The sequence below is a fragment of the Musa acuminata genome, unplaced genomic scaffold (genome assembly GCF_036884655.1).
Source record: "Musa acuminata AAA Group cultivar baxijiao unplaced genomic scaffold, Cavendish_Baxijiao_AAA HiC_scaffold_1137, whole genome shotgun sequence".
Taxonomy (NCBI): domain Eukaryota; kingdom Viridiplantae; phylum Streptophyta; class Magnoliopsida; order Zingiberales; family Musaceae; genus Musa; species Musa acuminata.
In genome coordinates this window covers 4136664-4208752 of record NW_027021349.1, presented here as the reverse complement: position 1 = coordinate 4208752, position 72089 = coordinate 4136664, and the positions used below count along the sequence as shown (strand labels likewise).

The 72089-nt window shown below is 38.7% G+C and overlaps 3 protein-coding genes across 5 annotated transcripts; 1 reads left to right on the top strand and 2 right to left on the bottom strand.

Annotated features, from left to right (window-relative positions):
• Nucleotides 1-6324: 6324 nt before the first annotated feature.
• On the bottom strand, nucleotides 6325-17604 carry LOC103999669 (uncharacterized). Of its 3 annotated transcripts, none has more exons than XM_009421480.3 (4): nucleotides 17422-17604; nucleotides 16713-17337; nucleotides 9299-9641; nucleotides 6325-9193 (listed from the first exon to the last, which is right to left on the bottom strand). In XM_009421480.3, exons 1-4 carry the CDS (start codon nucleotides 17451-17453, stop codon nucleotides 6645-6647), a joined length of 3549 nt encoding a protein of 1182 aa, XP_009419755.2. In that variant the 5' UTR covers nucleotides 17454-17604; the 3' UTR covers nucleotides 6325-6644. The 3 variants fall into 3 exon arrangements, with proteins under 3 accessions (XP_009419755.2, XP_009419754.2, XP_009419756.2); XM_009421481.3 differs by having other exon boundaries at nucleotides 6754-7153; nucleotides 7800-9641; XM_009421479.3 differs by having other exon boundaries at nucleotides 6325-9641.
• A 16001-nt stretch (nucleotides 17605-33605) lies between these two features.
• Nucleotides 33606-50048, top strand: LOC135671046 (uncharacterized). Its single transcript, XM_065178926.1, has 3 exons — nucleotides 33606-34265; nucleotides 49383-49500; nucleotides 49584-50048. The coding sequence occupies exons 1-3, from the start codon at nucleotides 33685-33687 to the stop codon at nucleotides 49785-49787; spliced, it is 903 nt and encodes a 300-aa protein (XP_065034998.1). The 5' UTR covers nucleotides 33606-33684; the 3' UTR covers nucleotides 49788-50048.
• A 262-nt stretch (nucleotides 50049-50310) lies between these two features.
• Nucleotides 50311-53790, bottom strand: LOC103999672 (uncharacterized). The gene is made up of 2 exons (XM_009421483.3): nucleotides 53303-53790; nucleotides 50311-50865 (listed from the first exon to the last, which is right to left on the bottom strand). The coding sequence occupies exons 1-2, from the start codon at nucleotides 53584-53586 to the stop codon at nucleotides 50646-50648; spliced, it is 504 nt and encodes a 167-aa protein (XP_009419758.1). The 5' UTR covers nucleotides 53587-53790; the 3' UTR covers nucleotides 50311-50645.
• Between the last annotated feature and the right edge of the window lie 18299 nt (nucleotides 53791-72089).

Sequence of the window (72089 nt, the reverse complement as noted above, 5' to 3'; positions counted from 1 at the left end):
TTTCATGCTAGTTTCTTTTGCTTAATTTTGTTTTCATACTTGTTTTTTTTGCTTAATTTTATTTCCGTGAGAGTTTCTTTTAGTTAATTTTGTTTCCATACCTGTTTATTTTGCTAAATTTTATTTGTATGCTAGTTTCTTTTACTTAATTTTGCCTCCATGCTAGATTCTTTTGCTTAATTTTGTCTCCATGTCTGTTTCTTTTGCTTAATTTTGTCTCGATGTCAGTTTCTTATGCATAATTTTTTCTCAATGTCCGTTTTTTTACTTAATTTTGTCTCTCTTTTGCTTAACTTTATCTCCATGTCAATTTCTTTTGCTTAATTTTATTTCCATGTCAGTTTCTTATGCTTAATTTTATTTTCGTGCCAATTTCTTTTACTTAATTCTGTCTCAATGTCAGTTTCTTTTACTTAATTTTATCTTCATATCTGTTTCTTTTGCTTAATTTTGTCTACACGTCAATTTCTTTTGCTTAATTTTGTTTTCATGTTAGTTTCTTTTACTTAATTTTGTTTCAATGTTAGTTTCTTTTGTATAATTTTATTTCTATACTTGTTTCTTGTGCTAAATTTTATTTCCATGCCTATTTCTTTTGTTGAATTTTGTTTCCATTTTCTTTTGCTTAATTTTGTCTCTATGCCAATTTCTTTTGCTTAATTTTGTATTCATGTAAGTTTCTTTTACTAAATTTTATCTCCATTTCAGTTTATTTTGCTTAATTTTATCTCAATTTTATTTTTTTTACTTAATTTTTTCTCCATTTCAATTTCTTTTGCTTAATTTTGTTTCCATATTAGTTTTTTTTGTTTAAATTTATCTTCATGTCAGTTTCTTTTACTTAATTTTACCCCTTTGTCAGTTTCTTATGCTTAATTTGGTTTCATGTTAATTTCTTTTGCTTAATTTTGTCTCAATGTCAGTTTCTTTTGTTTAATTTTGTTTCCATGTTAGTTTCTTTTGCTTAATTTTGTTTAAATGTTAGTTTCTTTTGCGTAATTTTATTTCCATACTTGGTTCTTTTGCTTAATTTTATTTCCATGCTTGTTTCTTTTTGTTGAATTTTGTTTCCATACCAATTTGTTTTGTTTAATTTTATCTTTGTGCTAGTTTCTTTTGCTTAATTTTATCTCAATTCTAGTTTTTTTTGCTTAATTTTTTCTCTATATCTTTTTTTTTTGCTTAATTTTATTTTCATATTAGTTGTCTTAGTCCTTTCCTCCCCAATCTGTAATCCGCCAAGACTTGTTTGAGTCGCAAGGAATGTGTCATCTTAGATAGTGTCAAAAATAGATGGCAAGTAAGTTTCTGATCAATTTCTATGGGGGGAAAATGGAAACCAAAACTCCACATCACTCCTATGAAGGAAACATCGTCTTTCGATTGGGTGAGGAGTTTGGTGGTGGAGGTGAAATGCCACTAGTGTGGTGTTAACACAAGAAAATTGATATGTAAACCATCTTTCTCACTGCTTTTTAGTGATAGGGTGAATCATGCGGTGGTGATTGCGAGTACTTCGTTTCCACTGATATGTCAATTGATTTGTAAATTGATATGTCAGCTTGTGGTTTGCGAGGACTTCGTTTCCACTGACTAAAACTTGGTTGTCAGCACAGCATTCCTCACGTCACTTCTGCATGGCTGTTCTGCATGTGATTGCGGTGGCCCAAATCATGATATGATGATGCTCGTTGTATCTTTTCTCGCGGAATTATCGATCACTGGAACTGTTACTCATATTTTATCGTGGGGGGTGCACAAGTAATGAGCCATCATTTCATGATTAGAGCATGGACATAGCAAATGGTGGAGGTTTTGATAGCATTGACTACCAAATTACACTTAATGGTCCCAATTGTACTTACTGACCAAACATTATCAGTTAAATAAAAATAAATAAATAAATAAAAAGAAAAAACCGGGGAGACCATCAATTAATTTGAGATCACAAGAGGTCAATGTTAGCGACTAAACACAAAAGCACAATATCCGTATAATAAAGGAAAGGGGTTTATTAGTCATGGAAAGGAAGAACATAGTTGTTCAGCATGTCTACAGAGCCCAAGTCCTTCACCGAAGCAAGCAATAGAAGAGAGAGTGTCAACTAACAAGGCGATCCCTAACGCGAGAACACAGTTTGCAAGAGATTAAATCCCCCACTCAGATATATGTTGTTTCGTGGATTTCTCTAGGGAACATCCATATATGTTGTTTCATGGGATTTGAACAGCATAAACAATAGAGCAATAAATCAATCACATAGTGAGACCAAATTTTAACATAGAAAATCCAATGTGGGAAAAACCACGGGACCGTAGTTCACCTCAAATTTCTACTATTAATAGTAATGATAATATGTTTACAATAAGTCTTCTCAAGAATAGCAAGAGGATCACAATAACATCAAGATCATATATCTTGGCTCAAGAATAACATACCTTCATCACATAGATGAATCTCTTAGGTCTCATAAAGTGGGTATAGTAGAAAAGTACCTCAGATAAGGTAAACTATAAATCAACACCGTTAAGATTGTAGAGCTTACTACAAGGATTCTCTGCATAAAATTTGGGCTAAAACTGACAATAGCCACTGATCGTTAAGTAGAAAACTCAGGATCCTAATCTTTCTCTCTCCTTCTCTCTCTATGCTCTTTTCTCTCTCTCTCTGTCACTGCTCGTTGCGCATTCGCTCCACTCTCTCTCTCCCCTATATGTTGTTTCGTAAAATTTGTATCGTGTGTCAGTATATTGATATTAAAAAAAAAAGTCAAAATATTAAAAAAATTATATTTTAAAAATTTTCTCCTAATTTCTTGTATCGTGTGTTAGAACAATGAAACGATTTCTTCAAAGAATTACTCGATCAATATATCAATCAATCCATATACGTTGTTTTGGTGGGATTTGTGCATATCGATTAGTACTGTTGTATAGTGTGAAAGTACATTGATTTTAAAAAATTAAAATAAAAAAATATCTAAAATATTATTTAAAAAATCATATTTTAAGATTTGTCTCGTAATTTCTTGATATATAAATTATATTTAGAAAAAAAATGTATCTAAGCCATAAATGAATACGAATTCTAGGTTAAAGTCAAATATTGTCTTTCAATTATATATTTGTAATCCCAATCATAAATAAACCACTACTTAGTGTTTGCTAAACCATCATAATGATGACTTGAAGTTACTAAGTGAACATAACACACATTTATTTGCCTGATTTAAACAATGGATTTTGCAAGTATTATTTAATTTTTTTTCTCTTCATAACCTAGAGCTGTTGGATCTCAGGTCAATGTATTCTCTTTCTTTGCAATTGCAACCATACATCAGATGCTAAATTAGGAGCTGCCGAGCATAACAAGAACCAAATTCTTATGAAATGAGGAACTGATTGACAAATTTCAGAAAGAAAATTAATTGTAGCAGCTATTTCAGAAATCGTCCTATTTTGGCCAAAGGGAAAATCCTAAAACATTATGCCACCTGCGCATATATGATGATAAATACTACAACAAATGATAGTGGTTCATGTTTAAATATACTTGCGTAATCTGTCAACAATCTTTTCATAGTATAGTAAGCCATCGAACATTGGTTTTATGGTTTCGATGCCAATTAAAAAAACATAATCTCGAGAATAAAATTTAACAGAAGATGACTAATGAAAAGGGTAACTTGAAACTACCTGGATTGAGATCTCCTCCTGTGTCGGAGACAAAGCTTTCCTCACAAATTTGGCGCCTCTAGTGCAGAGAACTTGGTATTCAGCACATGAAAAATCAAACTGTCAAGCTAGACCATTAAGCATTCATTCAGAGCAATTGATTAGATGTTGCATTGGTAGTGTGATCCACACGATAGGAGAACATTAACATACCGTTGTGTGTGTATGAATGTATTTATCAGAGTTTGCTAGAAAAAAAGTGTATATGAATAAGCAAGCATACGGGTGGGACCAATTAATTTGCTACGAGCGCTCATAAGCTTTTCTTAGATAGTACAAACAAATCTCGGTTGTACTGCTACCTGAAGGACTGCGATGCGTCCACAGAAAACATTTATGGTTACCAGGACATTCTCCCACTGCATTAAAAGTACAATATGAATGCTGGGAAATTGTACGAGGAAACATACCGATTGATATCTGGAGTGACAACACAAGCTGCTAATACTTAAACATACCGATTAATTTTTTCCTGTCATGGAGAGATGTCATGAAAGTAAATTACCTATGACAATAGACAAAAAGTACTGAAAGGATAAGAAAAAATTAAACGAGGATAGTGAACTGTAATAAAAGAAAAGTGTATCGACATAGAAAGTGAAAAGCTGTAGGAACTGTGAAAACATGTGGTGATCAACGAGAGAGCAGTGATGATCATTCATGCAACTATTACCACAGTGTATGTTAGAATCTTGAAAGTTACTATGGATCACTTGTATGCTAGTATTGTACCAGTACAAGGGCAAGCAAATGTAACAACAGTTGGCATGAATCTGGATGAGAAACATTAGTGACAGCAATAAGTCACTCAGGTTAACACCGAGGGTAACATGAAGCCAGATTAGAAATAAGCTGACTAAGGCATGCTGCTCATTGTGTTCTGAAGATACCCTTCTGAATGTTTCGGAAATGTCCTCAAAAAATAATAATAATAATAATAATAATAATAATAAAAGCCAGATTAGAAAAGTTGGCTGTACAAACTAAAGAAAAGACAAAGGGATGACAAAAAAATCAACAGAAATGGTCATGTTTTGGCTGAGTCTGACTGGTGTATGGATTTAGTAATATAAACAGAGGTGTCAAAAACCCATCCCCTCCTTTAAATGGTCTTCTTTATGACCATTTAAGGTAACCATATATTTCTTCCTCGCATAGGCAAAACTTCTCAAAAGATTTATATTTAAATATCCTTTTTAAGCTAGTGAGTGATTGGCATACTCAATAATTGTTCATGGTTATTTTTTTTTATCGCATAACAATATAAAATTTGGCATGAGATTGTAAAAAAGATTTAACGTGAGATGCAAACACAAAGCAAAACCATTCAATACAGCATTGTATGTATGATGCCCCTAACAATCTAATAAATCTCAGAAACACAGGAACATTAAAAAAAAATAAACAACAATAATTGATTGTATCAGAAGATCTTGTATTCTATGATATCATATATCCCATTTAAATTGGTTTCATGCTAAAGCCAACTCCAGCTTGCTGCCGAGTAATAGCGAAGAACAAATACCATATTAATCACACTGACAGATAGAGGAAGCACCAAAACCTAAATTCTTGCACAAAAATCTTGTTGTTCCCAATTTCCCACATTCTACTATTACACTGTTCTAGCAAAAAGGTGCAGTGTTACAAAGTATTCATACCTTGCAAAGCTATACTATAATTGGGTAATTCCCAAGCATTTTCAAATAATTATATATCGACAACAATGTCTGTAGATGGAAAGAAGACGAAGAAGAACGTAAAGGACAGTGAATCAGAACTATGACTACGATGATACCAAGAAATTGAAATTTAATTGTGTTTCTCATCTAAAATCTATGTAAATATAATATAGCATCTTTTATTGTAAGAAAAGATAAAACGGAAACATTTTTCTGACAAATACCAACAAATCATTCCTATATGAAAAATAAATTTCATTGGAAATAATGCATATTGTAAAAGGACATGAAGCAAAGAGCAGCATCGCCTTGTCCAGACTTTTTTACTATCAGTCAAATGTGACATGTTAACTATGAATAGGAGCAACTCTGCATTGTATTTTGCCATTATAGTGCTCAACATTCTTTAACCAAGGAAAGGTAAAAATTTATATCTTTCAACATAATCAAGTCAAAGAACCACGAGGCAATAAAAAAAGCATAGTGTCCCCTTTCTTTCTCTTGTTTCACTGATCTATCATCATTAGATCTATCATCATTACAGATCTATCATCATAATAAAAAGGACACAGATCTATCATCATTACAGAATACAAACAATTTAACAGGAACATGACTCTCGAAATTAAGAAACTTAAAGATCACACTTGATTGACATTAGATAGTGAACATTAACAGCAAAGTTTGTGTATTGACCACATGGTTTTAAATAGCACCGATAAGCCAGTACATATCGATCATATGGATTGACTGATGACAACAGATATTGACTATTTATTTTTTTAACATAAAATCGAAAAACAAGACAATATCTCATGAAGCATGCAAAAGCATGAGATTTCTTTCCCTTAAAGGCACCAATGATGACAATCTTATTTAAGGAGACTCAATCTCAGAGAACAGTCAAATATCAAAACTTGCAATAAGCATGTCTATAAGTATACTGAATTTAGTATAAATACACAAGTTAACTATCGATACAGTTCTACAATGTCAACAAGAACGAAGAAAATACAAAGCCAATATTTCCACACACTATTGCACGTGACTATATTTAGAAGGGGGATCATTAAAAATTTTTCCTTCCACATCATAAGCAAACGGCATAAGAAAAAAAATTTCCTATAAAGCATATCCAGGTTACTGACATAGCAAAAGTAGGTTCCATGATACACAGTTGCAGACATCATCCCGAAATCTCTTTGTCTCTTGAGTAGTCGATATAAATTTAAAACTTACAGATCTTTGCTGCTTTCTCCTGTGAAACATCATCCTTGCCAGCACTAGTTCCTTGAGTAGAAGGTACAGTTGAGTGTATTGGATGAGATTTATCCTGATCCAAGCTTTCATTGGGCCTCAGTATACACCTTGCTCCTGCACTAAGTTTAACAGGTCGTGATCTTGTGTGACCAGATTTTAAGGGGAATGACACACCTGAAACCACGACTATATCCGTTTCATGATCTGCGTCTGAAAGGACATCTATTCTTCTGTTTGCACAAGCACTGATTTCTAATGATCCTATAATATTTGGTTTCCCTCCGTGCAGCTGCTCTTTTATAACTGATGTAGGAGAATTTAAGTCTTCTTGAAGTTTGAGGTTAGGCCCTTTCACTCTTTCAATGATCTTATCATCTTTGGCTGCAGGCTTTCTACATCTTTTAGAATGATTCTGATTCTTAACATGAGAAAAGTCAAATCTCATGCCATCTTTAGCTTTGATGTTGTATCCATAATCTGAGGACATTGAACTGAAGTTATCTGTTGTTAAGGCTGAAACAGATGAAGGATAAACTACAGACATGGGAGCATACGAATCATATGTTTGAGACATGCTGCTACTACCACAAGGGAAAGTTGTAATGTGCTTTGAATATGAAGCATAAGGAGAACCACTATTTTCTGCTATGGTGCAGGACTGACCCTCTGCAACTGGGTGAAAAGGGATAAAAGGTGGCTGTTGACTGGTTGCATTTAGCAGCCAATGGGGAATTTTTTGTGAAAAAGGACCTCTTGATGTTTGGATAGGCACTTGATTAGCATATGGGGGGTGGGAAGTTGATGGAATGTTGTAAGATATACTATGATTGTGTCTGCATTGGGATGAATTTAGAAGCATATGCTGGCATTTTTTTTGCGGATGGGATGTCCCAAATGTTTTAAACTGTCCCATATCCAAAAACTGAGTTACTGGGGAACAATGAGCTGCAGAAGTTGATGCTTTGCTAAGAAAAGATTGGCATGGAATTGGATTTATATTTTGAAAGCCACAATTACCACTGGGAGAGTTCGCATTACTTATTAACCAATGAGATCTAAAACCATGATGTGTCCAATCAAACATATGTTTATCTGCTGATATACAACAATAGTTTGAAGGTACCTCTAATGACTTGTAAGGAAATTCCCTTGATGCCCTAGATTCTGCTTGCAAAATGCATTCCTCATCATGCCGTCTCTTCAAAATGGGTTTGTCATACACCCTTGTGGTGTCGCAGCTGGTAGTCATAGTTTCCTTGTCAGTATAGGTTTTCCCTCCATTACATTCTTGGTTTTCTTTGTGGTAGCAACCAACAGTGACATTTTTACCCATCAGACGCATAGTTGGTTGGATAGCAGGCCAAACACCTAGCTCCAAGTCCCTCTCTGGATGAGAATTCAACCTATCAAAGCAATTTCCTGTTACGATGTGATCGGTACACCCACAACAACAAATTTCCATCTGTCTAGAATCGCAACTGTCAAATTGAGTTTTGTCATCGGATTGATGCTCCACCTTTCCAAGACCTTGCAACTCAGTAGAACAGTCAGATATCACTACTTTACTTGCAGGATAGTAGTGCTTCAAGAACCAATGTTGATCATCCTCATGGTAAATTGGTGCAAAAGGAAACTTGTCATTTGTCCTAACATGGTTAGATTGGGGCTGAAAATGACTGGAAGAGGGAAGAACCTGAAGAGAATTCAATGCAGAATTTGGCATCTTATCTACCTCATGAAACCCTCTATTACCAGGATGCAACTGGATAAACTCTCCCTGTGAATTAAGAGGCAACCCAGTGAAACCTTCCTCTGTGCACGTGTCCCTCCAAAAAGGCCGCACATTTGGTGATGCTTCTACAGCAGCCTTTGATATAATTGAAGAACAAGTGCTAATTACCATGTCTTTTGATAGATGATGCACTGGCTGAAATTCAGGAAATTCATCACATACATATTTCATAGGGTCCATCATATGAGTTTGACCCTCAGTGGATTGCATGATCCTTTGGTCTGAACAATATATCCAATGCTGCTTGTCTCGGTTTAAATAATGGCACTGTGAAGTTTTTGCATTAGAAACTGAAACAGACTGTCTAATAGAATCATGAAAACTGTAGATATCATCTGAGGTTAGAGAAAAACTTTGTTCCTGACAGTTTCCAGGATCAGAATCAAGGCCATGTTTGTTCACAAGACTGGGATCCTTATGCTCAGCTAGGTACGTGGGACTAGGTGTCAAAGTGGATCCATCCAGACTATCATGGTTTAAATCAACACAATCCAGCACTGGTTGATTTAAGTCAAATCCAACCAAAGGTGTCATTTTTGTGACTGCAGAGTCTTTATTATTTACATGACCATAAGAACCAGTGAGTTGCTTTTCAAAGGAAATTTCACCTGTCTCAATATTTCCTGCAATAACTCCATCATTCAAGTTCAGTTGAGCTGTTCTATCATTCAAGTTCAACTGAGCTCCCTCAGTGACAGATGGACATTTCTCCAAATTCTCCAGATCTGTTGGTGCAGCCAAGACATCAGAAACTATTTTGCAAAGAGTTTGCAAGTAAGGCAGCTGTAAAGGCAAACATCTTTTGGCAAGCACAGATCCACCATCCTTACCAGAAAAACTCAAACGCTTGGCTGACTTGCAACATAGCTCTACAATATCATCACACTTCATATTTTCTCTTTCTATTGTCTTTCTCTTCTTCGTAGAAATACTTCTTTTTTGTTTCTTAAGAGGAGTATGTGCAGGAGGCACCCATGCTACCACCTGGTTTCTGGAAACCAATTTTGAATACTGAACAAGTCTAAAGATGTAATTCTTTAGGAAAGTTCTGACTGTTGTTGGCTTCGTCTGGTTATGAACATGTTTTTTATGCATCTTTCCGAACTGTTTATACACTTTGTTTCTAAGTAGTTTGCAAGTATCAATTGGAGATGCCATTTTGAACTTCTTGCCCTGGAAAAGAAAGGACAATAATTTTTTAGCTTCTGAGAACTTCCTACAATCATAGGATGTAGTGGTAAAATATATCTCATTTTTCCATGAGGAGAAATTCACCTACCACTGCAGTTAGGTTTTATTGCAAAAACTGAAATATTAACTAAGTTCTGGATAAGCTGATATAAGCTCATCCTCTGGAGAGAAACATCTACAAATTACACTGGAGTAGAATGAAAATAAGGAACAAAAAAATGATCTGAAAAACAAATCAATATGGTTTACCACAAATTACATTGATAAATCAATGTGTAGTATCATACTGACATGCAGGTAACTTAATAAAACTAAATGGCCATGCCAACCCAAATGTATCATGGAGTAAAAAGCAGAAAAAACCCAATTCCTTATCTTACATTGCACGACACAGTTATGCAAGCATCTCCAATCAAGTGATTCATTAATTTTCATTCATCATGGTGGTAATAGTGTAACCATAAGCCATACCTACTCAGCTCTTTTAATGGTAAAGCTCAACATCGTTCTGCATCTCCTGGTGCTTTTAAGAATGGTTATCATAGTGGACTAGTTGGGACACAAATGCCAAAATGGAACAAGATATCACTTCAATAGTGCTGAAATGAGAAAGAAAAGAAAGAACAATCAACCATTTTTATTATCATAACACATACATTGAAATTGGTACTTGTTGAATAACGGCCGATATCAGGAAACTAGCTCTTCAATTTTCAATTTAATATTTTCATACACATATGTCTCCATGGTAAATTATATTTTGTTGGGCAATATATTACTCTAAATTGGCTGAGATAATTGACATCAATAGGGTAAGTTACCAAACAAAAACCAATACAAGAACTAGGCCTGCTTCTTCATTCAGTTTCACATAGTAATGACTTGAACAAATGGGCAGAAATTGCAATTTGCGTTGGTTGCTTTAAAATTTATTTGGATTTTCTAAAATTTAATAAGCCTCCTAAAAATCATATGCAATTGGATAAAATAAAGAAATTGAGCTTTTTCATCCTCTGAAATGCTTTCTGATAAAAGAATAGCTTGAGGGTTTGATTAGTTTGGGAACAAATTATTCAAGATGGTTATATTCAAGGTTCGAAATACCGTACCATACCAGCGTTTCGACGTTCGCTCGGTACGGTACGAAACGGTATACCGCTCGATGTGTGTATATATATATATATTTATTTATTTATTTATTTATTTATTTATTTATATGTATATATATATATATATATATATATATATATATATGTATGTATGTATATATATGTATATATATATATATATAATCCGAAATAGACGCCTCGGCGACGTCGCGTCGCCTCGGCAACTTCACCGAAAAAGGCGACATTGCATCGCCTCGGCGACATCGCCGAATGTCGCCTTTTTTAAAATATTTATATATAAATATATATTATTTTATTATTATTTTTCGTTCCGTCCGGTAACGGGCGGTCCGCGTACCGGTATGCTGTCGGACCGGTATGTACCGCCCGGTACGGGCAGTATCATTCGGTATTGCCTACCTTGGTTATATTTAACAACTCCGTTATTCAGGATTTTCAATCATACATTATGGGATGGCACATAAACCACAAAATTAGGTTACTATTGATCAGAAACTCTCTTAAATATTAGCTTTATTTTCTTTAACATAAAAATACCGGTCATGAAATATGGATGAAAATCAGCCCATCCCAATCCATATCAGAATATTATAAATAAGGATTGCCAAATATAATAACGACCAAGGTATTAAACCTGGTAGCATATATTATCCTTGTTCAGTATATTATGGGATACCTACAGAAAAATAGAATTTTCAAAAGGTGTTGCTGTTCTTTGGTACAATACAGTACCTAAACATGATCTAGTTGAAATGTGTTACTACCATTAGTTGATACTCATCAAAAGCAGTTGTGGTCAAGAGGTTTCCAAATTCAGATTCTTCCAATCCCAACTTGTACAACCAAAACGTTGGGATAAATTTCAATTTAAATGGACCAAAGAATTAATTTTAATTTTTGCAATTATTTGAGTCTTGTTTCCACATGCTGATCTATTCACATAGGATGTCTCTTTTCCATGAACTGGACCATTTACCACTCTGGATGGTGGTTCCAAGTGTGTCACAGCAAACCTAGTAACTTTGATGCACACTCTTATTTATGAGGATGCTTCAAATTTTAAGATGCTACATCTACTTTTTATATAAAAGAAAAAACATCTAATGAATAAACATGAGGTCATTAGCACCTCTATTTTTTCTTTCCCTGTAATCATAGAGTATGGCCAATTGGTTCTCTTCCAACATCCATCAGTGTTATTGTTTGGCAAAAGCCATCATTATAAATCATCCAATCTCATTTTCCATTTATATCTTCTTAATCAGTGCCATGGCATGCCTCTATCAACATAATGTCAACAAGGAGCATTACCATGGTACATAAAGTGCCCACCAGTTACCACAACAGGATATATCTACAAAACTGAAATCCCTTCTTTTTCTATCATATATGTGCAAATCCATATTCACAATGGATATAAATACTTATTGAAGTAACAGAGCAAGCAAGATGAAACTACATAACAGAAAATACACTAGCTCATAAATTGCTCCTGAAATGAAGTAAAAGACGAAGCAAAACTACAAACAGGACTTGTAAAACCGATTAACAAAAGATACAAAGCAGATAGGTGAACTTCCCACAAAAATTCAAGATAAACAAAGGGAAAGGTAACTTATTTCTATATGAAATTCTGGTGATTTTAGTGTCAGCATTAAAGGCAGGTATATATTCAGATTTTCAAATCCTTGTTAATTAAGGCAGCACAGAATTATGACCAACTGCTTAAAGGATTAAAATCAGAGTCAAGGATGGTGCAATGGATCATTAAGCTGGGATGATAGATTGAGAACTACCAATACAGTGAACTAGAAAAGGTGCTAGTTAGCTTTCTCTATACAACTGAGATGGGACAGTTCTTTTGTGTACATTCAGAAATAATTGAACAAGATGATGATCTTACTAAGACAAGGATGTTGTGAAGGATGTGTAAAGCTCCTAGGAAAGGTAGAATAGAAAATGTCTATATTCATGAACAATCAAAGATTGCTCTGGTCAGGAGCTATACTAAGGAAAATCATTTAAATAGGCATTTTGAGAGCCTTTTTTTTCCAATTTCTCACAAAATTCACCTTAATTTTCTCTTAAATCCCTTCCAAACTTATTGATGGAGGATCCCAAACCATTGACCATCTCATGTCATTCATTTTTGGTGCTAGGAGCATTGTAATAAATTCAATTTAAGAGTATCAAACTCATATTGTTCCTAGATGCATCGTCCGAGTTTGAGTAGGTACATACATTTGTTTTATATTTCATTTATTGTTTTATGATATAAATTTAGTTTAAAGTTGTCTAATTTCAATTGTATATAACCAGAAAAGTAGAGGGTTTTCTAGAGCCTACAAGCAGTCCCTAAAACCCCCCAAATCTGCCCTTAGTCTCACTCCTTCTCTTTCTCACTCTCATTTTCTCTCTAATGTCTCTCAAAATTCACTAAATTCTATCTTAAATCCCTTCCAAACTAATTGATGTGAGGACCCTGATCCATTGATCCCCAACTCACGTCATTCATTTTGGTGCTAGGACCACTATAATAAATGCAAATTAGGGTACTGAAGCCATACTGGTCCTAGTTGTATCTAAGTCCGAATTAGGTATATATCTTCATTTTATATCTCATTGGTGTTTTATAATGTAAATTTAGTTTAAAGTATTCTTCATATCTTGCTCTCCCCACCATCAAAACTAGAGATACATAGGTATTTGTAGATAAACTAAACCCTACTAGGGTTTACTTCCTCCATAAGGATTCCTTCTCGTACTAGGATTCCTTGTCCTATAAGGACATTACTCCAAGAATCCTAAAATACTTATCAATCTCAACAATCTCTCCCCTGGTGAATATTTTATCCACTTTTATTCTTTCTAAAGAGAAAATACATTTACTTCATGCTCCTTCAAATATTGGTCACTCGTCCTTGTTGAATCTCTGATCAATACTTATCAATCTCAATAATCTCTCCCTTGGTGAGTATTTTATTCACTTTTGTTCCTCCTAAAGAGAAAATAGTTTTACTTCACACTCCTTCAAATATTCGTCGCTTATCCTTGTTGAATCTTTGATCACCGAATCTCTTAGCCTTTAATACCACTCATTAGGAAGGAAGAGAAGACTTTCAAAAACTAAAAGAAATCATAGAGATCAACAATCAAGAACGTACCAAAAAGCCGACACAAGATTTAACATGGTTTAGTAACTCTTGCCTATATCCATGGAGAAAAATCAAATTCTTCACCATATGAGATCAATTATAAGACCCTTAAGTTATCTCCACTCAAACATAATTCCCTTGTATACTGTCTCACATAGACCCCAAATAATTTACACCTTTCTCTCACCTTGTCTAGAAACCCTAGAGAGCACCCTCTCTAAACACCCTAGAGAGAAACTAGGACCACCCAAAGTATTCATCACATCTTGCTCTCCCCACCACCGAAACCTAGAGATGCATGGGTAGAGAAGAACTAAGCCCTAATTGTTAGGCCTTTCGTTCTCCATGAGAACTCCTTGTACTAGGATTCCTTGTCCTCCTATGACACTAGTTCTAGAAATCCCAAGACACTTGCCAATCCTAGCACACCCATAGATAGATTCCGTTAGGATAGCCTTCTCTATCAATTCATGGGACAACCTCATCGAGAACATTCGATTAGCCAAATGAAAAGATTGAGGAGAGGAGGATGACAACAAGAGAGGACCCACGTTGCTTCAATTGATTTGCCTCAAAGGAGGCCCGAATAACTTTGGCCACCACCGAGTTCTTATTCAGTACCTTATCCCTATTTGAGGTGGCGAATGGACAACTGATGTAATTTTGGCTTAATGATGATAACAATTCCTTTATCTTTATCCATCAAAGATACTTCCTTTATCATCATCCACCAATAATACTCATAGGTTAAACTTGCTCTAGCCTCTTTCTTCATAACCAATCAACAAAAGGACCAGCCCATACTCAAGCTTCATCCATACTCAGGCTAAAGACTAAACCTCCGTTCAAATCTAACATGGCTCGACTTGATTAATTTCTATTTTAGTATATAATTATTTTGTGCCAGCTCAAGTATCTTATACTTAAAATTGAGGTTTCCCTAGATATCTAAAGCTGACTTCTCTGAATCTACAATGCTTTAAAGTTCCAAAAGTTTGTGCCTTAGAAAACTTTTCTTTCTCTCCTAGTACTCCCATTGTTCCATGTATCTTCTTCCCCAATTTCTAATAGATCAATTTACACTAAATAATTCATGAGGAAAAGTTGGCATTATTAAGTATTATTTTTGCCATATGATTTCTTCCAAAGTACATTCATAAATTTCAGAAAGTGATATTTTTATGTTTTGGTTCATTCACTTGTATGTTGCTCAACTTTATTCACCCAAGTTAAGAGTTTACCATTGTGACCCCCGACATTTTTTGTTATTCTCTATGTATATTGTGCCACTAATATGTTGTGCCTTCATCATCTCAATAATTCTTAGGAAGAAAATGATCTCTTGTGCCTCATACTAATTAAGAAACAATTCTGGAAATCCTCCACACCTCGTACCATCACTGACCTATTCATTTTTCCACGTTCAACAATTATATATTCACTCAAGGTTCTAGGTGAAATCTTCCAGCAATGATGAATAGTGTTATCTACGGCAAAAAGGAAATTTTGTCCTTCCAAATCGTAACTTTCACCCCAGAAAAAACTAGATTAAGGAACAATCCTGAGACTTCTTCTAGTAATTTAATTCATCTTACAAGCTGTTTTGTTTTTCTATTTTATGTTTCCAACAAAACGACAATGTCACTCCAATGCTATAATATCATTTCTTCTAGTGGTCATTGGTTTTATATTAGCCTCCTTTAAGGGCAAAAGGAGAGAACTTACAGCAAATAAAATATACAAATTGCTATACTATGAACCCTCTTTTGTTTTCAAATGCCATTTAATTCACCAAAAGACATAACTTTATGGGCTGCAGTTAGCTATATGTTAAGTGACAAAGCAGACGAACATCAAGCTAACAGATCGGTACAAGGGTACACTAAACCATCAATCATGTGAGAAGCTGACTGATTTAATAATCATAGGCAATGATCTAGAGTACTGCACCTCGATTACGGTAGCAATGACATATTTTATAATGCAAAGACTATCAATACATTTTTTGTTAATCCTTCATGCAAATGAGGTGTTTCTCGGTCCTCTTCGATCTTGTAGTAGGTTGGTTCAATTTCTTAACAGGGTTACTCTCGAATCCTTCGAAGTAAGTGAATCAAACATTGGACAAGTAGATCTGAAACAAATTATCTGTGGCCGCAATGAAGTAGATAATCGTGCCAATGAAGGAAAATTATCCATGGCCACATTGAAGTAGATAATCGTGCCAATGAAGGAAAATAGATCCACAAAAGCTGGAGCAAGTGCAAAACGCAATGCCCTTCCTAGCTTCACCGCCATCAATGGATGAAGGGACGAAAAGAGAGAATGAGCAATGTTCTCACTCGACCTACAGACTGCTTCCTAGACCCAAAACGTCAGCTGACACTTTGTTCACATCCGGAACACGCACAGCAATCCATGCCAAGCAGAAGCCGTGCACCTGCCACTCATCAACCAAAGCCCTAGCTGATTCCAGCCACCAACGGCCCAACTACACTCAAAATCCACATGAAATATCAATAGCCCATCCACCCAAAAATAGCAATGATCCGTATTCCCCCTATACCCTAATGATCTTCCTGACCTGACCCTTAGCATGATTAAGCAATCCATAGTCATACTAAAAATTACCGCATACAAAGGTACAGGATCCATACAGCCAGTACAGCCACATGCTATGCAGTGTAAGAGTAAGCAAGTGAAATTATTGCATACAGATACAGAAAGGCTGGGGTTAAAGTATGCGTCCTCAAGAACATCCCACGTACCTTTTTAGCAGCGCGGATCTCAACCTTGAGTTTCTTCTTTTTCGCCATCATCTTCCTCGTGACCTTCAAATTTTTGTTTGCCCCAATCTGTTCTCTCACCCTCCTCTTCCTACCTTCCTTGACCCGTTTCTTTCTCTTCATCAGCTCTAATACATCCCCTCCATCGCCGATCCCACAATCGCTCTTCGCGGCAGCTGCTTCTTCTCCTTGCTCTATGCCTCCACCACCATCCAAGCCGTCTAGTTCCTGTACACCGTGAATCATGGGGGCCACCGCAAAGAGCTCGAGAAGAGATCTCTTCTTGAGCGTTCGTTGTTTTGCCATGGAAGGAGGAGGAGCTTTCATCTGCCCCTCCAAGGCCAACGCCTCCTCGCCGCCTGCATCCAGGCCGCGGCCGTCATCAGCAGAGTCAACCCCGGGTCCGTCCCGGGTTTCAACAACGATACCCACGGCAGCTCTTTCGACCGGATCGACCGCCTCGCCGGCGGATCGCGCTGTCCGCATCTCATCGACCCACCACCGAAATCTCCGAGTCGGAATCGGGGGTAAAGACCGCCCGGTTCTCTCATCCGCGAACGGCCAGCACTTGTCGTAGTCGACGCTCCTCATCCTCGCCGCGTACTCTCTTTCAATCCCCGAACGAGAACCAATAAATCAAACCCCAATCAGAAATCAACGTCAAAAGAAACAATTCAGAGAGTATACTCACCGAATCGAGAAGCTGTCCATGGAAACCGCCATCGATCGATCGAGAGAGAGAGAGAGAGAGAGGAGTGGGGCAGACCAGAAAGCCAAGAAGGTCACGATGAAAGAAATAGTTAATAATAGAGGGGGAGAGAGACAGAGAGAGGCCGCAACCGCTCACCTTTTTCCTTTGCGTTTTCCCGCTCTACGCCTCGGTTTTCCAACCCCACTCCCCATACTATTTATTGCGGTAAAGCGACCGGTGCCAACCGGCCTGAAGAAACCCCAACCCGTCCTCGCGCGACGTTGACACGATCTCAGCCGTCCAACTGAGTCCTGATCATGCGTGATGTGGTCACCGTCATGATTTCGATCGCGAACACGCTGCCACAAGCCTGCCGGTTCCTACCACTCACCCCCTGACATATCATCAGGAGGTTGCTCGGGCCCACCAAGTTCCAATGAAAAGCCAGGTAGACGCGTTGGTCGGTTGTTTCGTTTCATCGTGTCTCGAGAACGACGGCGACACGTGGACAGCGGGGCCCGCACTTCAGTGCACCTGCCGCTGGCCGCACGGCACCAGGCGGACGCGTCGGCGAAACGGACGGTCCAGATCCGGTCATTCGGACACGCGGCTCGTCCTCGCCCGATTCGTAGCCTGCGATTGGGCGGTCCCGTCGACGCTGACGAAGACCAGGCAAAGGAAAAGGACAGAGAGAGAGAGAGAGAGGAGGAAGAAGTCCATCACCAGTTGCTCACTGTTAGGATGGTATGTTACTGTAGACATGACGAGCTTGGCACAGGAAATGAGCGGGATCAGATTGGGTGCTGCCACCGAGAACCGAGACATGAGAGGGAGAAACTAAGTGGGAATGAAATATGCTCATTCTTGTCACCTCCTCCCACTGTTTGCGGGACAGCAATCCATGGAGGAGACTGAGAGTCACTGCATGCTTCCACAGCTCTGAAATGGTTTCTGCTGTAAAGAGCGCAGGAAGACGAACGATGCATCCACATGGCTTGTCACCTCCCCCGATGTGTGCTTCTGGGACGGCATCAAGGGAAAGCACCGTTGCAGACAGCTTAAAATGTGCGACGGTGGAACTCATGTATGCTTTTAACTGAGGGAACCAAACCAGGCGATGATGACCCGCAAATGGAGATGCAGTAGTGGAAATCTAAATGCAATACCGCAACTGTTCGCTTTGCTGATTCATATTAGAACAGGTTCCAAATCAGAAGTGGAAGAAGTAGCACTTGCATTACGTTTCAATGCAGTTTTCTTTCGATGGAGTTATGGAAGAATGATGAGTTCTTCCTCTTCAATCTAAGATTCAATGGGATCAAGTCTAATCTAGTTGTTATGATCGAGGACTTGGTTCCTACTATTTGATACAGAAAAATTAGACCTTGAAATGCTAGCGTATCTGTCGAACTAATGAAAGGATGATTAAGAAAGCTTTGAACTAAAGATTTGGATCGATCTATGTATGAGATTTTTCCTAAAAATTAAACCTTAATCTAGTAGTTTCCATTCGAAGAAGCTCTACTTTTTTAGGAAAGGAACCGAAGTACTGTTTTACTATTTAGACAACGCAAATAAATACACACACACATTAAGATTTGGTAGGATTTAAAGTTTGGAAATTCGAAGATTGATGGCCGTTTCCCATGGAATTCAAAACACTTAATTTCTTGGCATCCCATATGTCAATATCAAATCGTCAACAACCACATACGTATTATTGTGGTAGATGAAGTCGATGTTGAATATACGAGGAGAATAACATTCAGATAAAAGTCATACTAACTCTCCTTGCCATCTGTGTCGAAGTTAAGGAAATGAAAAGAAATGTCATGTGGTGCTTTTACAACCATCTAATTCATGCATGTTATCGTTATAATATATATGAGGAATCAATTTTGTATAAAAATATATAGGAATGTAATAATACTACTCGGCTCAAACGATCGCTTATCATTTTACCCACTTACCAAATAAATAAAATGTTCAAAAATTTTTCTCTTAAGATATCTAAAGAACAATCAAATCCTAATTCTTAGATCTTCTTCTTCTTCTTCTTCTTCTTCTTCTTCTTCTAGAAGTTCTTCCATGCTGGAACTCTTTATTTATCCTCCAAAATATCTGACTCTAAATATTCAAAAAGTGCCTTTTGTTCCCAACAAAAATAAAGCTCGACAATTTTAGCTTCCATCATCGTTGCAAAAGTAGTGTATTTGGGTTGATTTAGTTGCACAACTAGTGATCACGAAGATGCCATGATTGGAAATAGGAAATGAGATCATGATACTGTTGGAAAGAATAGAAGATAAGAAGAATTATTGAAGAAGCTTGAATATATTAACATGTCCCTCTCCTATTTATACAAATTAGAAGGGAGGATTTCCCTTAATAGAATATAGGATTTCCCTTAATAGAGTAGAGAGATTTGCTCATATACTTGAGAAAATCTTATCTGCTATCATGCCCCACAAGATGGTACTCCTATCAAGGATACCAATCTTGGATCGATGCAAAGCAAACAATTTATGAGCGAGAGGCTTCGTGAGTAGAGCAAAAGCATATCGTTGCTACTTTTGCTATTGCTATAGCTGCGACGGCTACGGTGATGGCTGCAACAGAGAAGAAAGCTATAGCAATGCTGTAGCAGAGGAAGAAGCCACAACAGAGAAGGAAGCTGCAGCGATGTTACAATGATGCTACAACAGAGGAGAAAGCTGTAGTAGAGGTGCAGTAGAGGAGCAGTAATGCTATAACAGAGGAGGTAGCTACAACGATGCTACAATAGAAGAGAAAGCTATAGTACAAGAGGAAGCTGCAACGATTTGGTGGAGAAACTTTCAATGATTTGCTCTTAGTAGGAGCTAAGGATCGATAGTTGATAGTGAGGTAGCGGGCTGTGATTGATGCAAATCACAGCCTGATGAAGACGATACTACGACGGCGGACAAGTCGAGCCTGGGGTCGGTGCAAGCGGTGCCGATGAAGAAGAAGGTCGCATGGAGGAGAAGAGGGAAGGAGTGGGCATGGGTTGGAGAGGGATCCACTACCGAGGGTGAGTAACCAACCACACCAAAACAAGCCCTCATTATTATGGCTGCACCTGATGGCGACGCCGGGTGTAGTCATGGTAGCAGCTGGGGTAGCAGCGAAGGCATCACGCGTCGTACAGTAGACGGTCATACAGTGAACGGAGAGGGTAGTCCAACGGGGAAGTGAGTCCGACGGGAATGAGTTCCCCCCTTCTTTGCTCTAGAGAGGCAAAGGATATGATGAATGGCAAGCTTCGATGGTCGTGGAGCCTCGCTCGTCTCACGCTCTGATACCATGTTGGAAAGAATAAAAGATAAGAAAAATTATTAAAGAAACTTTATTAAAAAAGTTTTATTGAAAAAGCTTGAATGCATTAACATGTCCCTTTCCTATTTATACAGATTAGGAGGAAAAATTTTTCTCAACAGAAGAGAGGATTTCCCTATCAAGTAATTTGCTTCCTTGCTCGTGTGATCTTGAACGTATAGTCAGAAGCGGGATACATAAGGATGTTCATTGCATGAACTGACATTATTTTACCGACGAAGAATGCTGCCATAATAACACTTGCAGACTACTTATGTCCAAAATGTTTCATGTCAAGCTTCCGACAACTTCATGTACTTAGAGAGAAGTCTCCGGACCTTACATTCCTATCCTATCAAGTCTCAATCCACTTTGTTTTGTATTCAAAAGAATCCTGACATACCCAACCCTCACGACCAATGTTGCATAAGGAATCTGAAGATCTCATGTAGTTGTAGCTCCAATATATGAGCCCAAACAAATAAAAGATTGAGAACTGGAGAGGCAAACCAAAGACCAATAAAAAGTAGACCAGCTCAGACTTGGGATGCAAACTACTTCGGAGACATGCCGAGAAGTAAATGATTAGGGTTTGGAGAACTTGTGGTTATAGACCTAAATTCTTGGAAAGGAAATGTTTGCACATCTTGTATTTGTAGACCTAATTAATAATGACATCTAACAATGTCATTTTTTCCCTAATACATTAAATACTCTTGATTTGAGAGCCAGTTGTTTATGTCTTTGCTCTTTCTTTTCTCTAGGAGTCGATTCACCGGATGAACTTGTCCAATTACAATATTTTCTACTGTGTTACAGTGTTGTATTTATTTATTTATTTATTTATTGAAAACACTATAACACAGTGTAAAGATATTATATTACGACATTTTTGTACTACGTTATAGTGTTTTTACATTATATAGCAAATAGTGTTTTCAACAATATCATGAAAACATTATATTAGATTTTTTTATATATTATGTTGTTTTTTTTTCATATATTACTGAAAACACTATAATTGGACTATTTAATCCCGTGGATCGGACCATTGAAAAAGGAAGCCAAAAAAAAGGATAGACGACGGAAGGCATTCTAAGCATTAGGTTGAAAGAAGCTCTTAGAAATCATCTTTTAAAACCAAGTAATCGATAACAATAAATGATGTGAAAAATAATATTATGACCCATAGCTAACACCAACTAAAAGAAGCGATACAAAATGAAATACAAATGCATTGAGTTGAAACAATATAATACTCTCTATTTATACATGATAGAAGAAAGAATTTTCCTCAATAGAGGAGGAATAGATTTACGACATCTCCTCAACAAAGTTGGGGAGATCTCGATTGTTATTAAGGTTGTTATCATGGGAGATCTTGACTGTTATCATACCCCCATAAAACGGGACCTTCTGTCAAGGATGTTGATCTTGGACCGATGTGATGAAAGCAAGTTGCAGGTGAGAGGCTTTGTAAGGGGGTCCGTTAGTTGATCAGCCGTATATACGTGAGAAACACGTAGTTGATGTCTGATAACTTGTTCTCGCACGAAATAAAAGTCGATGGGTATGAAATACTGGATTAGCGCATAGATAAATGGCTCTGACATTGTCATAATATATTATAGAAGTAGAGGTGATGTTGATGCCAAGTTCCTTGAGGAGATTCATGACTCAATTGAGTTCTGCAACAGCGGTGGCTATGACACGATATTCAGCTTCAGTTGTAGAATATGTAATTGTCTTTTGCTTCTTGAACTCCAATTGATTGGATTAGATCCAAGGAAGAGAATATATCCTAACGTGGATGTTCTATCATCAAAATTCCCTGCCCAATCAGTATTGGCAATGGCATGGAGATTAAGGGGGGAGTGTTTGCGAAAAAAAAGATTATGATTGATAGTCCCGTGAAGATACCGTAAGATTCGTTTGACTGCAGACCAATGCATAGTTGTAATTACATCAAATATTTAAGTTAGGAATTGATTTTCTTTCCTTACTTGTTATTATAATTTAAGGAAATCCTAATCTACTTCCTTGTTTGTTGATATGAATTAAGGAAATAACTTGTAAGTATTCCAAATATGATGATATCATATTTGGTAGTATATTAAATGGAAATAATTTATATTAAATAAATACAAAAATTAAAATTTATTTCCCTTAATAGAGGCTCACCTCCTCCTATTTAAAGGGGAGGGATCTCTCTCCTTCGTTCCTCACCTAGTCGAGCCTGGCAGTGGGAGGAACGAGGAGTTACATCCTGTTGACAAGAGAACGAGTAGTTACACCCTATTGACAAGAGGTAGGTTTCCCTGCCTTTCTTAAATTTAAAAGTTTTAGTTTTTATTTTGATTCTTTGAATGTTGAAAAGCTTGTAGTTTGAAAAATGTTTATCAATTCTTTAAATGTTAAATTTTTTTATTACTACATTAAAGTAATCACTTGTATAATGTTGACCCATGATTAAGTTTTTATTATAGATTTAAAGATGTTAAAAATTTATATATTTTATTTGATATTTTTTTACTATTTATCTTTAATCTTATCTGGATTAAAATATTATTAAGATAAAAATATGTTATCTAAAATCTTTTGTGATATTCATTAATTTGAAATTTAAAATATGCTATTCTGAATGATTTAGAATTTGACTAGAATATGTTGAAATTTTATATGTATTGAAAGCATGATTTTTATGTGAATTTAGAAGGTTATTTCATTATATTAAAGTTTATGTCTTTTAATGTATTATGATTTCCATTTAAATTAGAATGTATTTCCTTGTTTTAAAGCTTATCTCCTTGTCTATCATTCAATGCGTTATTATGTTTTTTGTTTATATTGCTAATAAATATATGTTGCGGTATGAAATTATATATTATTTAGATTGAAATTGCTCACAGGCCAGGCCCAACCCAGGTGAGGCCACAGCCTATTGGCTAGGCCTAATCAGTAGACCAGGCCCAACCCGTAGGCCAGGCCCAACCCACGGATTAGGCCTTGGCCCGTAGGCTAACCCAACCTAACCATCATGGGCGGTCACATGCGATGCACATGACCAGTCCATGGGCCAAGGCTGGGCCAGCTTTGTGTGATGCATGCCCAGTCATGTATAATGCACATGACTAGTAGATGAGCTGGCTTGATCTAGCTCAATATTATTGTTTGATTTGAGCCCAAGTATTGATTGAACTAAACTAGGCTTGATTAGTCTAGATCAATTCAGGGTGATTCCAAATTGATTGACTTATTCAAGTTAGTTTAACCTAAATTGAACCTAATCTAATCCAAATTATACTAGTCTAGGGTGGTTCCATTCCAGTTAAATAAGGATTAGAGATCGGTTCAGTTAGGTCCTAGTAAATTGAGTTCAATTGGACCAATTGAACTAGAGTTCAAGTCAATTGAGGGCTAATTTGTATTATTTGGTATTCATGATATTTGAAAGAAATGTTTAAATATGTTATTTCATCCCTATATGGACATGACTAGTGTGAGATTATGTTATTTCCCTGCCAAGGGCAGGTAGGGCGATTCCCTTCGGGGATTAGCGGGCCGTCAGACGTGGCGGCTGGACGGTTCCTCCATCCGCTGTTGGGAGGAACGTGTCCCCACTTTGGCGGGTGTGGGACACCACTCCATCCGCTGTTGGGAGTGTGATATGAGTTTGCCTCCATCCGCTGTTGGGAGAACACAAACTCATCCCGTAGGATAAAGCCTCTCCATCCGCTGTTGGGGGAGTGCTCCTTCGGGTATTTGATATACGCCAATGGGATGATTGATTGAATTTTGGTCATGTATTTATCTTGATTTGACTTTTGGGGTTCCTACTCAGCGTTGCTGAATTTTCTTTGTTTTTGATTTTCAGAGCAGCCTCCCTCTAGTACTAAATCGGATTCCAGTGGAGAGCGGACCTTCCTCTACCGCTAGGTAGAGCCACTATGATGACTCTTGAAGTTAACATCACTATGTTTACTTTTCTATTTGTAATTTGATGAATAAATGAATTGTAATAAATGGTTATAGATGATGAATAAAGTGATGTTTATCTATTTGGCCTGTGTGGAAAAAAAAAAAAATTCAGGATGTGACATCTTTTATGGTATCAGAGCATGGTCTAGGGCCTGTAGGTGTATTATGGTATGCCAGCATCTGTGCTTATTGATTATGGTTCTACCCATTCTTTTATATCACCTTGTTTTGCTATGAAACTGCATAAGAATCGTGAGACAATGAATAATACGTTAATAGTAGTAACACCGGTTGGAAACTCTTTGATAGTTGATCAAATATATAGAAACTGTGTTATTACAATTGAAAGTCATGATTTGCTAGTAGATCTTATTCTACTAGAATTTCAAGATTTTGATGCTATCTTGGGTATGGACTAGCTTTCCGCATACCATGCAAGTGTCGATTGTTTTCGGAAGACTGTTACTTTCTCACCTCTAGATCAACCACCTTTCAAGTTCATTGGGATTCAAGAAAAGTTCCCTTCTATTATTTCAGCCTTGAGTGCTACCCAACTATTACTGAAGGGATGTCAGGGATACTTGGCCTTTATTTCTGGAGAAGAATCCAAGAAGCCAGTATTAAAGGACATCCCCATTGTACGGGATTTTCCAGATGTTTTTCCTGAAGATCTACTTGCACTGCCACCAAATAGACAGATTGAATTTACAATTGATCTTCTACCTGGTACTGCACCTATTTCTAAACCTCCATATAGAATGGCACCAATTGAGTTGGAGGAGTTAAAGAAACAGATCCAAGAGCTTTTGGACAAGGGTTTTATTCGACCTAGTGTATCACCTTGGGGTGCCCCTGTCCTATTTGTGAAGAAGAAAGATGGATCTATGCGACTATGCATCGATTATAGACAACTCAACCAAGTGACCATAAAGAATAAATATCCTCTTTCTCGAATAGATGACCTGTTTGATCAACTTCAAGGTACTTAGGTATACTCAAAGATTGATTTGAGATCCGGGTATCATCAACTAAAGATAAGGGAAAGAGACATACAGAAAACTGCCTTTAGAACAAGATATGGTCATTATGAATTCTTAGTAATGCCTTTTGGACTCACAAATGCACCAGCTGCCTTCATGGATCTCATGAATAGAGTGTTTCACCCTTATCTCGATAAATTGTAATTGTGTTTATTGATAATATCTTGATCTACTCCAAAAGCATAGTAGAGCATGAACACCATCTTAAGACAGTTCTGGAAGTCCTAAGGCGAGAGAAACTATATGCCAAGTTAAGTAAGTGTAACTTTTGGCTCAATGAAATTATGTTTCTCGGTCATGTAATTTCGAGCGCTGGCATATCTGTTGACCCTCACAAGATTGAAGCTATGATAAAATGGAAGCAGCCTTCTAATGTTTCAGAGATTAGAAGCTTCTTGGGTTTGGCTGGATACTATAGAAGATTCGTAGAAGGCTTTTCAAAAATAGCAGCACCATTGACCAAGTTGATACAAAAGAACATAAAATTCATGTGGAATGATAAATGTCAACAAAGTTTTCAAGAATTGAAGAAGAAATTAACCAGTGCTCCTATCTTGGTGATTCCTTCAGGGGGAGAAGGTTTTGTAGTGTATAGTGATGCCTCACTACAAGGGCTTGGTTGCGTTCTAATGCAAAATGAGAGGGTAGTTGCTTATGCATCGAGGCAATTAAAGCCTCATGAAAAGAACTATCCTACTCATGACTTAGAGCTAACAGCTATCATTTTTGCACTGAAAATTTGGAGGCATTATCTATATGGATAGACTTTCGAAATCATCACAGATCATAAGAGTCTCAAATATATTTTCACACAGAAAGATTTAAATATGAGACAAAGAAGGTGGTTGGACTTTCTAAAGGATTATGATTTTAATATCAACTATCATCCTAGGAAAGCTAATGTAGTTGCTGATGCCTTAAGTAGAAATACCTACAGTCTTGTAGCCTATATGAATATTCAAAGGAATTCTATGATGACGAAGTTAGCAGACTTAAAACTTAAACTTTTATCGGAGACAAATAAAGGTTTTCTTGTGCGTTTGATGGCACAATCATTTTTGGTGGAAAAAGTTAAAGAAGGTCAAAAGGAAGATACATATCTTCAAATGATAGTTAAGGAAATAACTCAAGGATCTAGACCTGAATTCCTCCAAGCCGAATATGGTTATATTACGTTCCACAATCGACTTTGTATTCCCGAAAGCCATCCGGTAAAGATACAATTATTAGAGGAAGCACATAGATCAAAATTTAATATCCATCCCGGGACTACTAAGATGTATCGAGATTTATGCCAAAACTATTGGTGGCATGGTATGAAGAGAGATATAGCAGAGTTTGTCTCTAAATGTCTGATATGTAAACAGGTGAAGATAGAACATCGAGTACCTGCGGGAAAGTTGCAAAGGATTTTAATTCCTGAATGGAAGTGGGAGCAAGTCACTATGAATTTTGTGACAGGATTACCCAAGACTGTGAAAGGATATGACGGAATTTGGGTAATAGTAGACAGACTTACTAAATCTGCTCACTTCCTTCCTATTAACAAAAAGTATTCATTAGATAAACTAGCAAACTTATATATTAAGGAAATTATTCGATATCATGGGGTGCCAGTTAGCATTATTTCAGATAGAGATCCAAGATTCACCTCTAAATTTTGGGGAAATCTACAAAAATCTTTGGGCACGTAGTTAAAATTTAGTACAATTTTTCACCCCCAAACTGATGGCCAATCTGAAAGGACAATACAAACTCTTGAAGTTCTCTTAAGAGCATGTGCTTTGGACTTTGGAAGGAGTTGGGATATGCACTTACATCTAATTGAGTTTTCTTATAATAATAGTTACCACTCTAGCATACAGATGGCTCCATTTGAAGCTCTTTATGGAAGAAAGTGCAGATCACCTGTATATTGGGATGAGGTGGGAGAACGGAAGCTTTTGGGGCCTCAATTAATTCAAAAAGATGCTGATAATATTCGAATTATACGCTAAAGATTATTAACAGCTCAAAGTCGTTAGAAAAGTTATACAGATCGAAGGCGAAGAGATCTAGAGTTCGAAGTTGGTGAGCACGTCTTCTTAAAGGTGTCGCCAACCAAGGGAGTTATGAGGTTTGGTCAAAGGGGAAAGTTAGCCCCAAGATTTATTGGCCCATTTGAGATCTTACAAAAGGTTGGGCCTGTAGCATACAGATTAGCATTGCCCCCGGCTTTGGCTAGCATCCATGATGTATTCCACGTGTCAATGCTTCGAAGATATATCAGGGATCCATTACATGTCATATCTTACCAACCTCTACAATTACGAGATGATGCCACTTTTAGAGAACAACCAACCCAGATCTTGGAAAGAAAAGAACATGTTCTAAGGAACAAAATTATACCTTTGGTAAAGATTTGTTGGCAACACCATTCAGACCAAGAGGCAACATGGGAAAGAGAAGAAGATATGCGAGAGCAGTATCCTCATCTATTCTATTAAGGTAAGCTAAATTTGGGGACCAAATTTCCTATAGGAGGGGAGAAATGTAATCATATCAAATATTTAAGTTAGGAATTGATTTTCTTTCCTTACTTGTTATTATAATTTAAGGAAATCCTAATCTACTTCCTTGTTTGTTGATATTAATTAAGGAAATAACTAGTAAGTATTCCAAATATGATGATATCATATTTGGTAGTATATTAAATGAAAATAATTTATATTAAATAAATATGAAAATTAAAATTTATTTCCCTTAATAGAGGCTCACCTCCTCCTATTTAAAGGGGAGGGATCTCTCTCCTTCGTTCCTCACCTAGTCGAGCCTGACAGCGGGAGGAACGAGGAGTTACATCCTGTTGACAAGAGAACGAGGAGTTACACCCTATTGACAAGAGGTAGGTTTCCCTGCCTTTCTTAAATTTAAAAGTTTTAGTTTTTATTTTGATTCTTTGAATGTTGAAAAGCTTGTAGTTTGAAAAATGTTTATCAATTCTTTAAATGTTAAATTTTTTTATTACTACATTAAAGTAATCACTTGTATAATGTTGACCCATGATTAAGTTTTTATTATAGATTTAAAGATGTTAAAAATTTATATGTTTTATTTGATATTTTTTTACTATTTATCTTTAATCTTATCTGGATTAAAATATTATTAAGATAAAAATATGTTATCTAAAATCTTTTGTGATATTCATTAATTTGAAATTTAAAATATGCTATTCTGAATGATTTAGAATTTGACTAGAATATGTTGAAATTTTATATGTATTGAAAGCATGGTTTTAATGTGAATTTAGAAGGTTATTTCATTATATTAAAGTTTATGTCTTTTAATGTATTATGATTTCCATTTAAATTAGAATGTATTTCCTTGTTTTAAAGCTTATCTCCTTGTCTATCATTGAATGCGTTATTATGTTTTTTGTTTATATTGCTAATAAATATATGTTGCGGTATGAAATTATATATTATTTGGATTGAAATTGCTCACAGGCCAGGCCCAACCCATAGGTCAGGCCACAACCTATTGGCTAGGCCTAATCAGTAGACCAGGCCCAGCCCGTAGGCCAGGCCCAACCCACGGATTAGGCCTTGGCCCGTAGGCTAACCCAGCCTAACCATCATGAGTGGTCACATGCGATGCACATGACCAGTCCATGGGCCAAGGCTGGGCCAGCTTTGTGTGATGCATGCCCAGTCATGTATAATGCACATGACTAGTAGATGAGCTAGCTTGATCTAACTCAATATTATTGTTGGATTTGAGCCCAAGTATTGATTGAACTAAACTAGGCTTGATTAGTCTAGATCAATTCAGGGTGATTCCAAATTGATTGACTTATTCAAGTTAGTTTAACCTAAATTGAACCTAATCTAATCCAAATTATACTAGTCTAGGGTGGTTCCAGACCAGTTAAATAAGGATTAGAGATCAGTTCAGTTAGGTCCTAGTAAATTGAGTTCAATTGGACCAATTGAACTAGAGTTTAAGTCAATTGAGGGCTAATTTGTATTATTTGGTATTCATGATATTTGAAAGAAATGTTTAAATGTGTTATTTCATCCCTATATGGACATGACTAGTGTGAGATTATGTTATTTCCCTGCCAAGGGCAGGTAGGGCGATTCCCTTCGGGGATTAGCGGGCCGTCAGACGTGGCGGCTGGACGGTTCCTCCATCCGCTGTTGGGAGGAACGTGTCCCCACTTTGGCGGGTGTGGGACACCACTCCATCCGCTGTTGGGAGTGTGATATGAGTTTGCCTCCATCCGCTGTTGGGAGAACACAAACTCATCCCGTAGGATAAAGCCTCTCCATCCGCTGTTGGGGGAGTGCTCCTTCGGGTATTTGATATACGCCAATGGGATGATTGATTGAATTTTGGTCATATATTTATCTTGATTTGACTTTTGGGGTTCCTACTCAGCGTTGCTGAATTTTCTTTGTTTTTGATTTTCAGAGCAGCCTCCCTCTAGTACTAAATCGGATTCCAGTGGAGAGCGAACCTTCCTCTACCGCTAGGTAGAGCCACTAGGATGACTCTTGAAGTTAACATCACTATGTTTACTTTTCTATTTGTAATTTGATGAATAAATGAATTGTAATAAATGGTTATAGATGATGAATAAAGTGATGTTTATCTATTTGGCCTGTGTGGAAAAAAAAAAAAAATCAGGATGTGACAATAGTAGATGGTCGATGCATGAATTGAGATAATTTATTAACCGCAAATGAGATATCTGGACATGTGAGAGACAAGTACTGTAAGGAGCCAATGACTTGACGGTATTGAGTTGGGTCTGTAGTAGGGCTTCCATCACATAGTTTTAGTGACTTGCCAGTAGATAGAGGTGTTGTAACTGCCTTTGCATCTTGCATGTTCATTTTAGATAATAGATCTTAAATATACTTTTGTTGTGATAGGAAGAGCCTGGAAGATGAGAATATTGTTTCCACTCCCAAAAATTACCTCAAGGTTCCTAGATCTTTAAGGGAGAATCGATCTGCTAAATGCTCGAGGAATGCCTTGATTTTCATAGGATTGTTGCTTGTGACAATAATATTATCCACATATACCATAAGATATATTATATTGCCACTTTAGTGATAGAGAAATAAGGAGGTATCAGACTTAGAGTTGATGAAGCCAACTGATGCCAAAAACGAGCTAAGTTCAGTGTACTAAGCTCTTGGAGCCTGACGAAATCCATAAATAGCTTTTTGTAGTTTACAAACATGCTTTGAATATTGAAGGTGGATGAAGCCAGGAGGCTGCTGAATGAAGACATCGTCAGTTATGGTCTCATGTAGAAAGGCATTGTTAACGTCGAGTTGACGTAAATGCCAGCCTTGTTAGATGGCCAAACTCAGAATAAGTCGGATTATTGTGGGTTTAATAATAGGGCTGAATGTCAACAACAGGTCGTTGATGAAACCCTTTGGCCACTATACTCATTTTATATTTGGCTACGGATTTATCTAGGTTCCACTTAATTCGAAAGACCCACTTACACCCGATGATGTTTTGTGTAGAATAAGAGGGTACAAGGGTCCATGTAGAATTATAGAGGAGTGCATCATATTCTTCACACATGGCTTTATGTTAGTATGGAGATTTTTGGGCTTGAGTAATTGTGGAAGGTTCAATGGTCTTTGACGAGGACGTTGTGATGGTATGTAGGTCAATGATTTATTGTGGTTTAAAGACACCACTTTTTGATCGTGCTGTCATTGGATGTCTAGGGGCTATAGGGTGTATTGTAGGTATAGATGGTGTGAGGTGCACTAACATGGATTAAGGTAGGTTGAGGGACTTCGGTGTCATTAGTCCTAGGAGAGGATAAAGGTAGTGATTATGATTCTGAGGGAATGCCTTCAATCGTAGGGGGACCTAGTACAGAAGGGAGAGGCACAATGGAGGGGGTGAGGAGCTATTGCACCAGGAGAAGGAGAGAGTGTGGATTCTGAGGAGAAGGACTGGATGATATTATGGGAGACTCGGTTGATGGGATTAATGGCATACTCTAGTGATGTATATGTGATGGAGGAGATCGCACAGCAAGAGGCTCAGGGTTGTGAAACGGAAAGGTAGTCTCTATAAAAATAACATGACGGGACGTAAAGACTTTTCGAGATTGGGGTTCGTAGCATCGAAAGGCATTATGGACAAGGGAGTATCCAATGAAAACACAATGTTTAGATTTTGATGTTATCTTATGTGAGGTATATAGACGCAACCATGGATAACATAGAAAACCAAACACTTTGAGTTTTTGAAGGTTTGAGGATTTATGAAATAATTTTTCAAATGACGACTCGTACTCGAGGACTAGAGTGAGCATACAATTAATGAGGTAGACGACAGCTTGAAATGCTGCAGTCCAAAAAGTTGGTGGCATAGAGGCTTGGTGTAGGAGTGTGAGACCAATTTCAACTATATGTTGATGTTTGCGTTCAGCAAAACCAACGAGTTGAGGAATGTGTGGAGGTGACTTGATGTGTTGTATACCACAAGCAGATAGGTAGGATGTGAGGGCTTGACATTCGTCGCCACCATCAGAGTAAACGATCTTAATTTTAGACTGAAAGAAGTTCTTGACTAATCTTCAAAAGTTGGTAAAGACTGTTGAAACTTTAGATTTATGGTGAAAAGGGTATAACCCTGTGTATTTGGTGAAATAGTATACGAAAATAATATAAAATCTGAATTTGTCAAAGGAAGTAATTAGAGTGGGGCCCCAAGCATCCGTGTAAACAACCTCAAGGAGTTTAGAGCAGGATAAGGAGGATTTTCTAAAGAGAAATCTATGACTTTTATTACTTAAACAAGCATCATATAAGTTATGATGTTATTGGTTTTAAGCGTAGGAAGAGAATAACGGGAAAACAGTTTTTCCTGAATAAGAGTTGAGGGACGACCAAGATAGAAATGTAATACAAATGCATTGAGTTGAAACAATACAATACTCCTTATTTATACATGTTAGAAGAGAGAATTTCCCTCAATAGAGGAGGATTTTCTTCAATAGTTTACAACAAATGGCATGTGTATAATTTAAGCTAATGATAATAATTATAATCGATCCACTTAAAGAATTTCTCGATAAGAAGGAATAAATATAACAAGATTCCCATAAATTTCATGTTACATACTTGGAAAACCTATTTTAAAATCAATAATAAGAATAATACTTGGAAAACTTCATCTTATTTTAATCCAAACTCGACTAGCCACCAAATTACTTTAACTCAAACTTAAATTCAAACCAAAATGAGGTAATTATTTTGGATATTTTATTAAAAAACTCACTATTTGATTTTTTTTTATCGGATGACACCCCATATTCGTTTTAAATTGAAGGTGTCCTTTTTTTTTTTGTTTAGGCAAAAACACACTTATATTCTTACTTAAATGATTTGATTTGATCATAGATGCTATTAAAAAATCCATAATTTTGTTAGTTAATTATCATAAAATTCTCAAAAATAAAAAAAATTGATACTAATGATCTTAGAATCATTCTATTTTTTGAGAATTTTATGATAACTAACTATCAAAATTATTATTATTTTTTAATAATATATATGATCAAGTCATTTTAGTAAAAAAAAACTGAGGACATTTTTATTCAAATAAAAAAATCCATCATCCGGTAATAATCTAATAGTGGAATTTTTTTTCCGATAAAATGCTAAACTATTTTTCTATTTTAAAATTTTATTAAATTTATTTAAAAATAGGAACCCGGTCGGCTATCAACTTTGCTCCAAAATAAACCCGGTTCATCCGATTCTACATAACCCCGTTGCGAACCGTGGTGTGGAACCGGTTCTCCGCATCCCCGTTGCCAACAGTCGTTTCGACATTGGAAAGCGCCTCCCTCTTCTCTCTCTCTCTCTCTCTCTCTCTGTTGTGGATGCAACCATCGCCAATCCATCGCCCTCTACGAGAGATGGTGGCCTCGAGAGCTATCGGTTTCCGTCGCCTACCCCGTGGCTTTCACGGCAGGCGACCACCTTCTTCCGTCTTCAATCCCCATCTCTCCCGCATAAACCCTAATTCTAGGGTTCCCGATACTTCTTTTTCTCCCTCGTCCACTCCAAAATCGGTTTCTTCTATCGCCGGGATCGAACCGGCTCACATCGATTCGAGGCGGCGAAGTCTCTACTCAATCTTCTCCAAGCCGAAGCCCGGTTTGGTTTCCGAAGTTGACGTGCCTTCCAAGTCGGATGTAGCTAAGAAAAAGGGACGGAAATCGACGCCTTTGTCGAGCTCGCCGACAAATCAGCCGATGGTCGAGAAGGAGTTCCCCAAGGAGCTGTCTCCCGAGGCTGCGGCGCTGGTGAGCCGGTTGCAGGAGGGCGGATACCTGACGAAGGCAAATTTCTACCAGGTGGCGCCAATGAGTCCCGAGAAGGTTCCGGCAACTCTGTATTCAAGGCATATCTTGAAATCAGCTGCAGAGAAATTTGGACAGGATCACCAAGACATTGCAAAGTAAGCAAGATTACATCTTTTTAGATTTTTTTAGTAGGAAACAGTAAAGGAAAACCAGATGTGGTGTTTAGTCATACTTTCCTGAATGAATGAATCTCTATGATCTGCATACGAGTTAAATCAGAAGTGGATCATGATTATAAGTTATGGGGATACTAAGTAGAAACACCATAAATGAAGGCCTTGTAGCCATTAATAGGATACTTTTTACTACTAACAGTGTGTTTATGTTTCAAAGAATTAGTCAAAAGAAAAATTTCCAAAGAAATACATAGATTTGCACATTTAATAGGATACTTTTTACTGCTAACAGTTTGTTTATGTTTCAAATAATTAGTCAAAAGAAAATTTTCCAAAAAAAAACATAGATTTTCACATTTCTTTTTGCTGTTTTCAATCTTTAATAAAACCACAGGATTACTTGCTGACAGTTATCACTCCTGTTGGCTGCCTTTGCTACTTGGTCAAGTTCTTGACAACAGTGTTCACTCTGATCTGCTGATCCTATTGGGTGCATTGATTTGACAATTACTATTCATATTTTCTCTTTGAGTTCTTTATCATATACATTATAGATGTATCAGTGCATCATAGATTATCCCATGAAGAAGACTTTCTTTTCCTTTATTCGTGTGACCCTTCAGTTAAAGTTGAAAAGAAAACAAGTAAACAATTCTTTTAACCATATGTTGATGTAGAATTTTAATGGCTTCAGAGACTGAAGCTGTTAGAGAAATCTCTTGGAGTAGAACTTTAAAGGCTTTTATAGAGCTTGACACCTTGTTGCGCTCACTTGGGTTCCGTAGAATGCAATCTGCTTGAGGGAAGCAATGCCAATGATATGCCCATGCATGCTGCCCTGGGTTTTGTATCCGGGTACAACTCATGGCACACATTAACATCTTGTCTGCACTTTTTGTTCCTCAGTTTGCACTCAACAGCATGTACTGGTATTGCAACACAATGCTATTTTATTTTTCTTTTTTTCCAGAAGAAACATTTATTAAAATTTCACAGCTCTACCAAGAGACTTGGTTAAGTCATTTTGGATAGTTACAAATAGTTCTCGGGGGAATTGATCCACCCGTACAACTCTCAATTTATCCATTCTGGATTTTCTAGCAGCCGGATTGGCTGCCTGGTTACACTCTCTAAAACAATGTAAAAGGTTGAACCGTAACAATAGTTGTATGATGCCTGCGGTAGTGTGTTTCACATTCCATGGTGACTGTTTGGTGGAATTGAACAAATCGGTCAGTATAACTGAGTCGGTTTCAATCTCGAGCTTAGTAAGAACCTTGCTTATAGCAAACTGCAGTCCCTCTTCTAAAGCCTTTGCTTCACATTGCATAGGTGAATTGTTGAAGAAATACTTTAGTCCAGCTGCACTGCATCTGCCATTGTGATCCCATGATGCTATTTTCTTCATCGGAGTGTCATGGACAAAGTTGTAAACAGAGTATTTGATGTAATGCTCATGTATGTCTGTGTCTTTCGGTTTTGTTCATGTTTTGCACAGCATGTAGAGGGCTGAGAGTAGGCTTAGCAGTCCTATTTTGGTTGGCTTTGGTGGCCGCTTTAGGCTTGTAAACAAAAGTTATGTCATATGGGCACTTGTGGGCATGTCGGTCTGTAGTGGATCATTTTGGACCCTTTTATCACGGACAAAACTGTAAACAAGGTGTTTAAGGTAATGCTCATGTATGTCCGTATCTTTTGGTTTGTTCATGCTTTGCATAGCATGTAGAGGGACAGTCAAAGGCTTAACAATCTCATTTTAGTTGGGTTTGGTGGCTGTTTTAGGCTTGTAAATAAAGGTTATCATATGGACACTTGTGAGAGATGTTCAGTCTGTAATGGACCATTTTGGACACTTTGTTGTGCAATCGTTCAGAGCTTGTAAATTCTGTTTGTAATTTGCATTGGCTATGAAGTGTTTTCTGAAATGTTTGCTTGTGGATCTCGAGTGAGGCACGTTCTTTAACCCGTTTTCTCTTTTTTAGGTCCTAAGGGACCATGGGAGGTTTCGAAGAGGCTGAAATTTGCAGACGGACACGCATGAGTGCTGCACGACTTACGCAAAACTAGCTAAGTCTGTGACAGATGGTATGAGAGCGAGACAAGCACTCAGAGAAACACTTGACATGCAAACGTGGGGGACCTAGCGAGGTTGCGTTGAGGGCAGCCAGCACGCGTGACCGTTTAGGGGAAAACGAACATGGAGATGTATAAAATAGGAGTCGCTCAGAGGAGCGGGCATTTGAGATTGACATTCAGAGGAATGGCTAACCTTTCACACAAGAGGCACCACGAGGACAAGTAAGTTTGGAAGAATGTGTAGCGCACAAAGGTTGAGATGGTTGAGTTCGAGCTATAGCTTGCTCAACGGCCAAAAGAGTTGTGTAAAACTCACAGAGGTGAGGGGAATTGCTAACTCGAAGAATTCGGTACTCATGCAAGGACTTGTATGCGGACAATGGAATGTTCGTAGCCATCCCAAGGTGATTGAAACTCGACGCCATGGAGCATTAAAACTCTCTTCGGTATGAGAAGGATACGTCTATAGGAGGCTGAAGTGTGCAGCGAGTTCAGCATGTTGCAAGGCCTTGAGTGGTGTAGCGGGGGCTGTATTGATGTGGAGGTGCAATCTAGCAAGTGCGTTTGCAGGAGGTAGAGCAATGCACAATTTGTTTCAGCAAGTCGGAGTAGTCCAAGGGGATGGTGGTCTCCGAAACTTTCAGAGGGAAGGAAGCGAAGAGAAAAGTTGCTCCAACGGGACAGATATCCATAAGGGATAAGTCCCGGTTCTCTAGAGGGAGAATTATGTGCAACAGACCGCACATTTTGAGGAGTACCTCAAAAACGACAACTGCACGAAGCTCAACGGACCGAGCGAGCAGCGATGAGTCGTCGCATGATCTCGCTTGAGAGAATGCATTGGTGGATGCATTGCGAGATCAAGTGAGGGAGCAACCCAAATCAATACAAATGAAGGTACACTTGGAGTCAATATCGAGATCAGACTCAATGGAGGGCTAACCCGTGGAATGGTGGGCGCGAGGGTCACCATCAACTCAATGCAAAACGAGGAGCGAAACAACTTGGGTGTAACTTGGCGAAGTACCTAAGCCGTATGAAGGGAGCCAGCATAGAAGATGGAACATGGAGCGGAGGCACAGAGCTTTCCTTGGACAAAGGTTAAGGACATGAACTCTTGTAGAGGCAAGAGTGGGATCATGTCATTCCATAAGTCCATTCTGATGGAGCATACTCATCTTGCATGATGCCAAAGACGAAGGGAGCTTCTGGGCACATGCACCTTATCTCGGAGAAGCATTTGATGGAAGAACTAAGGCGACTCAACTTGCGGAGGCAAAGTTGGGTTCAGAAAGCCTTGACACGGGACAAGAGGATGCAGAGGCAGGTGCTCTTGAAGAATATGCCACAGTGCTGCCATTCAAGTTGTCATGAAGGAAGCGGTGTGCAGCGGAGATTGTGTTGGTAGGGGCAGAGGCCCAGGATCCAAACAATGGTGCATCAATTTCAGCGAAGTTGATAGACTTCGAGAGCTACTAGGCGATGGACTATCCTAAAGCCGTGCTTCGTCTGAGTGTGTCCCGAGAGCGGGTGGACGAAGGTTGATTGCCAAAGGAGCAAACAAAATCGAAGGTGGAAGAGGCCCTGTGATATGTTGGCAAAGGCCACATATATGGAGGGATCACAATTCGAGTTCATCCCACATGTATTAGAATGCAATGGAGATGTCATCAGGAGGCGACATGGTGCAGCTGATCGTGGTGGAACAGTTTATGGCAATGCGATACACACGAATCTAGTCCCGTGAGGGACTATATCATACGGAGGTATGATCGGGAGCTATTGGGAGCTCTACTTTGGTGAACAACACGACGGTAAGAAGGGCTATGGATTCAAGGAGTGAAGGCCATGGTACCGTAAAGGCGGGTCTTCCGTGCGTGCATAGAATTTTGCATCGGATGAAAGCCTTGGTCATTAGCATATGGGGGCTGTGTACCACCGAGGGAAAAGTTCGAATACAAGTACCAGTGAGTCTCATGGGAGGGATTTAATCATGCATCGGTATGATTGAAGTAGTTGGTGAGTTGGATTGCTCCAAAGCCTATATTCGCTTAAGGGAGCTCGACAAGTTAGAGGACAAGGCCAAGTAAGCGAACGTTGCTACCAATGAAGCTTAAGGAGAACAGAATCAGTGCAAACCCTACAATATGATGGCAGAGGCCATACATGAGAGTTGCAGTCTGTCTTTTCATCGACCAAGGGGGACTGTTGGGAGAACACAGAGGTGTTGAAGCAAGGGGTCGAAAGGGGTGAGGAAGCGACGATGAGTCCAGAGGGACTTAGCTACCCAAAACCAAGCATCGGTTAGAATGGAGGTAGACTCGGAGGAGTGCCACAGAGACATATCTACTGATCGTGAAGAAAGGGATGCAGATGCAAAGCGACGGGTAGTAGGGTCATGAGCATGACAGCGTCATAGTACCGCAAAGGCGGGACTTCCGTGAAGTCATCGATCCCTTGCTCTCATGTAGGGAGAGCGCTTGGTCGTGAAAGGGGTCGGGGAGGTGGAGCATACAGAGGCATACTCCGGGTCGGGGAGGTGGAGCATACAGAGGCATACTCCAAGTACCGAGACAAGGCTGAAGGGCAGAAGCCAAGGAACTTCGTAAGACCGGTGTCAATGAGCTTCTCATCAAGATAGCCAAAAGTGAAAGACTTCGGGTCGTGCAAGAGTGCACGACCAAGGAACGAAGCAGGCAGTACGCGGTGCTGTACCTTTGCTACTCAGTAGAGTAGGCGTCAGGGTTGATGGAGAAGACGGTATAATCCTAGAGGCGACCAAAACTATTAAAGACATACTCCAAGTTGGGGTGTAAACTTCTTGCATTCCAGAAGTTCGATGGCATTGAGAAGGTGAACCATAGTAGTAGCTAACTCAACGCAAGGAGTGCAAACATTTCGAGTGCTTGAGAAGTGTAAGCAAAGAGCAGGCGAAGGCTAGTAACCAGCTCGATGCATGGAGTACAACCCTCGAGGAGGCGAGCGAAGTCAAGTAACCTTTGCCTTCTCAACTTTTAAGAGAATGAGCGAAACCGAGTATCTCAATTCTCTTAGCTATCCAGCAGAGGAGCTCTACACATGTTCAAAGACCCTTCGAAGAGACTAAATGGAAGACAATATTTGTCAAATCCTCACCAATGGTGATCAATGCTACTGAGAGTAGATTACCTGCTTCATTTTCCAAGAGAATGCTAATCGAAAACGGAAGTGATGCGAATTTACTTGGAAGTGACAACTAAGTGAAAGAAGAGTCGATGGGCAAATTTTGTGGAGGAAGGACCCAAAATCTTGAAAAGTTTGCGAGACGATGCTTGTTAAAGCTCCAACAAGCATCCACCCAGTTCAAGCAGCATGAGGCATTTGAGAGACTGACGCACAGTAAGAATAGTCTTTTCCTTCATATGAAGGATCCGTAGGAACCAATAGGGATCAACTCAACTCAGCCAACCTCACACTAGAGTCAGAGTCATTGGCGAGTTGAAGTAGCATGCCGGATCAAAAGTTTGACTAAACAACAGCGACAGAGACCAACTGGGAGCCAGTGTCATGCCCCCCAAATCGATAATATTATAATTTTACACTACATTCTAGGATCCAATCACACATTTGAGGATATTGAGAAAACGTTCAAGTCATTCACATCCATTATTCTCTAATTCATAAAACCTACGCAGTTTAAAATCATATACCACATAACTCGATGAATCATAAAATTTGAAAACTAACTCACCAAGACAATAACCACCACATAAATCCATAAGTGTGAGATTCTATATAATCACAAAACCAATATTTACCATATGTTTCATATCATTACACAAATTAAACTTAACACTTCAATATCCTAAACATGAGAGGTTCTTTAAACTTTTACAAAACTCGTAAGTTCATATTTTCCATCAACATTCCATTAGACACTAAGTGTACTTATACAACAAAAACATATCATCCACTAAAGGTTTGCCCAAAGTCTTCGAGCTTTCCACAGCCTCAGTCCAATTTAAACATTTTAGCGAGCGAAAAGCTATCCTGAAAAATTTATATAGCAACGGGGTGAGCATATAGAGCTCAGCAAACGACTAACAAATTCATAGCGAAATAGGACAGTTTCAAACAAATAAGGTACCAAATACAAGGCAGGGATACAAGAGTTCATAGATAGCCACTCAACGAATGCAGAATTACAACGTCATTTCATTCGAAGCATGTTTTGTTTATAACAAGAGAGTAAAGACTAATTGGAGCAAATTATTGACGTAAGGAGCATTTCGAGGCATATCAATGGCGTATGAAATGTTACGGAGTATATCAATTTCATATGAAGCATTTCGGGGTATATCAAGGGCGTATGAAATGTTTCGGAGCATATCAATGACATATGAAACATTTCGAAGCATATCAATGACGTAAGGAGCATTTTAGATATCAATAGCGTATGAAATGTTTCGGAATGTATCAATGACATATGAAGCATTTTGGAGTATATCAATGGAATAGGAAGCATTTCATAGTATATTAATGGCATAGGAAGCATTTCAAAGCATATCCATGGCGGATGAAACATTTTGGAACATATCAATGGTGTATGAAATGCTTCGGGACATATAAATGACATATAAAACATTTTGGGGCATATCAATGGCGGATGAAACATTTCGGAGCTATCAATGGCAGATGAGATATTTCAAAGCATATCAATGGCGTATGAAATGTTTCGGAATATATCAATGGCATATGAAACATTTTAGAACAAATCAATGGCGTATAAAATGTTTCGGAACATATCAATAACAAATGAAACATTTTGGAGTATATCAATAACATAGGAAGCATTTCAGAGTATATCAAAGAACAAATACGAAACAGAAGCTCAAACGTCGCATTTGACATTGCATACGTTTCATTCTTATCCAAAGCACATAGCCAAAGCTTTGGATATCATATTAAACACATAGATGATGAAGTGGGATCATAACATAATATGATCCATCCATTTCTGAATGACCACCAAACATAATCTAGAGCATCGTGTGCTCTAGACACATACTTTTTACCATTTCTAGCAAAGGTCCAAACACCAGAGTACAAAAGGGTATGTGAACATTTTTGGCAAAGTTTCCAATATGACGCATGTGTATCATTTTTGGCAAAGTTTCATATTATCCCACGAACACCAGAGTACAAAAGGGTATTGTGAACAAAAAATTGGGGCATATTGGAAACACATGCGGAACAACGGAAATGCATGAGATTCTACATAATCACAAAACCAATATTTACCATATATTTCATATCATTACACAAATTAAACTTAACACTTCAAAATCCTAAACATGAGAGGTTCTTTAAACTTTTACAAAACTCGTAAGATCATATTTTCCATCAACATTCCATTAGACACTAAGTGTACTTATACAACAAAAACATATCATCCACTAAAGGTTTGCCCAAAGTCTTCGAGCTTTCCACAGCCTCAGTCCAATTTAAACATTTTAGCGAGCGAAAAGCTATCCTGAAAAATTTATATAGCAACGGGGTAAGCATATAGAGCTCAGCAAACGACTAACAAATCTATAGCGAAATAGGACAGTTTCAAACAAATAAGGTACCAAATACAAGGCAGGGATACAAGAGTTCATAAATAGCCACTCAACGAATGCAGAATTACGTCATTTCATTCGAAGCATGTTTTGTTCATAACAAGGGAGTAAAGACTAATTGGAGCAAATTATTGACGTAAGGAGCATTTCGAGGCATATCAGTGGCGTATGAAATGTTACGGAGTATATCAATTTCATATGAAGCATTTCAGGGTATATCAAGGGCGTATGAAATGTTTCGGAGCATATCAATGACATATGAAACATTTCGGAGCATATCAATCACGTAAGGAGCATTTTAGATATCAATAGCGTATGAAATGTTTCGGAATATATCAATGACATATGAAGCATTTTGGAGTATATCAATGGAATAGGAAGCATTTCGGAATATATTAATGGCATAGGAAGCATTTCAAAGCATATCCATGATGGATGAAACATTTTGGAACATATCAATGATGTATGAAATGTTTCGGGACATATCAATGACATATGAAGCATTTTGGAGCATATCAATGGCGGATGAAATATTTCGGAGCTATCAAAGGCAGATGAGATATTTCAAAGCATATCAATGACGTATGAAATGTTTCGGAATATATCAATGGCATATGAAATATTTTAGTACAAATCAATGGTGTATGAAATGTTTCGGAGCATATCAATAACAAATGAAACATTTCAGAGTATATCAATGACATAGGAAGGATTTCGGAGCATATCAAAGAACAAATACGAAACAAAAGCTCAAACGTTGCATTTGACGTTGTATACGTTTCATTCTTATCCAAAGCACATATAGATGCACATAACAAAAGCTTTGGATATCATATCAAACACATAGATGGTAAAGCTAGATCATAACATAATATGGTCCATCTATTTCTGAATGACCATCAAGCATAATCTAGAGCATCGCGTGCTCTAGGCACATACCTTTACCATTTCTGGCAAAGGTCTAAATAATTCCTTTACCATTTTGGCAAAGTTTCATATTATCCCACAAACACCAGATTACAAAAGAGTATTGTGAACAATAAATTGGGGCATATTGAAAACACATGCGGAACAACGGAATGCATGTGCCTATACGAAACATTACGATACAAACATAAACTTTACATAATAGATTGAAGTATACAAATAATTGAAGGACAAGAGTATACAGGAATTCAAAGCAATAATGTATAACTCAACTGAAGTAAGGATGTTGGCTGAAATCAATTTCCAAATAGATAAAACAAGAATAGGCGAAATCGACCAAAGCTCGATTCTGACATAATTTGAGAGGTACATTGCATGAATTATTTAGACAACCAATTATACTCTAATTTGTATAAAATAGGGGTCATTCGAAAGATGTATCAATCTAGTTTTAGATAAATTTTATTTTGTATGAGTAGGAGTTTGCAACAAGGAGTTATAAACAATTTAATAACCAAAGGTCAGAGAACATTGTCACCGTTTTGCAGAATTCATGTAGTTAATTATAACAGATGATTCACTAGGAATTTATGCCTCAAATCATTCAAATCAGATATACACAGAAAGATTTATTAGTCTAGTTTCTGATAAATCATATTTTGCATAAATCAGAGTTTTCAATAGAGAGTTATAAGCAAGAGAGTACTGAAAGGTCAGAACCAACAGTCTCTATTTTACAGATTTCATAGGGTCAGTTGAAATAACAGTTTGGATAAGCAAATATATTTCAAATTTACCAATCTATATGTCAAAAGAAAGATCTGTGAGTCTATTTTTGGATGAATTTGGTTTCTCTGTAATCCAAAATCGGTACAAAAAGTTATGGCTAGAACAATACAGAAAGGTCAAATCTTCGAAAAATTCTAGATTCATAGTTTTATTCCCCAAACGAAAGATATATCATGTATGAAGCCAAAATCTTCCAAAAGTTTTAGAATTAAGATGAAATCAGAGATTAAGGTTTCTATATGAAGGGGTTAGAACACTTGCCTGATACAAATTTGAGTCCCAAAGGTGTGGAATTTATGCAAAATCTCAAGCCAAAGCAAAGTTTTTTCTTTCTCTACTTCAATTCCTCTTCCTTCTTTTCTCAAACTTACGCTGGTTCCAGCTCCTTTTGTTAACTTTTCTTTTAGTTGCTCCTTTAATTACTTAGGTTTGGCTAACACAAGGATTGTTAGGTGGCAAGCATGCATGAAAGGAGCTTATGTGTCATCTATAGAACAAACATAGGTTTCACATCCTTAGGTTAGCTAGTGACACATGTCCATAATTTTTTTTAAAAACTTAATATGAATTTTTTATAAATCATATCCAATTTCTAATATTTATATTTAGGTCCCTATATTAGAAATAAGACCTTACAAAATTTTAAAAAATGAGGGGTGTTACAGCCAAGAGACGCATTGTAGCTGGAGCAGAAGATTCGAGACTCAACAAATGTGAGGAGTTGCAGCGTCAATAAAGGCTTCGACGAGGACGTCGAAAGAATAAGTGGGGGAGAATGTCATAGACAAAATTGTAAACAGGGTGTTTAAGGTAATGCTTATGTATGTCCGTGTCTTTTGGTTTGTTCATGCTTTGCACAGCATGTAGAGAGATGGTCGAAGGCTTAACGGCCCCATTTTAGTTGGGTTTGGTGGCCGTTTTAGGCTTGTAAATAAAGGTTGTGATGTGGACACTTGTGAGAGATGTTCAGTCTGCAGTGGACCATTTTGGACCCTTTGTTGTGTAATCGTTCAGAGCTTGTAAAGTCTGTTTGTAATTTGCATTGGCTATGAAGTATTTTTTGAAATATTTGCTTGTGGATCTCGAGTGAGGCACGTTCTCTAACTCGTTTTCTCTTTTTTAGGTCCTAAGTGACCATGGTAGGTTTCAGGGAGGCTGACCTTTGCGGACGAACACGCAAGGGTGCCGCACGACTTAGGCAAAACCAGCTAAGTCCGTGACACTTTGTTTTGCGACCGTTCAAAGCTTGCGAAGTCTATGCTTGTAATTTGAATTGGCTATAAAGTGTTTGCTGAAATGGTTGCTTGTGGATCTCGAATGAAATGTTTTCTCTAACCCGTTTTCTCTTTTGTAGGTCTTAAGGGACCATAGGAGGTTTCAGGGATGCTGACCTTTGCGGACGGACATGTAAGGGTGCTACACGACTTAGGCAAAACCAGCTATGTTCGTGACATTTGGTATCAGAGCGGGACAAGCACACTTAGAAACACTTGACATGTAAATGTGGGGGACATAGCGTGGTTACGTTGAGAGCAGCCAACATGTGTGTCCGTTTGGGTGAAACAGACATGGAGATGTAAGGAAAGGAGTCGCTCAGATGAGCGAGCATCTGAGATTGACATTTAGAGGAATGACCAACTATTCGCGCGAGAGGCACCATAATGACAAGCAAGCTGGTAAGAATACATAGCGCATAAAGGTTAGGATGGCTGAGTTTGAGTTACGGCTCGACGTTGGCAATCAAACTTAACGATGCTCAAGGCAAGCGGGGTGTTTGGTAAAGGATGAGACCGTGCAAAGTGGGATAGGTTGCTCAGCAACCGAAAGAGTTGTGCAAAGCTCATAGAGGTGAAGGGAATTGCTAACTCGAAGAATCCGGTACTCATGCAAGGGCTTGTATGCGGATAATGGAATGTTTGTGGCTTGCCCAAGGCGAATGAAACTCGGCACTATGGAGCATTGGAACTTTCTCTTCGGCATGAGAAGGTTACGTCCGTAGAAGGCTGAAGTGTATAGCGAGTTCAGCATGTTGCTACGCCTTAAGGGGTGCAGCGGGGGCTGTATTGGCGAGGAGTCGTAAGCTAGTAAATGAGTTTATGGGGGCAGAACAATGCATAATTTATTCAGCAAGGTGGAGTAGTCCAAGGAGATGGTGATCTTCGAAACTTTCAAAGGGAAGGATGCGAAGAGAGAAGTTGCTTTAACGAGACAGATATCCAGAAGGGATAAGTCTCGGTTCTCCAAAGAGAAAATCATGTGTACCGGATCGTACATCTTGAGGAGTATCTCAAGACAACAATTCAACAAAGCTCAATGGACCAAACGAGTGGCGAGGAGTCGTCGCATGATCTCACAGGAGGTAATGTGTTGGTGGACGCATTGGGAGATCAAGTGGGGGAGCGACCCAATGCAACACCAAATGAAGGCACACTTGGAGCCGATATGAAGATCGGACTTAACAGAGGGCTAACCCATGGAATGGTGGGCGCGAGGACCACCATCAACCCAATGCAAATCGAGGAGCAAAGCAACTTGAGTGTAACTTGGTGAAGTACTTAAGTCGTATGAAGGGAGTCGCATAGAAGATGAAATATGGAGCGGAAGCACGAAGCTTTCTTTGGATAGAGGTTAAGGACATGAACTCTCATAAAGGCAAGAGCGGGATCATGTCGTTCCATGGGTCTCTCATTCTGATGGAGTGAACTCATCCTACATGGTGCCAAAGACGATGGGAGCTTCGAGGCACATGCACCTTATCTCGAAGAAGCATTTGATGGAGGAACTAAAGCGACTCAACTTGCGGAGGCAAGAGGACGTGAAGGTGGATACTCTTGAAGAATATGTTATAGTGTTACCATTCGAGTTGCCATGAAGGAAGCGATGTGCAGCGGAGATTGTGTTGGTGGGGGCAGAACCCTAGGATCCAGACAATGGTACACCAATTTCCGCGAAGTTAATGGACTTCGGGAGCTACTAGTTGACGAATTGTCTTAGAGCTATGCTTCGTTTGGATATGACTTGAGAGCGGGTGGATGAAGGTCGATTGCCAAAGGAGTGAACATAATCGGAGATGGTAGAGGCCTTGTAATGTGTTGGCAGTGGCCACGCATAGAGAGATCATAATCTGAGTTCATCCCACAATGATCAGTATGCAATGGAGATGTCACCAAGAGGCGACATGGTGCAACAGATCATGGTGAAACAGTTCGAGGCAATGCGACACACACGAGATAGGTCTCGCGAGGGATTGGATCATACGGAGGTATAGATTCAATGAGTGAATGTCATGGTATCGTAGAGGCGGGTCTTCCGTGCGTTCATCTAATTTTGCATCGAATAAAAGCCTTGGTCATCAGTATATAGGGGCTGTGTACCACAAAGGGGAAATTCCAAATGTAAATACTAGTGAGTTCCATGGGGGACTTGATTATACAAATGTATGATCAGAGCGATTGGAGAGTTGGACTACTCTAAAGCTCATATTCGCTTAAGGGAGCCCAGCAAGTTAGAGGACAAGGTCGAGAAAGCGAATGTTGCTACCAAGGAAGCTGAGGAGAATAGAATCGGCATGAGCCTTGCAACATGATGGCGGAGGCCATGCATAGGAGTTGTAATTTATCTTTTCATCGATCAAGGTGAACTACTTGAAGAGCACATAATCGTTGAAGCAGGTGGTCGAAAGGGGCGAGGAAGCGACGACGAGTCCAGAGGGGCTCAGCTACTCAAAACCAAGCATCGATTAGCATGGAGGTGGACTCGAAAGAGTACCGTAGTACCGCAGAGGTGGATTTATCGATCGTGAAGAAAGGGACGCAGATGCAAGGCGACTAATAGTAGGGCCATAGGCATGGCAGCGCGATGGTGTCGCAAAGGTAGAACTTCTGTGGAGTCATCGATCCCTTGCTCTCATGAAGGGAAAGCGCTTGGTCGTGAAAGGGGTCGACGAGGTGGAGAATACAAAAGCAAACTCCAAGTACCGAGACAAGGTTGAAGGGTAGAGGCCAGGAAATTTCGTAAGACTGATGTCAACGAGCTTCTTATCAAGATAGCAAAAAGTGGAGGACTTCGGGTCGATGCAAGAGTGCTCGACTAAGGAACGAAGTAGGCAGTATGTGGTGCTGTACTTTTGCTACTTAGAGGAGTAGGGGGTAGAGATGATGGAGAAGACGGTGCAATCTCAAAGGCAACTAAAACTATTAGAGACTTGCTTCAAGTTGAGGTGAAAACTTCTTATATTATAGAAGTTTGATGGCATTGAGAAGGTAAATCACATAAGTTAACTCAACGCAAGGAGTGCAAAAACTTCGAGTGCTTCATAAGTGTGAGCAAAGAGTGGGCGAAGGCTAGTAACCAGCTCAATGCATGGAGTACAACCCTTAAGGAAGCGTGCGAAGTCAAGTAACCTTTGCCTTGTCAACTTTTAAGAGAATGGGCGAAGCCGAGTATCCCAATTCTCTTATTTATCTTGCAGAGGAGCTTTGCACAAGTTCAAAGACTCTTCGAAGAAACCTAATGGAAAACAATAGTTGTCAAATCCTCACCAATGGTGATCGGTGCTTTTGAGAGTAGATTGTCCGCTTTATTTCCCAACAGAATGTCAATCGAAAACGGAAGTGATGCGAACCTACTTAAAAGTGACAACTAAATTGAAGAAGAATCGAAGGGCAAATTTTGCGGAGAAAGGACCTCAAAAACTTCAAAGTCTACGAGACGATGCTCGTTAAAACTTCAACAAGAATCCACCTAGCTCAAGCGGCATGAGGCATTTGAGATACTAGCACATAATAAGGAAGGTCTTTTCCTTCATCTGAAGGATTCGCAGGACCCAACAAGGATCAGCATAACTCAGTCGACCCCATACTATAGTCAGTGTTGCTAGCGAGTTGAAGCAGCATGGCAGATCAAAGTTTGACTACGCAACAATAGTGGCGAAGAGCAGCTAGGAGCCAAGAGGCGTGTTGGAACTGGAGGAGAAGATTGAAGACTCAGCAAAGGCGAGGAGATGTAATGTCTGCAAAGGCTTCGATGAGGATGTCAAAGGAATAAGTGGGGGATAATGTCATAGACAAAGTTGTAGACGAGGTGCTTGATGTAATGCTCATTTATGTCTGTATCTTTCGGTTTTGTTCATGCTTTGCACAGCATGTAGAGGGCTGACAGTAGGCTTAGTAGCTCTATTTTGGTTGGTTTTAGTGGCCGCTTTAGGCTCGTAAACGAAGGTTGTGTCATGTAGGCACTTGTGGGTATGTCGGTCTATAGTGGACCATTTTGGACCCTCTTTTGTGCGACTATTCAGAGCTTGTGAAGTCTATGTTTGTAATTTGCATTGGCTATAAAGCGTTTGCTGAAATGGTTGCTTATGGATCCCAAGTGAAACGCTTTCTCTAACCCGTTCTTTTTGTAGGTCTTAAGGGACCATAAGAGGTTTCGGGGAGGTTGACATTTGCGGATGGACATACAAGGGTGTCGTACGATTTAGGCAAAACCAGTTAAGTTTGTGATAGGACGTTCAATTGCTTGAGAAAATTTATCTTAGACAGAAATCAGGAATTATGTTTTCCAATGAGCAACAATTATACTTGTCAACAGGAAGAAGGAAGGTAAAAGAGAGACGACATTCTATCTGATGCAGTCTTTGGTTTCAGATGTTGTATAGCTGAATCATTATGCTAATTGTCTAGATTTTGTATCCATTCAAGTGCAGGTGGTTGTCAGGAAGGGAGTTGAAAGAAATTGCTCTTTTCGGTTGTCCATCTCTCGACAGAAAAACAGTGTTTGCAGCCAAAAGACTACGTTCTTTCTTCAGCATTCAAGAAGATATTGTAAGTTGGCTTCATACTGAAGTTATGGTCGAAATCGAAAGACCAAATGTTATGCCAAATTTGACGTTTTCTCAATTCTACAGATATGTCGAGGTTGCCAGATGAGAACCTCCTGCAAATTTATGAATCAAAGAGTAAACAGGATGGAGAAGGTGATTCTGTCGGATTCCATGAGAATTCTTGCGTTATTTGCACTTGATGCAGTTCCAACACAGCTACATATCCCCTGTGACTTGAAATCTTCCGTCTGCAAATTGCTGAAGGAGGTAGTCAGTCTTAGTGCTTGACATACGAAGGCGAGAAGTAGTGTCCACTGTTGTTACCGCAAATTTTAGCTGTCGTTGCCTTCCTAGCCTCAAGACACAACATCAACAATCTGAGTGAAAGACCATTTGGCTCATAGGAGGACAAAGGTTTTGGTCATTTTAAAATGCTACAATTGTCTTTTTCATGTTTATTCTGCAAGAATGTGTAATTATTTATTTAGATGAAATGCTCAATTATAAATAAATATAAGTGATAAGATTGCATACATGCATTTTGATGCATGAACGTTTAGGTTTGCAAGTGGCTGTCATGCGTTGGCATCTCTGTCGCTTTCTGTGTACTAACTAATGAAGCCTTTGTGAATGTGATCTGCAGAGGCTTAATTCGGTCAACATATGTACACAACTATAGGACGATTAAAATCGCAACATATTTATACATACATATTGGAAGAAATGGATGTGAATGTTACCCTTCAGCTTCTTCAGTCATACATGAAAATAAATAATAAATGTGAACACACAGATTGGTTACAACAATCAATGAAAGTGTTCCCAACACAAGGAAAATAATAATAATAATCACATACACTTTTCGCTTCGGTTAAAAAAAATAATTGAGACTTACGGATTTTATTGTTGTATACAACATAGGCATTAACCAAAATATCACTTTGATGAACAACATTTTCACATAACCCTATTTCTATTTCATGTCCACCAAATTACTGGTGCACATGTTTTTGCTATCCACAAAGGCAGCAGCAGAAAACTTACTGTAGCATCAACTCTGGCCCCTTAAGTTGTGCGCATCAAATCCATAAAGGATCGTCCAGCTTCCATTCTTCACAACCAAGCAATTGCAGTGCAGGTGCCATCTCAAAGCACTCTTATATGGAAAAACCATGGAAGAACAAATGCTATCACCAAGCACACGATCAAAAAATTACAGAACCGTTGATTCCCCCACCACCGGCTTGTCTCAGAAGTGGCATCACCGCCCCTTCTCAATGTTCTCCTCTCATGCCATCTCTCCATGAAACTGATGTCCTCTTCGCCATTGATGTTTTTCGCATTGACACCACAAATTTCGCAGCTCCTGTATTAGGAGGTAAAGACATCATGATGTCACTCAAGTTCACTAGTACTTGATCAAAACCTTGAAGCACATAAAGGACTAAATCTTGGAGAGACATATCCTCTCCAAAGCAACTATATAAAACTTAGTACTGACAGAAGATCTATTGTTATTGGTACTGGGACATGACTAAAGAAGATCAGCATAGACCGTAAGGTTAACTAGCAGCAGGGAGGCCTGAATCTTGGTCAATGGGTAGAGTGCCTCTTTCTTCTTCTTTACACCGTCCAAAGTGAAGAAACAGTATAGGGAAACTTAATTCAAATGATAGATGATATGGTTTAAACAAGGTTAATAGGAAAGAACTGACAGGACCGATATAGTTTTATGGGATAAATGTCTTTGTTTGACAGCAAACATATACTAATATGCATGACACTAGGGATCATAAGAGAGATCTAGCAAAAGTGTTGGATATAAAGGAAAACATTCTGGGCCAAGTATGAAAATTTTCTTCTTCAGTTCTCCAAGTTCATGTGGAAGCTTCTGTCCATTGTAAGAATAGGCAGTCAGCTTGCATGAGCACATGATAAGGCCTAGCAACTGTAATATAATTTTTTCTTTTTCTTTAAAGCTATGGATTACTCCAATGATCATACAAAAAAACCCCAACATCCCTATTCACCTTAATCATTTGCCTATCTATCTTAACTATATCATTCATCTTTATAGTATTACTAGTCTTATATGTCATATACTCGATCATAGTACTACTTTAAAACATTTAGTTTCTAAGATTTGAATCTTTAACTCAAGTTTATTGTCAGTCTCATCTAAAATTTCATCCAATCAAATTAGTCAAAATGTAGTATTTTCAAAATAATCGTAAATACCTAAATTTACAACCAAGCTTCGTCATCTCTGAAATTGTTAAAAAAGCAGTGTCCATTCCAGCAAAAAATTATTGAAACACAAAGGACAAGCAACCAGCCAATCATCTATTAATTCAAAATTTCAAATATATATTCTATCCTCCATTAACGACCACATGTACTTGTTCTCTTCATCCAATTGCCAAACCAACAAAAATAAAGCCCATTTGAATAAGCAGGTACTACTTGTAAAAAGACACATGCTGTGTCTTTATGAGCTGGAAACTTGCATGTGGACATAAAGATTGTAAATGTAGGTCAATGATTGATATCATTATTGCAATGAACTTGGACTATATCAGACACTCCAATTAAACCGAGGGGAACATCACACCAAGTGATGATTTTGGGGGGGGGGGGGGGGGAGGGAGTTACTGCTTCCCAACTGCTATCAGTCCAATTAAACCGAGGGGAACATCACACCAATTAACTCTAAATTGCAGTTACTGCTTCCCAACAGCTATCATCTAGATAGTGGCAGGTCCTTGCCAAGAAGCTTGAGTTGGTAGGAACAACTTTAGAGTTAGAAATTTAAGCCAACTTATCGCAGGAGTACAATCTGCTTCTCTGATTCCAATCCACTGCAGAGGCTTGGCACCTTCATGCGGATTGAATGTGGAACGAGCCAAACATGGCATCAAGAACCCATAACCCATGGGCAAAGACCAATTCGCTCAACTTAGTTCACAGTTTTTTTTGTCTCAAATAGTCAAGTTGAGAGTTACTTATCTAACCCATAACTTAAGCTATTTATCCTTAAATATATATCTATTCTCAGGAAAAAGAAATGCTAACCGATGATGCCCTGAAAACTCAAACTGATTAAGCTATTGCAGCTGATACCAACATATCTAAGTGAAGGACAGGAAGGACAGAGAGGTGATGCATTCGAAGATAGGGAGGTTGACATGAAAAGCATGGGAGTACATGTATCTTTGTTTGGAGCCAAAAGAAGGTGAGCACACTAGGAATGAATAGACTTTAGGATACGCAAACAAGTCGTCTCAGGTCTACAAATGGTTTTACCAGCATATCCCATAAAAAAGGTGCACATCTGATGAACAAAACATTTCATCTGATCTATTTTCTTTAAGACTGCAACTGCAATTTTGTACTTTGGTGTTCTTGTTTAAACCATGAAGCAATAATGTCGGCAATCATGTTCTTAGGACAACTTCTACCTATTCAAGCGACTGTCATCGATCGGAACAGTAAAAAGGTGAAACTTTGGTGGTCATGCCATTGTTATATAAGATTCCATCAATTTGCTAAATTGTGTGACCGAGTGAAATCATTTCAGTTCATTTCATGTGGAATTTAATCGACGCAGAACTCTAAGAAGAGGGACGGTATAACTATCTCCTTTGTAGCATTTCCACAAACGGTTTGACTTCAAAGAAGAGGGACCGTATGACATGCCACGAGAGATCAAATAAAGGGTTGGCTATTAGCATTTCTACAAACGGTTTGACTTCAAAGAAGAGAAGGGCCATATGACATCGCACGAGAGATCAGATAAAGGGTACCTGTTGCCTTTTACGCGAAACCAGGCCTCGGCGCAGGGCCGATGCGCGCTGCCGAGCTCCCCTTTGCAGGCGCACCCCAGCTGGATCAACTCCGACGCCTCCGATCCTCCAACGCAGGAGCCCAATTGGCAAATCCGACACAGTTTCTCACTCTCACCCTTCTTAACTCCGCCGACGCCGGCCTCCACGTCCCTCTCCTCTCGCCACTCGGCGCCGGCCTGGCGGTCAGAGGGTGCGGGCTCCACCGACCGCACAGCGATCGCCACCGCCTCACCGCCGGGCATCACGACGACGCCCCGAATCCGAGAAGGAAGAAGGGATTTGGATAGAGATGGCGGCGTGGGTTTTGCTGCCCGAGGGTCGTGTTGAGTGTTATCGGAGAGCGACGGGAAACGATCCGTAGTCGTGCGCTGTAACGAGAGAGAGCGCGGCGGAAACGGAGGAAGGCGGCAGGTGGGGAAGCGGACAAGTGCCGATATATGTAAGTATTGGTCAACTCAATTCCATGGGCGAAGTCAACAGAGTTTTGGGTCTAAGTAGATGTAGTCTTTAACACGTAATAATGCACAGTCTAATGGTTGATGGAGACAAAGGAAAGGCACAATCTAATTAAAGATTATGGTGGCTACCGTTGTTTTAATCGAAGAAAAATTAGGTTATTTGCAATTGGATCTTTACCGTCTTTCTTCACAAGTCCAACATATTTTTTTTATTATTTTTTAGCACAAAGGAACAAAAAAATAATAAAAAAAAGAAGCTGTATTACTTAATCACTCGAAATATAGTTTAGGATCTGTCCCATGAAAAAAAAAAAAAAAAAAAATCTTGTGATGGTAGGAGCCTTGTTGGTTGCACACACATGTTCCATCTTAATCACCTTTTTAAGGATTTACAAAGATCCAAAATGTCTGTTACTATAGAACGATAACAAAAAATTACACCGTCAATATCGATCCCAAGCCCGGATGTAAAAAATAAAAAAATTATATTAGATCACTGATAATCAACATATAATTATGTCATATCCCATGAATATGAATCTTGACCAATTTCAGTATAGAGCTAGGTTGTCATCGGGACGTGACCCGATTTCAACGTCTAGGTGTCCCGAATCATAAACCGTGGGCTAAGAGGTCATCACGAAACAGTCCATCATATTGATGCTCAAATGTAGTGCAAGTAGTTAAGGGTTCTTTGTCAACCAATAAAGGTCTAGTTTAGTAACTTGGATTATATGAACATTCAAAAAAAGAGATTAACACTATGATCAAATTAGAAGAAAAATAAATATCATTTGCTTACAAAAATTTAAAGAAATTGATAGTATTGGATATAAAATTTGGTATAGTAGAAAAGATAAATACAGAATCTTAAAAACAATGTAGTAGATATAAAAAGATTTGAAGATAGAATTATAGTTCTAAAATTTATCAAAGGACAATATGCATATGTTTTGAATATCATCGGTGCTTATGCCTCTCAAGATATATTAGATGATTAAATCAAAAGAAAATTTTGAGAATATCGAGATGATATCATTCAAGGAATATCTACTACTGAAAACTAATAATCTAATAATTGAAGGAGATTTGAATAATCATATAGGAAAAATGAATGCATGGGTGACTTTGGTTATAGGGAGAGAAATAAATATGGTAGTATAATTTTAGATTTTACAACTTCGTGGTTTTATTATTGTAAATATTTATTTTAAGAAGAGATATTAATATTTTGTTACTTATAAGAGTGTTACAATTGTAGTTAGAGAGACTTTTTTCTCAAAGGTAGATAAAATTATTTGTATGATTTATAAAATTTTATCTGAATGAAAGTTTGACGAATCAACATAGATCGATGGTATTAGATATTTATTATAGAAAATAAAATAAAAAAAAGATAATTTTTTTTTTACTAGAATCGGATGGTGAAATTTATAAGAATAGGGTGGAAAGAGAAGTGATTTGAAACTTAAACAAAAAGACTATGATGACTAATAAAATTAGGAGCTTAAACAAAAAAGATTTTTTTATGAGACTAAAAGTAAATGTATGACTTGTAAGAGAGAGTTGATAGTAATGCAAAAAAGTTCAAGAAGTAATTTTTACAAAAAAAATTATATTTTAAATATTAATAAAATTATAAAAATAAGAAAAAAAATAAAAGATATAAAGAATATAAATAGAAGATAAAAAATTGATTACCATAACAAGATATAAAGCTTATGATAATTTTTATAATAGATATTAAAGATGATGAAAAAGATATATATCAAATTACTAAATATAGGAAAAAAAAGCATAAGGATTTAGGTAACATTAGACGTATAAAAGACAAAGATCAAAGAATACTTGTTAGTGATAATAAAATTTAAAAAATATTTTTATAAATTATTTAATAAAGATTTCACTTAGGAATTAACCTTAACGATAAATAATAATGATATATATAATAATCATAGATTTATTTATAAAATTAGAGCTAGTGAAGTAAAAGACGTCTTAAAGAAGATGAAAATAACTAAGAGTGTGAAACTTAATGATATCCCTATTGAGGTCTAGAAAAATTTAAAGGATAAGGGAGTAGCTTGGTTAACTAAATTATTCAATAAAATGATGAGATTCAGAATAATACATGATAAATGAAGAAAAAGTTTTTTAGTGATGAAACTTTGGGAAAGATTTATTGAAATTAGGATAATGTTTGTAATAAATATATCTAAAAATTAATCTAATTTTATGCCTATCAATTATAGAAGTTATTTATTTGTTAAAATAAATAATAAAAAATATTAGGAGAAAAATAGATTTGTATATGATTTTTATTGACATAGAGAAAGCCTACAATAGAGTTCTTACATATTCATTATGGTGGATTTTAGAAAATAAAAATGTGTCCACTAATTATATTGATGTTATTAAGGATCGGTATAATAATATAGATAATAGCATTAGAATTATAGAAACTATGCCAAGTGAGTTTTCGATTGTCATAATATTATATTAAGGATCTACATTAAGTCTCTTCCTTTTTACATTAATAATGAATAAAGTTACTCATCATTTACATGATAGACCTAGTGTATATTATTTATGATGATATCGTCATAATTAATGAAAACCTAAATAAAATTAGTTATAAACTTGAGCTAGGGAGATAATCCTTCGGTCTTAAATTAAGTAGGATTAAAATTGAATATATGAGGTACAATCTTAGTCATACATAAGAAAATAATATTATATTAGATGGATAATAATTTTCTTTAAGTAATCAAAAGATAGAGAGATCGATGAATATATTATTCTAATCATTAGTAAAAGAAAACAATTATAATATAATTATGAGATGAATAATAATTAGAAAGATGAAAGGATTAATATTAATGGTATGATAAAAGATAAAGAAAATATTAAGAAGTATTTAGTGTAAAATATAAATAAAGATTCAAATACTCTAAACATAGTTAAACAGATAGATTTTACGATCTGGATCATAATAATATAGTCAATCTCAAATAATCGAAACTTACATTATTATTATTATTATTATTATTATTATTATTATTATTATTATTATTATTATTGAGATTTCATAAGCCATTGTAGATTCTATCGTAACTACAAATGTGGATCCTGCATTGGACCATAGCACTAAATTTTTCATGTATAAATTATTGATGTATTTCAACCCATATGAAAAAAATCCATCTAATTCAAATATAAAAACCATAACTAAATTGTTAGGATTTACTCCATAAATTGTTATATTTGACCTCATTAGGATTAGGATTATGATGTGTTAGGATCAAGAGCACTAAGAGGGGGGGGGGGGGTGTGAATTAGTGCAGCGAAAAATTTTCGTCGGTTCAAAAACGACTTTCGTACGAAGAAATCTGTTTTCGATGAAAACCATTTCGGAAAGAACTTTAACTTAAGATCGAAACAAAAGTATAGTTGATGTGGGATTTACTCCATAAATTATTTGACCTCATTAGGATTAGGATTATGATGTGTTAGGATCAAGAGCACTATCGTCGGTTCAAAAACGACTTTCATACGAAGAAATCTGTTTTCGATGAAAACTATTTCGGAAAGAACTTTAACTTAAGATCGAAACAAAAGTATAGTTGATGTAAAGTAACAGAGGCAGTTTGCAGTTAATATAAAGAGCAGAATGTAAATGCAAACCGAGATTTAGAATTGTTCGGTCAATCTTGACCTACATCCACTTTTGACTTCCTCCTCCGACGAGGTTACCGATATCCATTAGAGGTTTTTCTTCAATAGGTGAAGACCAGCTCCTTCTTACACCCCTCTTCTCCTTTTACCGGGTTTAGGAGACAACCCTTACAAGCACTCACACTCCTCTTCCAGAATTCTAACACTTAGAACTTGAGGAGGATTCTCACAAGGGATTTCTGTAGTATTTCTTTGCTTTTAAACTCTCTATGCTTGTGTGCTTTAACCAAGGATGAGAGGGGTATTTATAGGCTTCTAGTTAATTCAAACTTGGAGCCTAAAATCATCTCATCCCGGGTTCCCCGGGCACGAGCGGTACCACCGCCCAGTGTCAGTCTGGCTGACACTGCCTTGGGCGATACCACCGCCCAGGTCTGGTGGTATCACTGCCTGACACCTTGCCAGGGGCGGTACAACCGCCCAGACTACCGGTACCACCGCCTGACACAGTCTCGAAGACTACGCCATGATGATGAGACTTCTTGGGGCACTGTTTGGGCTTCTTATTGGGCCCAACATAGTTCTTACATGGGCCTAACTGGCCCGTAATTGGGTTAGCCCAATCCAAGCCCAATTGCGTACTAATTACGATTCCTAAGACATATTTTAAGCTAACCAAAGTCTGTAAGTCTATTCTTCCAGCAAGCTTCCGACGATCTTCCGGCGAACTTCCGACGATCTCTCGGCAACGTTCCGGTGGACTCCCGACAAGCTCCTGGACTTCACGACGATCTTCTTGGCGAGTTCTGATGAGCTTCTTTGGTAAGCTCCGAGACTTCTTGACTGGTTCCTCTAGAACTTCCAACGAACATCCGGACTTCCGACGAACTCTCGAACTCCCAACATGATCGCATCCTTGACTTCGGGACTTTATTTTGCTTCATGCCTTGCTATCATAGTTAATCCTGCATATGTAAAATAAACTTCGATCTATACAATTAATACTAAGCATTAATCAAGTTGTCCGGCATGTCATTGGTCTCTCGACGCTTCGTCCGATTTTTCGGCGCATTGTCCTCTCTTGTGGCCTATTGCCCAATCGGCCAGTTGACTCTGCAACTCCGATATCCTTGGCGCAATGTCTGCTCTTCTTGGCCCGATGCTCAAATCCATGGCCCGAAGCCTTCTGTTGATACATCGACCGATCCACCGACCTGACGTCCAATCTTCTGACATGTTCCTTCGGCCCAACATGATTTTTCCTGCTTTAATTGTTTCATCCTGTTCAAAGCATCCTGCGTCACTCAAAACACAGATTAAAATATAAACATAATTATCAATTGGTTTCATCATCAAAATACGAGATTCAACAATCTCTCCCTTTTTGATGATGACAACCAACCGACAATGGAGTTAACCTTAACTCCCAGAGTTTAACCAAACTCCTCCTATCAATATGCTATATTGATAGAAACTCTTGGATTCAAAAATCCAAGCAACATGTCATGATCAAATCATGCATGTCATTAACATACTTCTCCCCCTTTATCGTCAACAAAAAGGAGAAGTACCACAATCAAGTGTTTGTAACATAAGTTCTACACATAAACATAATTTCTAGTTTTTTTTATCATCATGCAAGCTAGCAAAAATTTAGAGTTTTGCAAGTTTGTAAATTTTGCTAGATATATAAATTTATCATTTTTGCTTCTTGAGATAGATAAGATAACACTTCTTTGTAGTGTTCAAGATAGCAAGTTCTACATTATGCAAGCTAGCAAATTAGAGATGTTTAAGAAAGCAACACTTGGTTCTTGAAATATGTAAGTTTTACAACATACAAGCTAGCAAATTTAAAGATATGCAAGTTGGCATATTTGCTTTTCTTTGCAATGTGCAAGATAGCATATTTTTGCATCTTCTTAAGATTTCAAGCAAGCAATTCTTGGTGATGTTCAAGATAGCAATTTCTTCTCTTTTGAGAAGTATAATTTTTGCTTTCTTCTTGAATTGTGTGAGCTAGCAAATTTTTGCTTTCTAGTATGTTTTGCTCCCCCTTTGTCATTGTCAAAAAGAAGAGAAGACCCTTTACGTCAATTTCTAAATCATGACAAAGATAAGTAATCATTCTTATTTGTGCATCATTATAGTGTCAATTTACAACATGCACAAATTCAATAGCATTACATTTCATTTTTCATACATGATACCGAAAAATCAATCATCATTATAAGCATATCATACATGATACTAAAACATTAAAATTTTTAAGTATTTATTAACATTTTGATCATGATACAAAACATTCATCATTTAGAGCATTCATGATACAAAACATTAAATCAACATTTATAATACATCATTTTAGCAATAATTCATAGCATTTTAAGTCATGATTCACATCATATGCAATACATCACATCATAATTAAAAAACACAAGTATTGCATGCATCATTGTAAATCATAAATGTTTCATATCATGATGGTATTAATTTGTCAAATTGCATCCTACCATGCATGATCATAACTTCACATTTGCATGCATCAAAATAATATCAAGAGTATTTCATGCATAATTTTATATCATCTCATTCATTTCATCTCATCAAGAGAAATTAATTAGGTGATGAATACAAGGAGTTATACAAAGACAGAAAATCATGTCATGAAAGATGAGATCATGTGAAAACCAAAAGACATGATTCATTTTGACAATCTCCTTTTAAATAAATAATGTAAAGAATTCTTAGGAGATCATGAAAAATCTTGATTCATATAAAAGATTTCATGTAATAAATCTCGAGAAATCAAGATCGTGATTTTGATAAAACCCATTAAATTCAAACCATCAAAATCAATTTCATGATTCAAGAGATTCATAAAGATGATATAAATAGATTTATTAATCTCCTTTTTGAAAAAATCGATGAAGTCAAAAAAATTAATTTTTCAAGGAGAAACCTTTCCACTTTTTAGTTGTTTTAATTCATGTGATTTATTTCATATATGCATGTTCTTTTCTTTTATGCCAAATAAAAACATGCATCAACGTTTAGGATCAAAAAATAAATTTCATCATAAAAACCATCAAGACCAATAAATCACAAAAATCATCATGTATAACTTTAAAATCTCATGCATAAAATCATCAATCATGGTATCAAAACATTTAATATTTTCATTCCATCATTATGCATTACTTCAAATCAAACATGATTTCATTTAATCAAAATCGAGAAATAACAATGGAAAACAACATGATACACATTATTACTTCTTAACCACATATAGCATAATTTCATAAGGCATTTTAATCAAAATTAATTTTTTATTAAACATGTAATTTTTATTATCATTTTCAAAATTACTAGCATGATCATGATTTTTGTTTTTTTTATTAAACATGAAATTTTCAAGAATATTTAACTTTCTTAAACTAAATAAAAATACATCATGGAAAACATCAAGTAATTTTAAAATAAATTAAGGGGGTTTTGATTACCTCATCGTTGAATGTCGTTAAGGCGTAGTTTGCCACATCGCCTTTCTTGATTTTCTCCTCGTCTTCGGAGGAACTCGATTCATCCCAATTTTTGTTCTTCTTCTTACATTCAAAGCAAGTAGTTCCGTTCTTTTTGTTCTTAAGTTTTTGTTTCATTAACTTTTTAAATTTCTTAGTGAGGAGTTCATGTTCACCATCACTTGAGCTTATACTCGAGTGGTCTTTAAATGTTCTAAGTTCAAAATCCTTCTTGTTCTTTAGAAGGTGGTTCTCAAGTTCTTTACGTGCATTGCATGTCATTTCATAGGTCATCAAGGACCCTATTAGTTCTTCGAGTGGAAAATGGTTCAAATCATTGGCCTCTTATATGGCCATTACTTTAGAGTCCCAAGTTTTATTAAGAGAATGCAAAATCTTGTTTACGAGTTCAAAATCCGAAAAACATTTGCCAAGAGCTCTTAAACTATTGATGATATCCGTAAAACGGGTGTACATGTCAACAATGATTTCGCTTGGCTTCATTTGAAAAAGTTCAAAATCGTGTATTAAAAAATTTACTTTAGAATCTTTTATACTACTTGTGCCTTCGTGTGTGATTTCAAGAGTGTGCCATATTGTCACGAACAAACTTCGAAACAGGATGTTAGATGTAATGCTTATGTATATCCGTGTCTTTTGGTATGTTCATGCTTTGCACAACATGTAAAGGGACGGTCAAAGACTTAATAGTCCCATTTTAGTTAGGTTTGGTGGTCGCTTTAGGCTTGTAAATAAAGGTTATGTCATGTGGACACTTGTGAGAGATTTTTGGTCTATAATGGACCATTTTGACCCTTTGTTGTGCAACTGTTTGGAGCTTGTAAAGTCTGTTTGTAATTTGCATTGTCTATGAAGTGTTTTAAAAAATGTTTGCTTGTGGATCCCGAATGAGGCATTTTCTCTAACTCGTTCTCTCTTTTGTGGGTCCTAAGGGACATGGGAGGCTTCGGGGAAGCTGATATCAGAGTAACCTTTGCGGACGGACACGCAAGGGTGCTGCACGACCTAGGCAAAACTAGCTAAGTCCGTGATAGATAGTATCAGAGCAGGACAAGCACTCATAGAAACACTTGACATACAAACATGGGGGACCTAGTTGGGCTGCGTTGAGGGCAGTCAGCACACGCACGATCGTTTGGGGGAAAACGGGCATGGAGATGTAGGGAAAATGAGTCACTCAGAGGAGTGAGCATATGAGATTGGCATTCAGAGGAATGGCCAACCCTTCGCACGAGAGGCACCATGAGAACAGGCAAGCTTGGAAGAATGCGGAGCGCACAAAGGTTGAGATGGCTGAGTTTGAGCTACGGCTCAACGTTGACAACTATACTTGATGGTGCTCAAGATAAGCGAGGCACTTGGTAAAGGATGAGACCATACAAGGTGGAATGAGTTGCTCAGCGACCGAAAGAGTTATACAAAGCTCACAGAGGTGAGAAGTATTGCTAACTTGAAGAATTCGGTACTCATGCATGGGCTTGTATACGGACGATGGAATGTTCGCGGCCATCCTAAGGCAACCGAAACTCGACGCCATGGAGTATTGAAACTTTCTCTTCGGCATGTGAAGGATACATCCGTAGGAGGCTGAAGTGTGCAGTGAGTTCAGAATGTTGCTAGGTCTTGAGTGGTGCAGCGGGGGCTGTATTGACGTGGAGTCACAATCTAGCAAGTGCATTTGCAGGAGGTAGAATAATGCACAATTTGTTCAGCAAATCGGAGTAGTCCAAAGGGATGGTGGTCTCCAAAACGAAGAGAGATGTTGCTCCAATGGGATAGATATCCAAGAGGGATAAGTTCCGGCTCTCCAGAGGGAGAATCATGTGTAACAGACCGCACATGTTGAGGAGGAATACCTCAACAAACAACAACTTCACGAAGCTCAATGGACCAAGCAAGTGGCGAGGAGTCATCGCATGATCTCGTTTGAGAGAATGCATTGCGAGATCAAGTGGGGGAGTGACCCAAAGCAACACAAATGAAGGCACACTTAGAGTCGATATGGAGATTGGACTAAAGGGAGGGCTGACCCGTGGAATGGTGGGCGCGAGGGCAACCATCAACTCAATGCAAAAAATGAGAAGCAGAGCAACTTGGGTGTAACTTGGCGAAGTACCTAAGCCGCATAAAGGGAGCTAGCATGGAAGATGGAACATGGAGCGGAGGCACAGTGCTTTCCTTGGACAGAGGTCAAGGACATGAACTCTTGCAGAGGCAAGAGCAGGACCATATTGTTCTATGGGTCCTTCATTATGACGGAGCAGACTCATCTTGCATGGTGCCAAAGACGAAGGGAGCTTCTGGGCACATGCACCTTATCTCGGAGAAGTATTTGATGGAGGAACTAAGGTGACTCAACTTGCGGAGGCGAAGTTGGGTTCAGAAGGCCTTGGCATGGGGCAAGAGGACGCGGAGGGGGGTACTATTGAAGAATATGCCACAATGTTGCCATTCAAGTTGCCATGAAGGAAGCGGTGTGCAGTAGAGATTATGCTGGTAGGGGCAGAGGCCCAAGATCCAGACAATGGTGCACTAATTGCAGCAAAGTCGGGGGACTTCGGGAGCTACTAGGCTATGGACTGTCCTAGATCAGTGTTTCATCTAGGTGTGACCTAAGAGTGGGTGGATGAAGGTTGATTGCCAAAGGAGCGAACAAAATCGAATGTGGAAGAGACCCTGCAATGTATTGGCATAGGCCACACATGGAGGGATCACAATTCGAGTTCATCCCATAAGGATCAGAATGCAATGGAGATGTCACCAGGAGGCGACATGGTGTAGCGGATCATGGTGGAATAGTTTGTGACAATGCGATATACATGAATGAGTCCCATGAGGGACTAGATCATACGGAGGTATGATCGGGAGCTACTAGAAGCTCCACTTCGGTGAACAACACGATGGCAAGAAGGGCTATGGATTCAAGGAGTGAAGGTGTTAGGACTCTAGCTAGGAGAGTCCTAATTGAGAGGGATATTCATGTAAAACCTACCTAAGCCGACCCCTATTAAAGAGATGAAGAGGCCGGCTAGGGTTAGGAGGTTTTTTCTTAGAGAATAATTAGGAGTTGTAAGGGAATAGGAGTCTTGAGTAGGAGTCCTATTAGGAGTTGGTTAGAAGTAAGAGTCTTAAGTAGGAGTCCTATTAGGAGTTAGGGTTTAGAAGCCCTATAAATAGCCATGTATTCCTTCTCTTTTCTTAAGCAATAGATGAATCTTTTCTGCAGCCTTTGAGCAGAAACTTGGAGGGAGGAACCCCTATAGAGTTCCAAGGAGGTCGATCCCCTAAAGAGATCAACCCCAAGTTTAGAATCTGCAAGGGTTCTAACACCTGGTATAAGTGCAGCGTTCTTGGCATCTCGCTGCCCTTCTATAGTCATCCATCAGCCCTCCACAACCGTCCAAAGTAATTCCCACAATTGCTTAAAGGATCGTCGCCAAATTCCGCCATCATCTCCACCACCGCGGATCATCCTTTGATCTCCCTGTGAATTGCAACAGGTTCTGGTTTCCTACCTTACTGCTGCTGCAATTTAGTTATCCCTATCCGAAAATCCAAAAAAAAAAAATTATTCCTATATTGCTGCATAAACTTTTCGTCACAAAGTTTTCATCTCTACAACGAAAGATACATTGCAGAATTTCAGCCGCATAGCACTGTTTGTTTGATCTTGATACTATATTTTCTCTGTCCAAACCTCTACAAATTTTTCTTGATTAAATTAGACATCCTTGCTGTCATATAAACTAAGATATTACTATCAATTCCCTCCTCAAATCTCTCAAATTTTTGGTGGAGATTTCGTCGAGAAACCGCTGTTTCTTCGATGACAATTCTGCTCTTACAAGACAACACAATTCTGCAGCAAACTTTCACTGATTTCTATCAAACCTTTGCTGTCATCTACCATAGATCGAAAACTTTCATCCATAGCCCTAAAACTCCACCAAACCACACCCTCAAACTGTACCCAAAAAAGCCACAAAATAAACCTAAACCGCAGCCTACATCTACCAATCCACCAACCCTTTCAACCATCACTTCTCTCAACCTATACATGCCTTTAACCCGTCAATAAAAGAGAGATCTTAACATCACAGATTTGGAGTCATATACTATGGCATCTAAGGAGGTAATCAATGCTAAATTTGAAGCCTTCGAGGCACGAATGAAGGATAAGATTCGAACTCTCCTTACCGAATTCAGTTTGGGCCAACCACCAAGCCCGAAGAAATCACATCAAGGAGAGAGCTCTAACCAATCACATCATGTCCAAAGAGATGACTTCCAAGAGAGGGGAGGCTCTATGACCGACCCCAACTATTTGCGCATGAGAGTGGACTTCCCTAGATGGGAAGAAGGAGACCCAATTGGTTGGATCTCGCGCGCGGAGTGATATTTTCGGTACCATAAAACTGCGGATGCATCCATAGTGGAAATTGTAGCTATACATATTGAAGGGGATGTCATACAGTGGTTTGACTTGTTTGAACACACTTATGGAGTCCTTTCATGGTGACAATTCAAAGAAGGACTACTGATCCGCTTCAGACCAATTTATTACGAGAACATTGACGGACAACTAGCAAAGATCCGACAAACCTCCACCATTCAAGAGTACCAAACCAGGTTTGAAAGGTTATCTAATCAAACTCACGATTGGTATGAAAAACAACTATTGGGGACCTTTATTGAGGGCTTAAAGCCGGAGATCCGGGGAGAAGTTAAGGCACGACAACCATACACGCTTATGGCAGCCATCTCTTTCGCACGACTTCAAGAGGAGCGATTGAACCATGAAGCCCGGAGGACTAGGATCACTCCTCAACCTACAATACTAAAGCCCTTAGTCCCCCCTACTATCAATCGAGTCCCTGCACCGAAAAGGTTAACAAGAGAAGAACTTCGGGAGCAATCTGCGAAGGGGTTATGTTGGCATTGTGATGAGCCGGGGAGCCACGAGCATCGCTGTAGAAAAGGGAGACTTCTTATGATTGAACCAGTAGAAGAAGAGGTCATTGAAAATCCAGAAGAGAGCCTTGAATATGAAATAGAAGATATGGAAGAAGAGCCACAACCGACCGACATTACGGTACACGCACTAGCTGGCTACTCAAACCCGCAAACGATGAAAGTTGGAGGCATTCTCAAACAACAGCCGATTACTGTTCTCATCGACACGGGCAACACTAATAACTTCCTAAATAGTAAGGTTGCTGCTTGGATGACACTGCATATTGAAGGTTGCAGCAAGTTTGATGTAAAGGTGGCCGACGGTAGAATCCTAAAGTGCGACCAAAGATGCCCGCAGGTGAAACTATTACTGCAAGATCAAGAAATTATCACTGATTTCTTCCTCCTACCACTTGATGACTATGAGGCAGTGCTTGGTATAGAATGGCTGACTACACTAGGTGATGCCTCTTGGAACTTTTCTAAATTAATTATGAAATTCTACTGTAAGGGCAAATAGATCATCCTACGCATGAAGCGCGGAAGCAACGTTACCACTGTTTCGACCCAACGAATGGAGAAAGTTTTACACAAGGTAAATGGTGGCTTTTTGATGCACCTCTAGCAGTAACCAGAGGGGAAGAAAATAGAAATTGAAGATTAAAATCTTGCCCAATTGCTTACTGAATTTGCCAACATTTTTGCTGAACCATGCGGTCTTCCTCCTTCTCGACAACATGACCATCGAATTCCAATCCTTTCGGGCAAGCCACCAGCGAACACTCGACCGTACCGATATCCTCACCTCCAAAAAGATGAAATTGAAAAGATCGTAAAGGAGATGCTTGAAACAGGGGTGATTCTGCCAAGTTGCAGCCCCTATTCCTCACTAGTGCTACTTGTACGTAAGAAGGACAGAACTTGACGGATGTGCATCGACTACCGAGCTTTAAATGGCATCACCGTCAAGGACAAGTACCCAATACCAGTGGTGGATGAACTTCTTGATGAATTAAAAGGAGCTTGAGTCTTCACGAAGTTGGACCTCCGATCCGGTTACCACCAAATTCGGGTATGTGAAGATGACATTCCAAAAACTACATTCCGCATACATGATGGTCATTATGAATTCTTGGTAATGCCTTTTGGACTCACTAATGCTCCTTCAACCTTTCAAAGTCTCATGAACGAAATTTTTCGGAGCTTTCTTCGCAAATTTGTGTTGGTATTTTTTGATGATATTCTCATTTACAGCTCTTCTCTTGAGACTCACTTTCAGCATTTACGGATTGTTCTGACGATCCTTCAGGAGAATACTCTTTTTGTTAAGCAACCAAAGTGTAGCTTTCTCCAGCAAAAAGTAGAGTACCTTGGGCACATAATATTAGAAGGAGTGGCGGTAGACCCAACAAAAATTGAGACAATGCAAGGCTGGCCGAAACCTACAAACGTGAAATTACTACGCCGATTCCTTGGACTAACAGGCTACTACCGAAAATTTGTTAAGGACTATAGGAAGATCAGTGCACCACTCACTTCTCTACTAAAAAGAGATGCTTTCCAATGGTCGGACAAAGCCTCTGCTGCCTTCAACAAACTTAAGGTAGCCATGACAACGACGCCGGTGCTAGCGTTACCAGATTTCAACCGACCCTTCATCATTAAGACCGACGCATCTGGAGTCGGAATTGGAACCGTTCTCATGCAAGATGGTCGACCAGTCGCATACACTAGCAAGGCATTATCTCCCTCCCATCAAAACATGTCAGTATATGATAAGGAGATGCTCGCCATTGTACATGCAGTAATGAGGTGGAGACCCTACCTGATCGGCCGGCGATTTCAAATTAAAACCGACCATAGAAGCCTCAAGTATTTTTTGGAGCAAAAGATATCATCTCCTGAGCAACAAAAATGGGTAACCAAACTTCTTGGATTTGATTATGAGATTATTTACAAAAAGGGGAAAGAAAACGTTGTTACAGATGCACTCTCACGGCTACCTGAGCAAGCTAAGGTTTCAGCCATCTCCTTCCTACCACTAGTCTCCTCGTGGACATTAGGGAAGAATGGAAGAAGGATCCAGAGATCAGCAACATTATAAAAAAATTGGAGGAGGATCCAAGTGCAATAGCCCACTACACTTGGGATTCGAGGGATCTACGCTACAAAGGTCGTATTGTGCTTATACCTGACTCCCCTTGTATCACAATCATCCTGCATGAAATGCACTCCATACCTTCAGTAGGGCACTCTGGATTCCTAAGAACCAACAAAAAAGTGAAGCAAAATTTTTATTGGAGAGGGATGAAAAAAATTATTGCTGAATATGTGGCATAATGTGATGTATGTCAACAGCACAAGGGTGAAACTATGGCAAATCCAGGGAAACTACAACCACTACCTATACCGGACTCGGTGTGGACTGACATCTCCATGGACTTCATTGAAGGGCTACCACCTGCCAAAGGTAAAAGCATAATTCTCGTGGTGGTTGATCGACTTATGAAATATGCTCATTTTTGTGCTGTGAGAAGTCCCTACACTGCTGCTAGTATTGCCCAAGTTTTCATAGAAAATATTGTTAAACTGCAGGGGATGCCAAGGTCCATTGTAAGTGATCATGATAGGATCTTCACTAGTAAATTTTGGACCGAGTTATTCCAGTTACAAGGCACCAAACTCAAGATGAGCACAGCGTATCATCCATAAACTGACGGCCAAACAGAGGTGGTAAACAGGTGTTTAGAGACGTACCTTCGGTGTTTCGCTAGCGATCGACCAAAAAAGTGGGCAAAATGGCTTCCCTGGGCCGAATAGTGGTATAATACTACATATCATTCATCTACAAAATGTGCCCCTTATGAAGCATTGTATGGTCGACCGGCCCCTGTGATTCCAAAGTATGTAATTGGCTCAGCCAAGGTAGATCAGGTTGAACAAGAATTGATTGATAGGGACAAACTCCTACAACTGTTAAAAGATAATCTCTCTACAGCTCAAGCCAGAATTAAGCAGCAAGCTGACACACGATGAAGCAAAAGAGAATTTTCAGTAGGAGATTGGGTTTATCTTCGCCTACAACCATACAAGCAACTCTCCATCAACACTCCAGCCTCCATGAAGCTATCTCCACGATTTTTTGGGCCATATCAGATCACAGAGCGTATTGGAGCAGTGGCATATAGACTTAAATTATCTGAGGATGTCAAAATTCACCCTGTCTTCCACGTGTCATGCCTGAAGCCCAAGTTGGGAGAACACGAGTCACCCTAGATCCAACTGCCCAACACCACTGAGGATGGAGTTATTCAAGCTCAACCACAAGCCATCCTCGATCGCAGGATCGTGATGCGTCGCCGACGTCCCTCTACTGAAGTACTAGTGCATTGGAATAATTTACCACTTGAAGACGCCACATGGGAACCATATGAGGAGCTGAAGACCCGGTTCCCTGAGTTCATGGAATCTTAGCCTTGAGGACAAGGCTGATTTGAAGAGAGCGGGTCTGTTAGGACTCTAGCTAGGAGAGTCCTAATTGAGAGGGACATTCATGTAAAACCTACCTAAGCCGACCCCTATTAAAGAGATGAAGAGGCCGGCTAGGGTTAGGAGGTTTTTTCTTAGAGAAGAATTAGGAGTTGTAAGTGAATAGGAGTCTTGAGTAGGAGTCCTATTAGGAGTTGGTTAGAAGTAAGAGTTTTAAGTAGGAGTCCTATTAGGAGTTAGGGTTTAGAAGCCCTATAAATAGCTATGTATTCCTTCTCTTTTCTTAAGCAATAGATGAATCTTTTTTGCAGCATTTGAGTAGCAACTTGGAGGGAGGAACCCCTATAGAGTTCCAAGGAGGCCGATCCCCTAAAGAGATCAACCCCAAGTTTAGAATCTGCAAGGGTTCTAACAAAAGGCCATGGTACCGCAGAGGCGGGTCTTCCGTGCGTGCATCAAATTTTGCATCGGATGAAAGCCTTGGTCATCAGCATATGGGGGTTGTGTTCCACCAAGGGAAAAGTTCGAATGCAAGTACCAGTGAGTCTTAGGGGAGGGACTTGATCATGCAGAGGTATGATCAAAGCAGCTGGAGTGTTGGACTGCTCCAGAGCCCATATTCGCTTAAGGGAGCCCGACAAGTCAGAGGACAAGGTCGAGTAAGCGAACGTTGCTACCAAGGAAGCTAAGGAGAACAGAATTGGTGCAAATCCTACAACGTGATGGCAGAGGCCATGCATGGGAGTTGTAGTCTATTTTTTCATCGACCAAAAGGAGCTGCTTAGAGAACACAGGTGTTGAAGCAGGGGGTCGAAAGGGGCGAGGAAGCGACTATGAGTCGAGAGGGGCTTAGTTACCCAAAATCAAGCATAAGTTAGAATGGAGGTGGACTCGGAGGAGTGCCACAGAGACATATCTACTGATCGTGAAGAAAAGGGATGCAGATGCGAGGCGACGGATAGTAGGGCCATTGGCATGGCAGCGCCATGGTACCGTGGAGGCGGAACTTTCATGAAAGTCATTGATCCCTTGCTCTCATGGAGGGAGAGCACTTGGTCGTGAAAGGGACCGAGGAGGTGGAGCATGCAAAGGCAAACTCCAAGTACCGAGACAAGGCTGAAGGGCAGAGGCCAAGAAACTTCGTAAGACCGGTGTCAACGAGCTTCTCATCAAGATAGCCGAAAGTGAAGGGCTTCGGGTCATGCAAGAGTGCACGACCAAGGAACGAAGTAGGCAGTACACGGTGCTGTACCTTGCTACTCAGTGGAGTAGGCGGTAGGGTTGATGGAGAAGACGAAACAATCCCAGAGGCGACCAAATCTATTAGAGAATTACTCTAAGTTGGGGTGAAAACTTCCTGCATTCCAGAAGTTCGATGGCATCGAGAAGGTGAATCACAGTAACTAACTCAACGCAAGGAGTGCAAACACTTCAAGTGCTTCAGAAGTGTGAGCAAAGAGCAAGCGAAGGCCAGTAACCAGCTCGATGCATGGAGTACAACCTCGAGGAGCCGGGCGAAGTTGAGTAACCTTTGCCTTCTCAACTCTTAAGAGAATGGGCGAAACCGAGTACCCCAATTCTCTTATCTATCCAGCAGAGGAGCTTTGCATAAGTTCAAAGACCATTCGAAGATAATGGAAGACAATAGTTGTCAAATCCTAACCAATGGTGATCAATGCTACTGAGAGTAGATTGTCCGTTTCATTTCCTAACGAAATGCCAATCGAAAGCGGAAGTGATGCGAACCTACTTGGAAGTGACAACTAAGTGAAAGAAGAGTCAATGGGAAAATTTTGTGGAGGAAGGACAATAGTTGTCAAATCCTCACCAACGGTGATCAGTGCTACTGAGAGTAGATTATCCGCTTCATTTCCCAACGAAATGCCAATCGAAAACGGAAGTGATGCGAACCTACTTGGAAGTGACAACTAAGTGAAAGAAGAGTCAATGGGCAAATTTTGTGGAGGAAGGACTCAAAACATCAGAAGTTTGCGAGACGATGCTCGTTAAAGCTCCAACAAGCATCCATCCAATTCAAGCAACATGAGGTATTTGAGAGACTAGCGCATAGTAAGTGTTGGTGTAAACAACTTTAAGATGTGGCCTCGGGGCTGACGTAGCTTGGTTCGGATCCAGATGATGGGGGATCTTCCCGGGGCGGCCCTTGAGACCGCTGAGGTGGCTGATTGCAATGGTCCGATCGAGATGGGGTCACTGCTTCCTCCGGGAGAGAACTCCTCGCCCGGGCATTTAGTGGGAGGCCTCCGTCTTCACACCTGCACAAAGGTCGAGTCGGGGGAGCTCGGCCCGACCTCTCCGATGATCAAGTCAGTGAGTAGTCGCAGGGGGTTTTTTATCTGTTGTCCTCCCTCCTATTTCCTCGGAGCGCAAGGGATTTTATGGTGAAGGTTACCGTTGCCTGATGCGCTTGCCCGCAAGGAGCAGGTTCCTACGTTTGGTAGCGTCTGACACCGATGTTGGCATGGCGTGAGGGATCGAGCCTGAGCAGGGTGTTAATGTGTCTTGGTCGATGTTCCAGTCCGCGTTGACCAGGTGCTAACAGGTCAACAGAGGCGTGAGGCGTCATCTGAGGCAGCTAACATCACCCGAGTCTTATTGCCATTATTA

What these genes read in the sequence shown, in the direction of transcription:
- LOC135671046 (XM_065178926.1), top strand. Translation starts at nt 33,685, where the DNA reads ATGCAACCATCGCCAATCCATCGCCCTCTACGAGAGATGGTGGCCTCG. An exon ending in GATCACCAAGACATTGCAAA is followed by an intron (nt 34,266 to 49,382) that starts GTAAGCAAGATT and finishes ATTCAAGTGCAG; the next exon opens with GTGGTTGTCAGGAAGGGAGT. An exon ending in TCAGCATTCAAGAAGATATT is followed by an intron (nt 49,501 to 49,583) that starts GTAAGTTGGCTT and finishes TCAATTCTACAG; the next exon opens with ATATGTCGAGGTTGCCAGAT.
- LOC103999672 (XM_009421483.3), bottom strand. Translation starts at nt 53,586, where the DNA reads ATGCCCGGCGGTGAGGCGGTGGCGATCGCTGTGCGGTCGGTGGAGCCC. An exon ending in TTTCGCGTAAAAGGCAACAG is followed by an intron (nt 50,866 to 53,302) that starts GTACCCTTTATC and finishes CTCCTAATACAG; the next exon opens with GAGCTGCGAAATTTGTGGTG.
- LOC103999669 (XM_009421479.3), bottom strand. Translation starts at nt 17,453, where the DNA reads ATGGCGGTTTCCATGGACAGCTTCTCGATTCG. An exon ending in ATGGACAGCTTCTCGATTCG is followed by an intron (nt 17,338 to 17,421) that starts GTGAGTATACTC and finishes GGGGATTGAAAG; the next exon opens with AGAGTACGCGGCGAGGATGA. An exon ending in AGATCCGCGCTGCTAAAAAG is followed by an intron (nt 9,642 to 16,712) that starts GTACGTGGGATG and finishes TTTCTTTTCCAG; the next exon opens with GGCAAGAAGTTCAAAATGGC.